The 72089-nt window shown below is 37.7% G+C and overlaps 1 protein-coding gene across 1 annotated transcript; it reads left to right on the forward strand.

Moving 5' to 3' along the window:
- Positions 1–31087: 31087 nt before the first annotated feature.
- On the forward strand, positions 31088–35160 carry irx1a (iroquois homeobox 1a). The gene is made up of 4 exons (XM_065246329.2): positions 31088–31497; positions 32787–33768; positions 33911–33980; positions 34795–35160. Exons 1-4 carry the CDS (start codon positions 31261–31263, stop codon positions 34850–34852), a joined length of 1347 nt encoding a protein of 448 aa, XP_065102401.2. The 5' UTR covers positions 31088–31260; the 3' UTR covers positions 34853–35160.
- The last annotated feature ends 36929 nt before the right edge of the window (positions 35161–72089 follow it).

The following is a 72089-nucleotide window of genomic DNA, read 5'->3' on the forward strand; positions in this document are numbered from 1 at the left end:
GGGGGGAACGTCTCCAGCGCATCGAAAGAGGTACGAGGGATATTCTGCTTTGATAACGGATAGCCTCCAGTTGCGCGGACCATTATTCCAAGCATACCTTACAAAGCAAATGAACTTGACAGATGGTTGTGTCACCCAAACCCTTGACTACCGGTCCGATTATGCAGAAAACAATACAATAGAAAAGGGAATCATTACCAAAGGAACCCAGTTAGTCCGCGGAGGACAATACCATGCAGAGGAACAAAATTACACTTGTGAAATTGGACAGTGAGAATGAGTTTAACATAAAGTGGGTTACAGCCAGGCAATCTGTCATAGCTAAAGCTATTGTCTGGGCCTGCTTGCATGGCATATGAAGTCATCTGTCATCTCTGGCTCTATTAATGGCTACTGCTCAATTCTTAAACGATAGCTTTCACCAGGACGGACCTGCCAGTCTCTGCATGCTGATGAGATCGCGAGAGTCGTCTGCGTATCAGAACAGGAAGTTGGCTTTGTTGACACAGCGTCTTTTGCATTTTCAGGGTAAGCTGACTGTAAGTAAACTGTGTTTTTAATTACTTCTCCAACGTCTGGTGTCGGTATTGCTATCCAAAAGCTGTTCCAATGCACTTGCATCGTTTGCTTAGTAGAAACCGTGGCTGTGTGTCATGTTTTATGTTTGACAGCAGACTCTGGACAATGTCTCTACATAAATTCCTCTTGAGGTAATCACATTGGAAAGTTGCAAATCACGTTGACTTAATATGTAACGGCATAATATGCAGGCCATTGAAAGATTTGGCAGTGCTGGTTTATAGACAGAAGTGCTGTCACAGAGCTTTTTAATGTTCCTTTTGACCCTTAGATTTTGCTTAGTGTCAATGTTTGTGGTATAATTTAAATATATCCATAGCATTTATTAGGATGCAATAACTATACTTATATTGAAGTTCAATGTGGTTTATGTTTGAACCCTGTATAAATAATAAAACATCTCCAGAAAGCCCTGCAGAAACCTACAACGGTTAAAATTACCATAAGGGCCAAAAGATTCTTAAAAAGTTTCTTAGATACATGAGAAATTACCTTCATGCCCTTGAGCAAGACACTAAAACTGACTGACAGTCTTTGTATTAAATGCACTCTAAATGGCATCTGCTAAATGATGGCTTGTTATGAATTTATATATGAATATAAATCATAAACATGATATTCAACATCGCCTCTTTTGCAATCGTTTTGCAATATTGAGAATATGGTCCCTGCTAGAAAAAACAGCATACCAGCAAGACCAGCATATGTTGTGTTTTGGTGCTGGTATGCTGGTGACCACCAGCTAAACCAGCATAGACCAGCATAATTCCCATGCTGGTTTGATGCTGTTTTTTTCAGAAGGGGTCGCAGGTTAATTCTTTTTTCAAATGATTGCTGCTACTTGTAAATACAAATATTAAGGACACAGACTGCTAAGCAGAAACAGACTGCCTTTATTCAGCATAAATAACAATTAGTTTCAATTGCTGTACAGTAAAACAAAAGTACCTTGCTTGGAGGGTCATAACCTTGCTTAATCATGATTATACCACAGGCTATTGAATGCTTTATACGCCTTATTCAGTCTGCCACCATGTTGATTCCAAACCGAGGCTGTGAGGGATGGACGTCCAGAGTGTGCACTTTACAACTATTGTTTTGTATTAGCATGCTGGTCATTCAGCCATCAAAACACAGAAAATACATTGTTTTACAAATTTCCACAGGAAAAATAACTTCAAAAGACGTGGATTGTTAAAATTAGAAGAGATATACAGTATGACCTGATTTGAAATAAGAATAGCGCATTTTGTACATCTGTTTTAGATATTAGCCTGTTGGCTAATCGCTAATTTCTCATGTTGTAAGCATGCTTACTTTTCTTTAAAAGACCAACAATAGAATATTTTTAAGTATTCATCTCTATATTCTATATATTCATTTGTCCAATCCATGACTTCTGAGGTTCTTTGCCCCTTTGAAAATTGGAAATGATGTATTTTCTGTGTTTTGATGGGTGAATGACCAGCATCCTGATACAAAACAATATATTTAAATTGCACGGCCTGGACGTCCATCCCTCACAGCCTCATTTTGGAATCAACATGGCGGTGGACTGAATAAGGCGTATTCTGATTGGTTGATAAATTATCCGCGGGTATTATTTTTTCGAAAAACGCACACATGACCTGTCAAATGTCTTAAAATAACCACCAGAGCAATGTCTAAGCGGAATAATTGACTCCGTTCATTTGAATTATTTGAAAACAATGCACACCTGTGGTGCAATGGCAATCTGCTTCGCATCGTGACGCACCTTGGTTGTGCATGGTTTTCTAATAATTCAACGGCCCATCAGCAATTATTCCTTACATAAATCATAGCTTTGGACCAATCAGCTTCCAGGAGATGAATCTGTTTGATGTATTAAATACATATGCGACCCAGGACCACAAAACCAGTCATAAGAGTAAAGCTGAATAATTATGATTATATATATATTAATTATATAAACTCCGCATCTTGAATGTCGTCACCTCTCTCAGAAAACACAAATAAATGGAACTAACTTCAGAGGTTGAGTGGATTTGTGTTCCTCTTGAAGCAGCTGCCATTTAGAAATGCTTGTAAAATTGTCTAAGTCTCAATGTCTTTTGACTTAGGCAAATAAAACAGCCTAAAACATTTTTGTCAAATTAGTTTAGGAAGGTGACGATATGATGATTCGATTATCAAAGACACCTTTTTGGAAGAACTCCTGAAAAGATTGCACGTTTTTTAGATATTTTGCAGGTTTAAAATGAGATTGGCACAACTCTGACCCAGTAGATTAATATAACAAGAAAAGAGGAATAGTTTATCACTGTCTCTTTAACGTGAACATAAAACGCGGGCCAAAATTAACTTGCATCACGCCCGAGCGCTATAAATGAAACTTGGCTGAACATCGCATTTATTGCAGCCTAGATTTCCTTTTAATTGCATGAAATATTTGTCGAGTGTGCAGCAAAACGCAGCCCGAGGACTCAACTGCCACCATGTGTTTGTTAAAGCCCCGGCAAACATTTCTCTTTCTTAATGAACTCTCCTCCTTGTCTCATTAGTCCGCCAATTCAGAAGTCAAACCCAGAGCAGCCGATATGGAGTTCACGGCCCTGTGTTAGGTGCGTAAACATGAACGAATCAAAAGCCTTGTTTGTGCCAAAGCACACTGCAACTTTTCAGGAAGAGAAATAGGCCTTAAAATAAGAAATGTCACACCAGCTTGTAAGGGACTAACAGAGCTGTATCCTGAAAAAAGAGAGAGGGAGAGACAAAGAGTCAAAACAGTCTCTTTAAATGACTTCGAACTCTCGTAAGATGAATCACGGAGAGTTGCAAATCCTTTTTAGCTAATTGCTACCAGCTCGCAAGATTCTCCCCCCATGTTCAATATCAATTTTCAGGGCCAAAGGAGATAGAGCGTCTCCCTGGAGTCCTCCAGCTACTCTGATAAAACTGCACAACAGCACTTAGCGAGTTCAGCCGGGGGAAGAAGAAAGAGGGGCCGTCTTATTCACAGCTGCTAGCGGTAATGAAGGAGAAAAAATCGGACAATCGAAGTGAGGTAGCGAGCGGCCTGGTGCCATGCTCTCTGTGACCTTCTAAGGTGAGAGCTGTCAGCGTCTTCGCACTGATTTCAGTCACTAATGCAATACCGGCACGTATAATAAAGTTGATAAAGCTCAAATCTGATTGGCTGAGCCATATTGAATAAAACAATTAAGCAATAACGCACCAAGGCCGTACATTACAGTGATTTTACCACAGGTAAGGGGTGTTTTAGGCAGGGCAAAGAGTTTAAACCATATTAAAATCATTGTAAGACACCTTCTAAAGTGCAATCTAACAAGGCTTTTGCTTTTTTATAAAAGCTTAAAAAAGACACCAATTCTAAGTGAACTCAATGAATTAGGTAGGCAGGTCGATAAAATATAACATATTGCCTAATTTATGTTTATTAAACAAGTCTGGGTCTCTGAGTTTAGAAGTGTTTACTGTTCGTATAGAGATCTTTACCCTTGAAGAGCTTTAAAGTCAAACCTGAAGTGTAGGAGTCTCAGGGGCCTCCCGTGACAGTCCCTGTTCAAACTTTAGTCCTTGCCATTACAAACACGCCTTTGGTTTTACAGCAATAATAGAAAAGTGTGAAGTAAATAGGCTTCAGTCAATAATAATTTTTGCACGTTCACGCCTTCCTCCCAAGACACATACACAAACTCGCATGTCATTTTAAGACAGTTGAACCCTCATCATCTTAAAGTTTGGCTTTTGTTTCCCTCTCCATCAGTACCTAATCCACAATAATAAGCATATGAGGACATGGGATTACTTCTCAACCATTCACCTGGAAGTACTTGAACAAAGATGACTGTTAAACACCAAGACCATACAGGGCCGGCGTCATGGGGGGGCATTCGCGGGCAGTGCCCCCCTGAACAGGTTGTTGTGCCCCCCCTACAAAGTTTTTAATTACTTTAAAATATATAGAGAATAATTAAAATAAATTAAACATTGAATGTTTCATGACTTGTAATGTAACCAAATGAGGAAAATATAGTTGATATATTTTTTCTTTAATTAAAATTAACCAGTTTCTCTGATTGGATGTATTGCCGCGTCTCACCCATCTTACGTCTGTAGCATATTTGTGACTTGATACTAGCAACGTGTTTTTTCGCGGAATTTTATGGATCGTGTAAAATATAAATATTAGAACATTTAGAACGAACCAGCACCGCCTGCTCCATCTTCATGCAAACACAGACTGGCTCAAACTCAGAGATTAGAGGTTGAGGTGGAATTTACAAATCTACAGGACACTGTTTTAAGGAAGTCTTGTTCTTACACGCCGTTTTCAGCTATTTCAAAGGTAAGTTAGCGTTGTTTTAAATTACGTAAGCTTAATGTGAAGTGTGGCTATAGACCGTTAACTGCATTACGACGTGATTATGGTAAAGCGGCTTTTTTAAAGCTAGGACGCGCTGCACTATGAAACTCATTCATTTCAATGGCTTGCGCCGCGCGAGGGCGGTTTGTTGTTGCGTCGAGTGAGCGCGAGCGCAGCGGAACTCAGCTTGCGCTCACGCCGCGGTCGAAGTTCAATAGTTTTGCGCATAGTTTGTGGTCTTTTGCACTTTATACGGGAAATGAGCTGACAGTCTGTACCAGTTGTATGAGTGTGTGCTTGCTGTATTTGTTGTTTTAATGTCTTGTTTTTGCAAGTTATTGTTGCTATTGCGTGCCCCCTGTTGGAAGCCGAGTGCCCCCCTGTTAGTTATGGTCTGGCGCCGGCTCTGAGACCATAGTACCAAAATCTGGAGAAAAAAAAACTGAAAAAGGTTGATGAGGATTTCTGGTTCCCAGAATGCATTGCATAAGGCTGTTATTTTAGTTTTATTCTGTAAAGATAAAGACTTGTTAATGTTTAATGTTCATTTAATTTTGAACAAACTGTTGCCAGTAAATAACATACATTTAAATCTACAGTAAGTTACTGGCAAACAGCTGCTTAACTACAGCACTTTTTTGTGGGAATCTATCCTAAAATAAGCATAAATATTAGCGGTAACATGTTTAATGTTAGCACACAGGTTTTTACAGCCTGTCTAAAAGAAACAATAAGGAATGACCTTTATGCAACCACATGAATTAAGTGTACTGACATCACCTAGATAAAATGCAAGCCTGGACCACAAACAAGTCATAAAGTCGCACGGGTATTTTTGTAGCAATAGCCAAAAATATATTGCATGGGTCAAAATTATAAATTTGAATGCAAAATATCATTAGTATATCAAAGCAACACTAAAGAGTTTTTGCTCTTTGCTCCCCCTACAGGTTGGAAGCGGAATTGTCCATTACTACTGTCGTAAATAATTTAGCCTACTGCAGCAAGCTGGCTCTGATTGGATTGTAGGTCTGCTGTAAAGTAAGTTTGGGTAGTTTTCACTCGAACTACAGGACCACGACCCGACGGTCGTAAACTTCTTTAGTGTGGTTTTGGCCGATAGAGGGCTGCTTAGCGAATGTGAAAGTGCCGTTCACCCTATTTCGAGTGGATGAACGACTGAACTTTTTTGGAAACGTTATTTTAAGTAAAAAAACTCTTTGGTGTTGCTTTAAGTAAATATCATGTTCCAGGAAGGTATTTAGTAAATTTCCTACGGTAAATAAATATAAATATATACAGTGTAAAAATTTATATATATATATATATTAGCCTGACGTTGTCATACTCAATTCTAGTCAGAATTTGAGTCTGATACCGCTCCATTGAGCTATAATTATGAGGCGTGTCTCAACCGAAAAATGCCTCTGCACTCAATTGGATAGACCTACGACCAATCAGAGCAACGGGGTGTGAGACGTATGTTGAAATGACGTATTTGCAGCTTGACCGAACTGCTAGTTATTTCGCTACGACACACACTACAAGTCTGAGTTTGCGAACGTACATCAACACCTACTATGTTTACAGCATTTCATTTATATCACATTAAGTCATACAGTAAGACTATCTCTTACCATTTGTACATTAGTTGAACTTCATCCACGACGATACCCATTACGTTTGCTTGTTATATCCATCTCGTCGTGCACACCGAGTTGCATCGCCGTGATACCCATTTTAGTTGCTTCTTTAACTTGATCTTTCATAAGTGCGACAACTTTTGTCGAATCCCGTAGGACGGCAAAAACATCAACAAATGCCTTGCTCGCGTTTCTCTGTTCTTCTTTTAAAATCAATGCTCTGTCGATATCTTTTAGAACAGACTCAATGTCAGAGTCCACACATCTGATTTCTACCGCGGCAGCCATTTCGTTGTAAACAACAGATTCAACACACGCGCTCTTTGGTGACGTGGTTGATTTACGTTACTGATCATCTGTCCATCATCATATAAAGCCCGCCCTGACAATTTGATTGGTTCGACCAGCTTTGGGTCGAGCATAGTAGCAACTCAACGGTGAAACTCCAGACCGATCTTCCCGTTCCTCAAAATGTTGTGGGCGGGGCTAAGATCGGCTGGCACCCAGGCTATATATATATATATATATATATATATATATATATATATATATATATATATACTGTAAAATGTATTTATCATTAGTAATATATGTTGCTAAGGACTTCATTTAGACAATTTTCTTCCCCAAAACTTTTTGGCACCCTCACATTCCTATCCTAAGAAGCCATACATCAATGAAAAGCTTATTTATTCAGCTTTCAGATGATGTATATAGAAAAAAATGTTCAAGGTCACAGATGTGATTGCTCAGAGTTTCACAACTCAAATTGTACAGTACGTAATTCTCAATTAGGTTTTAGAGAAGAATGACATTTGTCTCAGATCTTTCTACTTTGAATTTTGTATGCAAACTTTGGTTTGCAAGACTCATTTGCTTCCCTTAAATTTCATTGTCGTCAACTGTTTTTATTTAACAAGGCCTCATTTGTGGTGTACGTTTAGTATCTTTTCAATGGTTTCAGTCATTATTTGACAAGAAACTTCCTAATGACTGTGTTCAAGCGCTCTTGCATGAAGTAGCGCATGCGGAGAGGCAGGAAACAGAAGTTTCTGTTTAACCCATAAGGACAGTAAAGCCGGAGGATGTAGAAATGCTCTCAGTGTGTTGCGTGGATTTGGAGTGAGGTCATTGTCGGGATATCAGTCTGATCTCCCCTGGCCCACATGGCACTGTGTACACAGGACAGGAGACTGCCATCTTGTGAGTTAATCTGCCCTCCCTTAAAAGCGATAATTAGTTTCATACAATATTTCTCAACTCACAATACAGGCATTATTATAATACAAAATATAAGCTACGTTCAAGCATCAAGACTAGCAGCTCAACTTAACATAATTCTGTAAATGTGTTGCCGTATGATGTTACGTGCACACGTGAAACTAAGTACAGTTTGTTGACCGCTTACTTACCACCCTCTTGAAGTGTTAACACAAAAGGCACCATGCTTCAAACAGCAAGCTTAGTTTAAGGATTATGCCAGGAAAGCAGGGCTCTTCTTGGATGTTGTGGCCCTTCTGGCCTGCTCCTTAGCCCCCTCCCCTCTCTTCTAATCTGATTTTTACCAGCCATCTTTGATCTAGCAGGGCCAAACCAGTTGGGTCTGCAAGTGCAGATGGAGAAATTTTGGAGATTAGCTGCTTTCCCTTACAGCTTTAGTGGCTTATACCTGATTAAGGGTCCAATCAAGCAATTGTCTCATGGCTGGCTATTGCACGACCAGTGACTCGGAAGGAGGGGGTGGATGAAGGTGAATTCAGTAATGGATACTCATTTTATCCAAGTCCACTAAGAAGATTAGGCCTTGGGTGTCACATTAGTCGTGATCTCAAGGCCTGAGCAGGACCCTCAAAGCTTCTGGACATGATGCTGCTTCAAGCTTTTTAGTAAACAGACAGCTTGAATTCAGAGACCTCATGTTGTGGCATGAATAATATGCAGCATTACAAAGTAGCTCAGGATCTCAGAGCACGGTGTGAAAGAGCCCCCTCCCTCTTCTTTTTAAAGGCAAGACGATGATTATCTGAACTGAACCATCTGGTTTTAGCGAGAGGAAACAACTTGTGTTGATGGCTGGACCAAATGTAACCCAGACCTATCACAACAGATATGCTACCTAATGAGATTGTCACCAACAGTGATGGATGTCTGTTAAAACACCTCCTTTTCTAACTTGTTTATATAAATCCCTTCCCGTTATCAGAGGACATATACCTTAAGCATATGTCGGTCGCATATAATCATTAAAATAAACGGTTTAAAATATAACTCATACTGGCTTTTACACTGTTTAACCCTAGGTTAACTTTTTCCAAACCCTGCTTTTAATTGGGGTAAATAGTTCACACTTGTAATTCATGGTTATGGCCACATTTTACCTGGGGTTATGAAACGTGCAGGGTTAGCATTGCTTTTGCAGGGTTTACCCCATGTTGAAATGCCAAATGTGTACAGTGTGGATGTCATGCCCCGATGCTTAGCAGCAAAAACAACATAACTCATTTAAGAATCTGTGTGTGCGGTCAGAGAAACTTCATTGTCGTTTCATTGATTAAGGTAAAGATGAAAAGTACTGTCAAACGTGACATAAAACACTTTCTGGGGGCTCAAAACACCTAAGAAAGATTTATGTGGTGACCTGTTTTGTCACTGATTTGGGAGCGCGAGACAAACGACTATATGAAGGGAGAGTGCGCTTATATTAATTTAGTCAGTTTGACTGATGAAAACCACGTATGTCCATTTTGCAGATTTTGAGATTTTTCGACGGATTGAATGTCCAGGTTCATTTCCGTATACACTATGCTTCACATATCTAAATGGCCAATGAAAAGTTGTGAAATCATGTCATCTGATTATCATTTATATCCATTTGGTGTCAAAGCTGTCAATCACGCCACCTATCTCCCGCCCAGTGGAAGCATCTCCTGAAGTTTCATCGAAGCTCAGCACTGGATAGCCGAATAAACATAGCCTGGTGAGACAATGACTTTCCTTCATCGAAGTAAACGTTTCCCCCTGACACCAGATGTACATCTAGGAGTGACAAAAATACGGTAGGACTGTGCAAACAAAGTATCTGTCTAGCATTACCATGTGAGTGTATTGATTCATTGTCCCTTCATAGTTTGCAAGAGACATTTAATAAATGTATAATTAATATTAAATAAACTAAGACGTAGCTATTTAATAAACGGAGCGTATTCATCTGTCAATATGAAACGCAACTTGGCCATTCTAATTAATGATTGGAAGAACGCGTATCGACCACCGTCACTGTAAAATATGCTCGTATGTCCATTTTAAAAAAATTGGTCAAATGTGGATTATATCATTATACTGCCAAGAATATGGTTATGTGTAAAGATGGCGTACAAAGTATGACAACGCTACATTCAACTGCTTTTGAAATACAGTGTTTTTTTAACTTCCTGAAAAGTAACAGTTTTGGACAAACGTGAGTTTCATCGGGCAGCGACGATATAACCATGACTCTTTACACCCAAAATGACAAAAACGATTGACGCATCGTTTAAATGAGGGATAAAAACCTGGTTTTGTTGTGGGTGCCCCGCACGCACAAGTGTAAAGCCTATGAATTAAAACATGTCATTATTTGCTTTTTGTCAGTTAACACGCACCAGCATAGCACGTACACTAGTGTGGAGCAGAGCGAGACCTTCAGCCTATGTGCCGGGGCTTAGCCCTGGACGGCCCAGGCCCAATTTAAACCCTGCATATATATCCGAGTCCTGAACGGTAAGTAACGTCCGATTCCAATCGAGTATGAAACCACGTGATCGGGCCTGATTTCCGATCATGTGCTCGGATCGGGACAACCTACTCTTAACCCCTGGTAAAGTATGAGCCATCTGAAATGTGAAACAGATAACCCAGCATTTTGTTTCCCCTGGTTTTGGAATATCACAAGGTTATCTATTTCAAGCATGAAAAGTGTTTAAAATAAATTAATTTATCCTCCCAAGTGTTTGCTTTTTCTGGCTCATGAAATAAATGGGATTTCAACCACCGCACCCAGCCAGACATCAGAAGATTTTAGTAATAAGTGGCCCTCTACATATAGCTGTCAGTTTCAAGTACATGTTAACCACTGTCAAAAGATGAAATACCTGCCAATTAAGGCACTCAATAATGTGGTAATGCCAAAGTACACTTAACAGTAGCTTACGGTTAATAAACTACTGCAGATAATAGGGTTTTGCACAAGAGCTTTCTTTATGACCGATTTGCCAAGAGTAGGGAATGAATTTGCTTTAATGACAACTGTTTATGTAACCTAGTTAGGGGACTTGTTTGGAGATGTTTGAAAGACCTATTACTGTAGGAACCTGCATATAGCAGAGGACAGTCATTAAAAATGCTTTCGAATATAGTTGTCAAGTATTTCACATATTTTATTGCTCAAAATGATAACAATATGCAATGAGTGCAATTTTCTGGCACCTGGGCAACTCCCGTTCAATGTTTTTAAGTCTAGTGGGAGAGTTTTTTTCTGGATAGCACAGAGTATCAATTTCCTCACTGTTTTATCTCTTTAACTGTATACCGGTGGGGATGCATAAACAGGGGCTTCTCACCAATTACCTCCTGCGCCTCTTTGTTCTTTTTCCCGCTCTTCATAAAATAGCGATGAAGGCTGATTATGCAGGCCCTTTTTACACATAAATAACTAAGCTGACATTATGGTGATTACTAACTTACCCGGCTCTGTTTTGTTCTGGTGATGTAAACTCCGGCCCTGATGAGATTCTCCTCTCATTACCAGAGACCTTTATCTGAGACTTGTTAGTATAAGAGCCCATTTGTGCTCTAAAACTACTGAATCAGTGGTTTCTGTCCAATTAATTACTGAGGGGAAACAATCTTGTTACTTAACTGCTTGAGTTTTACGCCTTACGGTGGCAGGCTGTGGTTACGCTGATTTAGGAGAGGCAGATGAAGAAAGAGAGGGAATGGGAGGTAACTGGGCAATTAGCTTGGCCGAAAGTTCTTGGTAGTAGTAGTAGTAGAGCACTCCATTTGCAATGCCAAGGTCATGGGTTCAACCATAAAATGATACTCAAACCCTCTTTGGGTTTGAGTAAGTTTGAGCAGCAACAATCCATAACACAGTACCACACTAGCTCAAGAACAAAAACATACAGCCGCTCAATGTCAAATCCCTGATCTCTGTCCAAATGATCTGAATCCAGACGAGAATCTGTGCCAATGTGTGAACGCAAACATCATCTAACCGACCTGAACAACCTGGAGCAAATTTGCTGTCAATAAAAAGCCCCAATCACAATGCACACAAAGATAATTTGTTTAGCATTCCAGTGCTAGAAATAGCTCCAAAGGACCGAACCAATGTGTGATTTAGCGTGAGAGAGAAAGTGACACTTTTGCAGGACACTGAGGATATAGATATCCTCACGGTCATGGCCGGTGCAAAAACTGAAATAAGTTTTCCACAGCAGAACATGGCAACGTATTCCTGTGGGAGAGCTGAGTTAGCACCTCTGCTCCCCTCTCGTCAGCTAATGAGAGAGGCATGCGGTTCTTCCCCACCACCCCCTCCGACTGGAATCGATCCCTGATGTCAGAGGCCGTACATTTGGCCTGCTAAGCCACCCACTCCCCTGTGAGCCAAATTAGTGCCCTAACACACTGGGACACCAGCAGTAGCCATTGTGTGTTCAGACTCAAGCGGCCTGCTTATTGTGACATTTGCTCCGGGAGGAACGTGAGGGAAGTTAATGAAGATTTCATATCTCTTCTACTAAATAAAGAACCTTCTGGCAATGAATGTTAAAGCTGAAGACTGTGTAATATAACATTGTTTTTTCAAATTATTCTTCATTCTTACTTTCTAATGGATCTTGGTGGACGCTTTTGTCCAAAGCACCTAACAGTTCATACATTTTATCCCATGATCTTTTGCACTGCTACTTTCTGTATATAAAGAAACAGAAAATCTGTAAACTTCTGCTGTATGCTACAGATTTTGTAAGCCTATATACTATTATACCGCTTCAAGTTTACTCTTTTGTTGTATTCCCTGCTTTGTTTCAAACATGCTGCCTTGAGTTATAAATGGCATATGTTAATATTAATGTGTTTTATCTCGCCCAAAGTATCAAAAGATATTTGAATGTATTTCGTCAGACAGTTCAAGCAGACAAACCATTATTCAACAATGCCCTCCTGAGTTTGAAATCTGTTTGAAATTGTTATTCACCCCCACCAGAGAGTGTACAAAGAGAAGATTAGACAATTTATTTTGCCATTTATTATTCAAAGGTAATGAATCCTTCTCTGTAAAATTGAGATCTGCATTTAGCTGTCAGCATCATTTTGGATAAGAGATGAGTGACATTTTGCTCCGGGTGGCGGCTGGGTATTTGTCTGCGCTCTCATCTCAGACGTTTGAGTGAGTGATAGATTATTCCACTCCTAGATTATGTTGTGAAATATTCAAATGATCATTTCGGCAGCGGGGGCAAACACGAGGCCCACTGAAATGGATTTATTGTTTGTATATTACGAGGCCTTTGGTGGCCCTTGCGTTTGCAGGACACTCCTGTGAGCAGCTTAGAAATGCTTTTAAGAGTGATTTTGAGCTTCAGTGAGGCTGTCAGTCAGGTTTTGTATATGCTTTGAGGCAGGAAGTAGAATCCTTATGAGAAAATGTTGCTTTCGATACTTTTGCGACCAATGAATGCTAATCTTCTCACAACTCCATAAGAGGTGTTTCTTCAACTAGGGCCACTTTTGGCCCTATAAACTTAAACTTAGAAAATAAACTCTCCAAAAACACACTTTTCTCACTTGCATTAGTATTTAGTTTTCCCTCTATCATGGTCCAGTATACTGTTACTGGGTTCTGTCATTTACATACACATTTTTACCTATTTCATAATATCATTTGCTATAGAAGTACTTTGATTTCTTAAACTAAAATGCACTAAAAACATATTATACGCATTATACGTAAGTCGTCTGACATATTGGAATGGTCCAAGGCGGGACGTAAACCAGTATTGCCAAGTATGAGGTTTCCCCCTAAATCCGATTACTATAAATGGAACATTTCACAAGACTTTTTAAGATGTCAAATACATCTTTGGTGTCCCCAGAGTACATATGTGAAGTTTTAGCTCAAAATACCATATTGATAATTCATTAAAACTTGTTAAAATTGCTACTTTGTAAGTGTGAGCAAAAATGTGCTATTTTTGGGTGTGTCCTTTTAAAATGCAAATTAGCTGATTTCTGCACTAAATGGCAGTGCCGTGGTTGGATAGTGCAGATTAAGGGGGTGGTATTATCCCCTTCTGACATCACAAGGGGAGCCAGATTTCAATTATCTATTTTTTCACATGCTCGCAGAGAATGGTTTACCAAAACTTAGTTACTGGGTTGATCTTTATAACATTTTCTAGGGTGATGGAAGCACTGGGGACCCAATTATAGCACTTAAACATGGAAAAAGTTAGATTTTCATTATATGTCCCCTTCAAATTATATGTTTTTCCCACTGGTTATATGTGCAAAGATTTTGGTATTTTAGTATCGGCTGTCAATATTAAGGTTATAAGGTACACTGTAAAAAAAATCCGTAGAAATTACAATGTTATTGCAGCTGGGTTGCCGGTAATTTACCGTAGATTTAAATTTATGTTATTTACTTGCAAGAGTTTGTTCAAAGTTAAATAAATTTTAAATATTAACAAGTCTTTATCTTTACAGAATAAAACTATACAATAACAGCCTCATGCAAAGCATTCTGGGAACCAGAAATCATCATCAACCTTTTTCTGTTTTTTGCTTCAGATTTTGTTTCCCAGAACGTTTTGCTTGATGCTGTTTTTTTTAGTTTTACTTTGTAAAGTAAAAACAAAGACTTGTAAATGTTAAATGTTCATTCAACTTTGAACAAAATGTTGCCAGTAAATAACATACATTTAAATCTACGGTAAATTACCGGCAACCCAGCTGCAATTTCTACTGATTTTTTTTTACAGTGTAATACTATTTCTGAAAGTAAGTTTTGGTATTTGGGAAATGGCCACTTTCATTGGTACGCAAATATCGCAATCCTTCCAAGCCAGTGTGTGAACACTTGAGAGCAAGCTGACTGTTCGCATTCAACTGTAGTAATGATATAAATAAAAAATATTTTTCTTTAACCTGAGGACAAATTTATTGTTAAATTGTTAAAAGTTTGTTTGACTTAAATACTCAAGAAAACATACTTAGAAGGAAAAAATAGTAATGTTATGTTCCCTTAAACGCATCTATGAAGTCATCTAAGATTCCCCCCCACCACCACTTTCGAAATAAAGTCAGCCCAGTGAATTTTTGCCATTTCCACCCCTGCGTATACATATCTTATTTTGCATTGTCCCCTATTCATAGGAGTGCTCCTTTGTGTTATATCCAATATGTTTGACACAGTTAAATAAAATGTTAAAACTTTTTAAGAAAATCACAGCTTTATCTAAAACAACACTAAATAATAATAAAAAAAAATATTTTCATGATACATTTTCAATTATATTTTAACCCTGAAAGTAAGCATCTGGGAGAATAGTGAAATAATAAAATCCATACATAACAGTCATTGGAAAAGCATGAGCAATAAATAGGCGTGGTAAAATTCCAAGCCACCTTAAAATGTTATGTACTCACAAAAAAATTGGAAATTTAAGTTTTGGAAAAATCAGCTCTTGGGACATCCAATTAAGTGGAAAAAACACCTGTTTACTGACAATTAGTCAACAAAAAGTAAAGAAATGCTCTCTCTGTATATGTGTGTATGTGTGTGACTGCCAACTGGCATTGATACGCTTGAAATGCACACAGAAAACACGTTTGGAATATTTGAATTTTAAATTTTGTGTCACCGGCCGAGAAAAAAAACAACAGACTAATTCACCTGTTCTGCCAAGATCTCTTTGACACAGTGAAAATCTTCAATTTAGTCAGTAAACCTGGGTTACTATTAGAAATGACAGCTGAACTTGATGAAATTGTACGATCAATTGGAAAACAAAATTGCAATCAGACCAACACGATTTCCTGGTGCTCAGACCATGCTAATTCAGCTTCCAAACACGGGTAAATGTATTTAAACAGCATAATGGCATATTACCATGCGCTGCTTCTTTTTTCGCTGTTTGCTTCCCCTATTAATCTCAAACTTCTATTTGCATGTAAATGTGGTCATATTTTATATCATCAAAATACATGAGGCCTCACCGCACAGCTGCGCGTGTGTGCGCGAGTGCGTGATGGGCGACGGAGGGAGAGAATAGAGGAATACAGAGAGAAAGATACAGTGGGAAAGTAATGCATTGAGCTCTGATGTGCAATTACTGACATTTATGAGGAGTTTCAAAGGCATCGGTCCTGGCTGGGGTCAGAAAACGAAGAAATCAACAGGGAATGATATCAATACGGCAGCAGTTGGAGGCAGAGAGTTAGTAGCAGGTGCTAAAGGGTCACGTTATGATTAATAGGGCGAGAGCAGGGGTTTCTCACCCACAAGCGCCGAGACCTGAACCTTCAAGCTCAATAACCGAAGGGCTGTTCCAGGTTTCTGTCTCCCTCTCTCTCTCCCCCTGTTGGTATGAAAGGCAGAGATTGCTGATTCCCACTTCAACAACTTGAGAGCCGAAATCCAAAGGGACAGCTAGATTGGAGTTTGTTCAAGTGAAAGAAATAAAAGAAGGATACAGGGGACAGAGAGGGAAAACATTTGAGAAACAGAGAGGAGTGATAAAGGCTTAATTGGTTGGCCATAACTATTTTATATGCAGTTTAACCTTTTTAATGCATGGACACCTCGAGCTCCCGAGTAAATCACATTAATTATATATCATCTTTATGTATTTCCATATTGATTGAAAGTGTGTTTGCATTGCAGTCTAGAGAACACAGGATTAGTTCAACCTCATGATGTTCACGACCGTCTGACTTTATACTGGGGACCACACAAGTAACTTGAAGAGTTTTGGGGCGGCTTATATACAGACTGATCTCACAGGAATTTGTAACTACTGTATTTTTATGAGGTGGCTAATTCGTAATTTGTACAATGTAAATCAAAACATACAATGATTAGAAAAAAGTAATAATAAAGCCCCACCCCTTTAGTATGTTACTGGGTTGAAATCAGATCATATGAAAAATACGAACAAATTCATACCAATTAGCCACCTTATAAAATAGTTAGTCATGAGATTGACAAATAACATTTAACCTCCTAAGACCTGGTGTATCCACATACGTGGACATCACATTTTTGTTGTTTGCACCATAATACTTAATTCTGTGTAAGTGTAACCTGTTGTAAACAAACATGGACAATTTCACTGCTTCATGTTCAAAGAAAAATATTTGGTTATTATATTTATGGTTTATCCTAACCCCAAATCTAACCAAAGAAATCTGAAAAAAAAGACAAACCAAAGCACGGGTCTTAGGAGGTTAAAAAAGATCTAAAATGGGGTTATTTTATTGCGAGCGATGGGTAACCAAGAAGAAAGCAAGCTAATATAAAAATATGTAATAAATAAATATTGAGGCTATTAATATATTAATATACTTTTTTGAATTGTTTTATGTGTTTGTCTTGTTTTGTTTTTTGTTTTGTCTTGTTTTGTTTTTTTGTCTTGGGGTTTTTTTTGTATTGTTTTTTTTTTGTTTTGTTTTTTTGTCTTGTCTTGTTTTGTTTTGTTTTTTTGTCTTGTTTTGTTTTGTTTTGTCTTGTTTTGCTTTATTTTGTTTTTTTCTCTTGTTTTGTTTTATTTTGTTTTGTTTACAATAAGGTTGAATTAGTTAACAATTAGTTAATGCATTAGTTAACATGAACTAACAATGAACAATATTTCTGCAGCACTGATTGATCTTTGTTCATGTTAATTTAGTGCATTGACTAATACATTTATCAAATCAAGCTGGTAACTGGTAACATCAATTAATGCACCTTGAACAAACATGAATAATTCTATAGACATTAACTAACATTAACAAGAATTAATTCATGCTGAAAAACTTTCATTGTTCATTGTTTGTTTGTATTAGTTAATGCATTTACTAATGTTTACTAATACAAGATTATTGTAATGTGGTTTTGTTGTGTTACGTTATGTTCTATTTCAAAGTAAATAAAGTACATATTTAATTCTTTGTACATCATAATTCCTTTGGTATAGAATGTAAATAAAAATGATGAGAAATCTTCTTGCTTGTTCAGTCACTTGGTCTGATTCATTTGGAAAACACAAGCCGGCTGTCGCATCAAATCATAAGGTGTTTTAGCTTTAGTGATGTTATCAGGTGAAAAAAGAGAGGGAGAGAGAGAAAGAGAGAAGGGTCTATAATAAGAGATGATATAATGAAGTGAATGGCAGCAGAACAGCTCTGACGACATGCTCCCTCCGTGCCCGGGCCCTTATTAACAGAGCCAGACCCCGCCATCATTATCCAGTAAAAAGCCTGATGATTGGCCGCTCCGTGGCAGGCCCCTGGTGGCTGTCTTTGTCACCGATACGTGCGGTGTGGAGGGGGAAGAGAGAGAATAGAGCTTCACTCTTTCTGTCAAAACTAGCTTGGCCAAATGTTATCATTTTAAATGCCATGAAAGCAGAGGGTGCACAGGCCTAGGGGGTATACACATCCCCATATGCTAGTGACAGTGATACAAGTGTAATTCTAGACTATTAGAGTGACACAGAGGATCATTTCTGCCCCAGAACATGAGACAGCTGAGGGGCTTATGTGGGACAGGCTGTCACGCTAGAAAAATTTAAGAAATTCTTTAACCTGCCCTGCTTGCCTGATACCTCAGCCACCCCTCTATTCGCACTCACCCACCCACCTTGAATATTTTATGGATGAAAATGATTTATTAACTTGAGACACTGAGAGGCCAGGTAGAGCTATACGCAGAGGACTGTGGGGTGAGACCAACGGCGTGCGTCATCTATCAAAAAAGAGCTGTGAGTGCCTGGAAACCTCATTTGTATCATCATTTGTAATCCACAGGTTACAAATCTGGAAAATTAGGATTTCCTTTTTATGCCACATACAGTTATATACCGTAAATACTCTCATTCGTGTCTGACACATTGGTGAGTCAGTATTTGTCATTTACCCTTACCCTTCAAAGGGCTCTAAACAATCTCAACCGAGGAAGAAGGGTCTTATCTAGCAAAACGATCACAAGCAACGTAAATGCAACACACATACAAAAGCAACACAAACGTCTCTGATACAAAGGACCATTTGAAGTTTGTTTCTATTACTAACCATTCTTGGAAAATTACACCAAACGTGACAGAAGTGCAAACGTTACAACTTTACCCATAAGTGGGGTTAATTGTAACAGGCAGGGGGTTAGTTGTAACACGTGCTAAAAATTAAGTTTGCAGGCAAATATTTCAATACTATTTTGTCTATGAAGTGGATATTTTTTATATATCTGTCTATAATAGACAGGTATCTACATTATTCATCCCTCATCTAACCATAGTTCAATTATAAATGGATACAAATGTCTAAATATGTGAGAACATTTTTATATGTTACCTAGTCTGTAAAAACCATAGTAATGTCTCAAAATCAAATTCTGAGATAATGAGCATCAAAGTTTGATTTTAGCCATTCATTTCATTATGATTTCAATCTTTGATGTGACCTTTTTCAATCAATATTAAAGATATGAACAAAAATAAATTTGGACACAATTTTTGATAAGACAGGGACATTTATTTTGCTGGCAGCCAGCAATCATTCATGTGTAGCCTATTTAAAACAACGGCAAGAATTACGTTAACGTTAGCGGCTTTCATATTGTAAGTGCTGTGGGGTTAGTTGTACCAGTGTTACAATTAACCCCGTTGGGTGAAAACATTTTCAAAAAAGTTGCTAAGAGCTGCAGACATATTTTAAAATGATGCTATGTTTTAGTCAACAAGACAATGATTAATATGACATAGCATTGGATTTGGTATCTTACACACCCAACTTAGAAACTTAGAAAATTTTGACACCAAAACACTCGTTCATCAATAACTCTCTGGAAAAACATTCAACCTTTCCATAAATTTGGAGGAGATCGTCTTTTGGCAGCTTGAAAACAATACGGAAAAAACTAATCCCTTAACCCTGTGCAACAATGTAAATGGTCCGTGTTACAACTAACCCCTCATTAGTTTTTGTCCCGTGCACCCCTCCTACTTTTAAACCACAACTTCTCATCTTGCACAAGCCATGTGACGTGCCAGTGCGACCTTGGTATCATTCCACATACGAAATTGTTGTAAAAGTCCACATAACGTTCCTCTTTCTTCACACTTGTAAACACTGGAGCGGAAATTTAGCTTACTTCATGCATGACCTTTCGACATGATTAAGGTCATGCTGGTACATCACACGCCTCAAGACGAGAAGCAAAAAAATTAGCTTTTTGCTAGATAAGACTCTCATGCCTTGGTTGGGATTGTTTAGAGCCATTTAAAGCTGCATTGAACCTACAAATTTAAACTGTATTGAAACTGTAAACTGTTGAAGTCCACTTTATTGAGAAAAATCCTGGAATGTAATAAATTTTTTCTTGACTGAACGAAGAAAAACAAAAAACATCTTGGATGACATGGGGGTGAGTAAATTATCAAGATTTTTTTAGAGTGGAGTATTCATTTAAAAGCAAGGTGCTAATGGAAGCGCTTCAAACCTAGGACTACTTACATACATGCTGTATTCTTATATCTAAACCTTAGTTAAATTTAAGTGTCAATTTGCTTTCATGGATGAAAATTTAATAACGTTTCTTCCCTGTATCGTTACATATATAGTCACACTAGAGTTTCACTTAAACTGGGTTAGGCAGAGTTGGTCTACTGCAGTGATAATCCAAAGGTTTTAAGCATACTCATAGCTCATCATGCGCCCATAAGGGGTTTATGACATCTAATCCTGCAGCTAATGAACCCTCTAATGCCTTTCATTCACAGCTGAATTTAACTCAGCCACTTTCTGTCGATCTCGCATTCGTCATTCAACCCTCCGCGCCACTCATCGCGATCGACAGCGTTTGGCCAACAATGTCAAAAGGGTCAGCAAGGGACCCGGCGCTGGAGAGACCGGAGAGAATTCAAAACAGCCCTCATCGCCATCTGAATGCAACGTCCATAGATCGCAGCAGACTGGCACAGCAGCCCGTTGGGACCCCGAGAGAACAAAGCCGTCCTTCTGCTAATTGACTGCAAAATTAGCCGGGCTTCCCTGTGGGACCAGCGCAAGACAGCAGCAGATGGAGTCGGACTGGACACTCTGGCAGAAAGATCTCTCCCAACCTGCTGAGAACCTGCCCACAATTATGGGTCACAACACTTCTTGTTTAACAGAACGCAATGAACCACCAAAATCAGGGCAAAAGATTTAAAGGTCAGGGACCGTGCGGGAGCCACATAGGCACTGAGAGAGACCAGTTGGAGCTGAGAGCACTCGAAAATGCTATTGTTGCTATTGAATTTGTTCTTCATGGCTTCAAAAGGGTTTTGGGGGTTCAATAAATAACCCACAGTAATTTCGCTCTTGGGCTTTTTCGCACACTCAAAAGCACAACTGAAAACAAGCCATTTACAAATGATTTTATAAGGACTACTACAAACCGTCAAGTTCTGAAACGTTTCAAACACCTTGAACAAAAAGCGCCTCAAGTGACTTTAGACCGCACATAGCCTTTATTGCAAAGTCAAATTCAAATCATAGCCGAAGTTTGTAAGGAGAAGTATATCTCGAGCGTCGAGTTGCGGAAGCAGATGAAAGGCGGGAGAGGACGGGCTAAATATTTGGCAGTCTTCTTCACAGAGGGCCTGTTAAAGGTACGGCGCACCGTTCGCCAGCCCTTGAATAAACAAGTAGCTGGTGTCGCTGTGAAGTTGAATTACATAGCTCAAAGCTCTTTCTTCCAGTGGCAAAAAGGAGCGTTCCCCTTTCTAGGGATTACTCTAAAGGAATGTATTTACTGTTTCTCTCGCCCCATAAAGGATATATGGAAATCAGAGGGCTACAGTCACCACTCGGAGGCTGTTTTGAAATTCTAAGAAAGGTGGAGAGAAAACTATATTGTCCTTTTAAGGTGGCTTGATGCTTTCCACTCTACCTCACCATGACTGTCATAGTAATCTGATATGACAAATTCACATACAGTGGATTAGCCGGCACTGGAGAAAGCCCGGGCGCTTAATATTTGTTGATGTCGCTTTTATCTAGCAGGTTTGTGTCCCGGGGCTGCGGTTACCTTGGCGATGACTATATAGCCGTTTTCTCCAAACTCCAAGGAGATTCTCCGAATTCCGGGACCAGCGGGCTGCTCGTCACTTCGTACGCTGTCAAAATCTTTGATGTTCCCTGGCTCTTGATGTCGGGCTATGAAAAATGCTTAGCTCGATTTAAGCCTCTCGCAGAAAAAGGGCTAACAACTGTAATTAAATCATTAAATTCTTGTCTACGCTTCACAGAGCATAGAGAAAATTAACTTCCCACCAACCTCATTTTCTACTTGAACATGAAATAATGATTTTTTGCTCACATAATTACAAAGCTAACATCTGATAGAGTCAGCATCCAGGGGGGATTATCACATGCATGAGTATTAGACCTCATTACCAGCTTGACTGCAAAATTATTACATCTTGTAATTGGATGGTGAGATTTATATACAGATTGGCCGGGTTCTCTGTAAGATTGTAATTACAGGCTTCATTGGTTCGCTACTTATCGGAACTTCACAGAGAAAACAACTGGTAGAATGAAATGAGCATTTCATTAACCTATAGCCTTATCATGGGAAAACCTGTGTAACGTTCATGTATGCATTAACATAAATAGGATCATTCATTTCTCTGCCAGATAGGGTTGAGGCTTCTTTTTTGGCGATCTGGTTGGGGGGAACGGGTGTTTGGGAAACACGCCCCCTCTCACCCGTCTTATTTAACTCTCATAATCCATGTAGATGGAGAGAGAAACGCACTAAATTAGTTGTCTATTTCACAAGGATGAACTCAATACATCTATTACTTAAAGACTAACCGGCTGTGAAAGCACTCGTTTCGAGAGAGCCGAGGTGTACATTCGGCCGACGCGCCCGGTTGTCTCCTCTGATGTTCCTTTCGGTGTTAACAAAATCTCTGGCCTTGTTCCCCGCTCGAATACAACGGCAGCTGGAGATTGGATGCCCACATAAATAACCCCCTTACACAATGACACCACGGGATCGATCCAGATTTGATGGGTACTCACAAAAAGACGGGGGGAGGAGAGGGAGGAACACTGGGGGTGGGGGGACGTCGCGGCCGGTGGGGGTAAAATAAAATTGTTCAATTACTGAGCAAACACTATTTTTCTTACTTTAACAAGAGATTTCACGGTGCGGTCTGTGAGGTGCGGGCTCAGCTGAGTATCTCTAATGCCGGCATTACCCTGCTCCAATCAGCTGGGCCCTTGAAATGGAGTTGCTATTGGACCACATTGTTTGGATGCCTTTTTTCAGCTGGGATCAATGTTGCCTTTACGTGAAGCTGATACAAAACCGGGAGACGTGACCTGCCGCCCCTCGGGCCGGTACCTCCAGAACCCCAGTCTTTCCGCTTGAGAGCGTTCAGCCCTGAGCGAAAGTGACACGCCGGGGTCCTGCCTGCCTCGGTTGTTCAAAGAGCACAGGATGAAGTAACGGGCTTACCTGCCAGACCTCTCCGTGCCCTCCCGCTCTGTAACCTTGTACGCAGTAACCGGCTTCATAGATGCTGACAGTTCAATGAGGCATGCTGACTTAGTTGAGTGCATCCCTTTGTGCCAGAATGAGAATGAGCCATATTCCGGTTTGAAGAAAAATATACAGTTATTTAATGGACCTTAGGGGCTCAGAGACATGTGTTAGCAGCTCACTGATAAGAATGTGCGAGTTTACAGGTTTATTTCAACAGCCATGATGTTGTAATGTTGTCATGATGCACCAGATCTTGAAAGCATATGCTTGATATCAAATGTTATGTTATATTAAAATGGTGGCACCCTTGGTAAACATGAGCAGAGACATCTGTGAAAATTAATCTACAATGTTTCTTCTTTTAAGCTTTAATAAAGAAAAAAACACAAAAATATGATGTTTCATTGAAGTAAAACGATTTAAAGTGAGGTGGGAAATCACATTATGAAATAAATGATTTTCTTTAATACACAATGAACACCATTATTGGCACCCCCAGAATTAAAAAAAGTATATTGATATTAACATTATCTTTGCACACCATGGTCACTAGAAACATGATGTTGTCTAGTCATGGCTTACTGTTTCACGGGAGAATAAATATTAAGTAAAACAAAACCCAAATCTTCTTAATCATTCATCACAATGAGTAAAACCAAAGACTATGGTTCTGATGTTCAACACAAGATTGTTGAGCTACACAAAGTAGAAACTGGCTTTGTAAACCATAAAAAAAAATTCAAAATCAAGGCAATTGTGAAGACCTCCACCTGATTTTTCCAAGTGAGAGATGTCCTCAGGGCAACATATTGTGTTGCCGAAAGGACAACATTTTTGTAAATAAAACCTAAACCCACCCCAAACCCCAACCCTATCCATAACAGAACCCTAAAATCAGAGGATAATGATAAGTGAAAACAATGGTCTTGAAGCAGCTAATCCTTGTTGCAAGCTTAAACTTAAAACAACTAGTAAACTCTGAAATCTGATTGGTTGATTGAAATGTTGTCCCGTGGTCAACATAATGTTGCCCTGAGGACATCAACCACTTGGCAAAATCAGAAGAGCCATAGTAAAGTTGTTTAAATCGACTGGAGAGTTTGCAAATCTGTATGGAAGGACATTTGTCTATATCATCCTAATGCTCAGCAAGGAGAATAATTTGAGTGGACAAAGACTCTCCAACGATCCCAGATGGAGAACTTCAGAAATCATTTGAATCTTGGGGTCAGAAAAATAAGGAAAACACACCTCCATAATCAATTTGTTTGTTACACAGTTTAGGAAACATGGCTTTGGTGCACACAGGGATTAAAAAGTGCTCCATGTCTACAGTTAAATATACTGCTGGCCCTTCATTGTTGTGAACCTACTTTTATATCAGAGGTCCTGGACATCTTATTCAGATACATGGCTTTGAGGATTATATAAAATACCAACAGATAAAAAGTCAAAACCTGACTTGCTCTGCAAGAAATCGTATAATGGATTGTGGTTAAATATTTCATCAAGACATTCATTCAAAACAAACATAAAAATGAACAAAAAAATGGGTTACACAAAATCAAGGTTCTGCCATAGCCATCCAGTTCTTGGAAACAGAGGTAGCTAATAGTGTTAAATAATGAGGTGGCAATAATTGTGTCCAGTGTGTATTAGAGAAATTAATTTATTTCCATAATGTAATTTCCCCCCTCACTTTCAATTATTTTACTTGTGAAACATCATAAATAAATAAATAAATAATAATAATAATTATTATTATTTAATTAAAGCTTAAATGTAGAAACATTGTAGATTAATTTTTTATAGCTTTCTTTGCTCTTATTTACCAAGGGTGCCAATATTTTTGGCCACCACTGTAAATGTCAGCCTCCAAGGTGCCAACCAATCGTAAAGGGATAGTTCACCACAGCCATTATGGAAGCATTGTGATAAATGATAAAGAAAATATTTTGATAAATGATGGTAAGCACACAGTTGATGGTACCCATTGAATTTCATTATACACTCTTAAAACTGATGTGTTAAAATAACACATCTTGTGTTATCCCTTCTATTTATTTGAACTCAAAATCAACACAAAATGACACATCATGTGTTAAAATAACACATAATGTGTTGAATAGGATAACACAAAACAATGTGTTAAATTAACACATCCTTTCTTTGGTTTTCCTACTATGGAAGCCAATGGTTACAGTCTGCTGTGCTTACCAACATTTCTCAGAATATCTTCTTTTGTGTTCATCAGAAAAATGAAATTCATACAGGTTTACAACAACATGAGGATGAGGAAATGATGACATAATTTTCATTTTTGGGTGAACTATCCCTTTAAAAGTGTAACACTCTGCCCCATACGTTATCTGCACATCAAAACATATGTACGTGCCACAGATCCTTCATTTGAACAGGCTTATCTCAAATTTAAGTAATGTGGTTTGAAAATGCAAACTTTTTATGTTCTGTATAACATTCTGGCTGTATGTTTCTGCATGGGTGGGGCTGGGGGAGTTTAAATATATTAAATGTAAATTTAGCACATTCATTAAAACAAATAGTTTATATAGATGAAATGAGAAAATTCCCTCTGTTTTGAAGGAAGTATTTAATTTGCATGCAGCACATAAACATATCATTTCACACAGACTTGTTTTGTAATTATTATTATTTTAACACAGGAAATATTTTTTTACAACTTTCAACAGTTAAATGTTCAGAAGAATAAAGTGGCCTAAGTCTGCTTTGCTCAAACTCGTGAATGACATTTGTGAGGTGTTAGTTTGGATTAAGTGAGCGCTTGAGATTTTAAACACGGGCCACCTGATGTCTTTTATCAGCCTGCAATCTGTGGTGAGAGGAGGCCTCCATTTAACAAACCATTACAACTGAAAGAGCCATAAAAGACTAATGCACATAAACACAGCCATTCTGTCTATTAATTACCTCTGGCCCTGTGGCAATGAGGGTACTTAACCTCTACTAGATCACATGGTGATATGTTTTCCTTAGAAAAGAGCCAAAACAATTAACATCCCCTCTCACATTTCTCTGCCTCTCTTTCTCTCTCCTTTTCTCTCAGTAGCCAGTCACATCAGAGAGGTGACCCACCCGCTAATCAGCATTGACAATGCCCTTTGGGATGGCCAGCGCACCCTGGCCAGCCTTTGATATGTGAGCACACCGGGTAGGTGGGTGGTGGGAGGACGTTTTGTTGTTGTTGTTACTAAAAACCCTGCACGTGTTTCAAGAGGTGTGGGATCCAACACTGATTTACCCAAACACACAGCAATATACATCAGTCAACTATGCCACTGAGATCATTATCTTAATTAATTTAGATTTTATATATACGTTTGTAGAGCGATCCAGCACTAATCATTGATATACTGTAAAAGCAAATTTGTTAAAAAAACATTGCTGCCAATAAATAAATACATCATATAATTTCAGCAATATTTATATGTAATCCAGTGAGGAAACAAAATTTTATTTAATGGTTGCATACAAAAATATAAATCTATTATTTTGCCTATATCCTACATACAATTACACACACACAAAAAAAAACATTTGTGACAACTTGCCCCAATTCAAATCTTATAGATAATGACATATAGCATTTGTGATAAACTAGCCCCAATCTATATGAATTTTCATTAGAATATTCAGTTGATATTTGGAAAATGCTGATTTGCAAAAATGGTAAATCTACAGCTGTGCATGGTGCACAATAGACAATAGTTCGGTTCTGGCGATTACCACTGTGATTGGAAAGTTCGGAGACAAGTGCCAAGGCAGCAGATGCCCACTAGTGTAGGAGTTTTATTGCCAGGGTGTCACTACAATGAGGTAAAACCTTCTTCCATATGCTCTGCTGTCAGCCAGACACACTGAGCTCTGCCCTTCTGACATTTCCACACACGTCTTTTATTAGCCTGAAAATTCCCTCTTTCCGTACCTGGGTGTGGTACAGGCATTCCTATCAAATTCCTGCTGCAGGACTCTAATAAGGCGTTTAACTGTTCTCTGGTTTATTGCGGCATCAGGGATATTCAGAGTTATTGGCTAAACTTTATTTGTGGGCTGGGAGCAGACGGTGCACGGTGATGGTTGGTGGATAACTGCCTATTCAGAATTTGGCTTGAATATTTCAGCACATATAATTTGTTAATCTCTCCCGGGCGAGGGGAGGGGCATACCACAGATTTTTAACCTCGTGTCAACTTTGTTTTACTGAAGACAGACGGGTGCAATAGGGGGCAATCATGTGTGGTCCGGGATGTTTCAGACTCACTAAAATGATAAATGTTCCCAACAGTGATATTTACAAGACATTCTCAAATTACTAAATGATCATGGGTATTATCATTATTTATGGTTGCACCTATAGGGAGGACAATCCAATAGAATCCATAGTTGCAACAATCCTAAAAATCATTTAAAGTAATAGACTTAATAGTATTTTAGTTACAAATGCTGAAAGTAAATATTGTACCTCAGGTTCAGTCTAAATTCATGTCCAGCTCACACAGTGATTATTCTTACAGACACACATGGGCTTTATCATATTAGCTCACAAGTCTGTGTTGCTTTAACTGTAAACCACAAGTCTAAGTTAAATCTGCAAATTTAGAGCATCTCTCCCAAAGACCCTGTGGATAAAATGTTACAATGATGGTTGGTGCTGAAATTTTGTGCGAAAGCCCTATCTGACCACTGCTGACTCCAGTCTGGCTCTGGTCATCTCCGAGTCCAGAGGGGATTTACTCTGTAACCATGGTTGGGAGAGATGTCCTGGTTCCTTTTAATAGCATTAAGGGTTCAAACCGTTAGGGCTGTAATCTAGAGAGAGAAGAGACTCTGGCGCATGCCTTTGATCTCATCGCTTTTGGCTGTTTATAGTTGACAGTTTAGTTGAATGCCATTCCCTGCTTTCATTTGTGCTACATGAGTTTCACAGTGTTCGATGAATTGCCCTACACCTGTAGTTAAAGAACGTACATTGACATGCTTGAGGAACGCATTGATTTTTGACTTCTATGAAATCCAAATACAAACAGGGTGCTGTAAGATCCATCTTGTGAAGTCTGCATGGAGCAAAACAGTTTGAAGACAAAATACTAGTATTTGTGCATTAATGGGAAAGAAAAAAAACTGAATATAGACAGTTCATCATTTGTTTTATTTGTTTACTCCATGTTAATGTAATGTTAAATCTCTTAAGCAAACTTTGGAATCATTTAGATTCTAAATAGACACAACTATGGCATTAAATAGTGTGTAGTGCTTTTTGGTTTAGATGTCCAAAATCTAAACAAAGTTTAATGTCAAATCAACCTTTAAAATAAACAGAATTCACCCTGTAATAACTGCTTTGCAAAGTTGAGGTTTGGTATTTATAGGACTAAAAGAGAAGAAAAATAAACCTTGCTTTAGGGGATGTGAACCAGTGTGCTGCTTTCCATAAATAATACTTATACACGTCTGTCACTGCATACGGGCTGTGATATAATTACCTCTATAATTTTAAGAAAACACCTTCAGTGTAATGATGTCTTTAACATGGAAGTTGTAAATGTCAGGCTACGGGTATCCAGTGAAGTTGCATCGGTCTTTTGCTTGTTGCAGTGGAAAGTGATAATGGGACTTTAACAAGCCCCATAAATCAGTTAAGTGTGAACACGCTTTATTGCCCATAGATTACACGTGCCATTGTTTGACGAGGGTCAAACTTCAACCTCTTTGCGATTTATTTCCTCCTTGACCCGAAAGAGGAAATTTTATATTGCGGTCAAGAAAAACTGAAAATCTGAAAAAAACGAACAATTACGAAATACAATTATTTATATAGCTATCTAAATTTTTTCGAAGTAAATGCTATTTTGCTAACGCTATGTGCAGAATAAGAACTAAAATATAAAATTAGTTTACAGCCAATATGAAATTTTAATATAATCACAAAAAATACATAAAAACTGTGTGTTTATATTTTTAAATAAATTATAATTATTTAAAAATAAATATTCAGTTGCACAAGTCTTTCTTTCATCATTTCTCAGATGTCCTTTTTAACGTCTCTGTCTCAATCGTATTTTCAGTGTCATATCTTCATGATCTTCAGCTCTGCTGGTTCTTAGCGGGTTATCATCATTGCCATTCCTCCTTCTGTCTGATGTGTTCCTGTGATTGGCATCAGTGCCCTCAGATATTTTCAACAGATCCTCCACTCGCGGCCATCTGGGCCAGATCATAATCATTGGTTTCATCTGAGCCGTTAAACTATTAAATCCACTAGATCCTTTCAACGAGCACAACTTTACAGGCGCTTGAGCTGCGAGCCCAATGCCGGACCGTGGACACGAGCGCAACTGAATTCAGTTTGGGTAGGCTATATGCAAATACAAACAAATTAATTCAAATTCTATTTTATTTACATATTTCATTTTGTTTATATAAAACTCAATACTATGACAAGCATACAAATAAAATAATATTCAGAAAATAAATAAATAACAAGTTAGCATCGAAAATAAAATCGTCGAAAAAGCACGTTCGTCTAAAAATGGTGAAAGGCAGTAAATATTTGTCCCTTCTGATACATAAATGTTTGCCAAAGCAGGTGTGAGGCAAGTTTAATTCATTTTTAACCCCTATTGGTGGGACTACTTTTGGTGAAGATGTGGTGGAATAACCACATTATTTTTACCACACAAAGATTAAATCAGGACTGTTAGACCACATGCAATCCCTTTATCTGTCACGGCTGTTATTAGAGGTATTCATATTTTGGGCTGTTCGTAGCTAAATGGAGCTTGTATGCATGTTAATGAAGTGCTCACGATTATACACGACATCACCTCGTTCAGTATTTAACAATGAAACATAAATACAAAGTCCCCCAATGCCCCCACCCCCGTGTGTATGCTTGTAAGTGCCTCTGGGTTATAAGTGTGTGTGCTCGCGCGTGCGTGTGTGTGAGGAAAAAATAAGAAGGGAAGAATTTCGGGTAATTTTTTTGCAAAATCATTAAATTATCTAATATCAACTACAACCAATATTATACAATTATGTTTTACCAAAAATCAAATAAAGAAGAAATTTGTAGTTCTGCATACAGTAAATAGCAAGATATAGCCTACCCGAAGAGAACATCCAAACTAAATGTCATTAAAAAGTGCATGCATTAAAAATTGTATTTTTGAAAAAAGTATTATTAGTATTAAGCCCACTCCAGTTAAATAATGAAGCCTGTAATAAAAATATATTTGTATGTATATTTTTAAACAAATGTTTATAAATATGCACAATATTACCAATAACTCGCTGCAAATATGCAACTCAAAAAGAAAACAGCTGTTTCGTTGCCAATACCTCATGAAGATCAGTGTCATCGTGAATGTTGTTTTAATTCTCCAGTGTTTATGTGAATTGTTAGCCATTCAAATAAGTTCCGCGTGCCTATCAGTCTATTTCCCCAGTGCTGGGCAGCTGTAAAATCGCGTAGACAGGTTGTCACACTACAGTGAATAGATTCTAATGCTAAACATTTAACATACAATCCTCCAAACAGTGCAAAAGTGGCCCTGGCCAATGCACTAACCACATGCGCCAACGAGGAGGAGCCTGGGACGCCAATCAAAGCATCAACTTCAAATTGTATCTGAGAGATCAGCCCAGGACCTAGGGGCAGAGACATCAGTTGGAGCTCAATTGTTGATCTGATCACATCCGACGGACTTGCTGGAAAAGAGAAGCTGAGATTTAAAGACGAGCATTTACCATTCTCACCCTGTGCTGCGCGCGAGAGAAACTCTTTCACTTTTTACGTTGGTTGGCTATTCGCTTTTTGGGTTATTTTGGCTTCCGACGTGGCGACGGAGATGTCTTTCCCCCAGCTGGGTTACCCGCAGTATTTAAGTGCCTCCCAGGCGGTGTATGGAGGTGACCGTCCGGGAGTGCTGACTCCCTCGTCCCGTGGAGGGAGCGCTGAGATCGGGGGAAGCGCGTCCGCGGCGGCCGCAGCGGTATCTTCGGTGTTGGGCATGTACCCGTACGCGCACAACTACAGCGCATTTCTGCCTTATACCAGCGCCGATCTGGCTCTTTTCTCCCAAATGGTAAGAAAATTAAATGCTTGTTAAATGTTTATCCACAAAGGCTGATTTTTGTCGCATGTTTTGGCTTTTGTACTGTTTTCAGTGCCTCATATTCTATAAGAAATTTCAATTTTTTAGTGCTTGCTATACATGGACGATTAATGTAAAGTGCCGAAGCTTGCACTGTGCATGGCAAATTAAATTGCAGCTTTTAACACTTTAACTGGGCCATTTTAAACGACATTTACCATGCGGATCTGACCTGCATAAAATCCAAATAGAGCAAAACAATAATAATAATAATAATACAATTGTTTTTTATGACGGGACGATCACACCAGCAAAAGTTTTATCTTTGATTTTGGGCTGAAGAATCGTTTTTAATAATAATATTTTTAAAATGCTTTCTCAAATGCTTCATACTTGCTTATAAGAACAATTTAAAATTATTATTTGAAATGGTTTCGATTGAGGACTTGGCAGATTGTTTCGCCTTGGGAAATGCCTATTGTATAACTTGATAACAATATAGCAATAATTATCCATGCATCAAAATTGCATTTTACAGTTTACTACCTCGTGTTAGATTGAAGAAATAATATAGCATACAGCAGCAAAATGTCATTACATAAATAAAGAAAAACGAGTGAGATATTTGCCAAACTGTGATTCAAAAACCTATAACAATTAATCTCATTCATTTGAACAATTATTAATTTCTATTATAATGCCGCAAAAAAATCACATTTTAATTGTGAGTCCCTCAAGCACATTTAAATAGGTTTTTGTTGGGTCATGTTATATTTATAATATTAATGTTGGTTGCAAGGGCCTACGTCACGGGATCACATTACGGTTTATTTTAAATATACATTATATAATACAAATCCCGGTGTAAAAACGCGAGACTGGGTTACTCAAAACAGTCATCATACAGAATTTCCACAATAGTAGTTTTATCAAAGTTTAGTTTAATCAATGTTTTTGTTTTATTTTTATCTGTGGCCTAGCTTTTCATGCTGGTCAAAGGTCAAAAAGTTTTAAAAGGTCGGGAAAATAATGTAAAACATTTAAATGATTTGAAAAACAGAGTTTCAGTCGAGTTTCTTAGATATCCAACGATAAACTGAGAAGTATGTGTTATGCAGAAAAATATCCACAACATGGACATGATTTTTAGAGAAAGTGAAAGTTAAATTTTACTTTCACGGATGAGTTGCAGCATATTAGCAAATGTTGTTCATGTTGTTAAGATCAATCAAAACAAAATACTAATGTTTTTCTTTCTTTTAACTTGTCAATCTTTTTAGGGATCGCAGTATGATTTAAAAGACAGCCCTGGTGTTCACCCTGCAAGCTTTGCTGCCCACACTGGCCCTGCTTTTTACCCCTATGGGCAGTTTCAGTATGGAGACCCTGCCAGGCCTAAAAACGCCACACGGGAGAGTACCAGCACTCTGAAGGCCTGGCTCAACGAGCACAGGAAAAACCCTTATCCCACCAAAGGCGAGAAGATCATGCTGGCCATCATCACAAAGATGACCCTCACGCAAGTGTCCACATGGTTCGCCAACGCCAGGCGGAGACTTAAGAAGGAGAACAAGGTGACATGGGGAAGAAGTAAAGAGGATGAAGATGGCAACATATTTGGTAGCGACAACGAGGGGGACGCCGAGAAGAACGAAGACGAGGAGGAAATAGATTTAGAGAGCATTGATATTGACAAGATCGATGACAATGACGGAGATCAAAGCAACGAGGAGGACGAGGAGAAGCGCGGGGAACTTGAAGAGAAACGCCACGCGATTGCGTTCCAGGCTCACGAGGCCTTCGACAAATCAAAATCAAACGCAAGCAAAGAGCCATCAGACGCAAATAATAACAACACCAGTGTCTTGTCCCCGGGTCGACAGGGAGGTTTTCAAGTTCCGGTTAGCAATAAGCCCAAAATATGGTCGTTAGCGGAAACCGCGACCAGTCCGGATAGCTCGCAGAAACCCACGTCACCCACTGTTCCAACCACTCACGCGGGGTCTCACCCGGCTTTCCTGCCCAGCCACGGACTGTACACGTGCCAGATTGGAAAGTTTCACAACTGGACAAATGGCGCATTCCTGGGCCAGAACTCACTGCTGAACGTGCGGTCTTTCCTGGGTGTCAGTCAGCATCACCATAACCATCACGTCCACTCACAGCAGCAGCAGCAGCAGCAGCCCACGTCTGTGCTAGTGTCATCTATGGCAGCCATGAACAGTGACAAGGCGCCAGAGGACCTCAGTCCAAAACACATAGGTACGCACACAACTTTGGGACCACATCTGCAATTATTATTATTATTATTATTATTATTATTATTATTATTGAGGCAATTCATGTGTATTTTCTGAATAATTATTTTAGCGTAATTTCTAATGACGTTTTTTATTCATGTCAGATCGGGAAAACCTCAGAAATGAGTCACCAACGCAACCTTTAAAGTCATCGTTTCGTCCTCTTCATGACAGGTAAATTTGCATTATTATTATTATTATTATTATTATTATTATTAGGTTTATAAATGCCTATTCCGAACGAATTTTTTATCTGAGAAAATCCGCTTATCTGAGAAAAACTCTGGATAAAGCTATTTCCAAGAAGACAGGCAGAGAAAAATCTGCGCTTAGCGCTTATAATAAATAGTTGTGCTTTTCGTGGTGACAAAGGGCCACGAATCCCCCTCCCCACACACACTCTCTGTCTCTCAGGAGAGTAACTACTTATCAAGTCGCCAAAGCTGTGTGCCTTTCCTAAAGACCCTTGGGAAAATTGAACCTCGGGGGAGCAGTCTTGCTGAAACTTTCCCCTTTTAAGTGCCACATTTTTACCAGGCCATTTTTTTCTGTGACTTGACTCATAATTGTATAGTTCCTATTGGGAAAAATTGCACCAGTGGATTTGATAGTAAATCTCGATACCGTAATAAAAGTGTGTGTTTACGGCAGAAATGGGCTTCTCTGTAAATATATGGATAGGAGGCCTTTTGAGTTTACAATAACGTATATTAATAACAATATAATGTTTAAAGGATTATTAGTTCGTTTACATTAATGTCTTACAATTTTATTATAATATTACTACACAAATTCATTTATATGATTACTTGTTGTAACATGCATTTAAATTTTTTTTTTTTTTGCTATTTTAATAAAATTTCTAATACAATATATTATAAAGTGTAACCGATGGGGTCTGTTTATTTTGTGGCTAACAATGAAATGTCACACAGTGTTGTGGAGATGGGACATCACATCACATCTCTCTCTCTCTTTCTCTTCTCAGCCCAAGAAACCAACAGGAATCAACACAGAGGGTCCTAACAGCTCTCTCTTCCGCTTGATCAAGACATTTTCCCCTGGAAAAAAAGACTGATAGCACTCATAATGGAACAATACAGACGAAATCAGTTCAGCATAACGTTCAGTTACTCTAAAGCAAATCGGCGAGTTTGATTAGCACCAGTGGAGTTGTACATAATGACACCTGTGATCCCTTCCTTACCGTGGGACATTTGGTAGGCTTATTTTGTCTTTATGTGTTGGTGTTTTCCTTTAAGGTGACCCACATTTGTAAATAGTGAGTTGACGGAGTTTGTTCAGATCATATATTTTGTCTAATAAACTAAATGAAATTATAGACAAATTCAAAGTACTCTTTTGGGGTTTTGTGATTTCTGGAAAGGTGGACGTTTTAGTGAATAAATGTTGTCAGGGTGTAAAGAACCTTTAACATGCACAGAACCTTTCTGGTGCACAAACGGAGTATTATAAGGCAAGGAATTATTATACAAAAACTGTATAAGGTTATTTGGGGAACTAAAATGGTAATTCTATGGCATAACACTTTCTAGGACGTTTTTTAATGTTTATTTATGTGCAGTTATGTTTTAATTCGTTCTTGTTATTATTATTATTATTATTATTACTTTTTTAATTAATCTCCGTTAATATCTTTTTTTTTTTTTTTAAAGAGAGAGGAAGCTGCCTGTATTTAGGGTCTAAAATAGATCTTAAAATATTTTGCAGAAGTGCTCAGATTCAATTGTTAAATGGAGCTGGCTGGAAATGCATTGAGGTGCTAATAAGAGACCAGATGGCTGTTGGCGGCGGAAAATGGACCGAAGCAGCTGGGAATATCATTAAGTAATAATGTGGGAACGCCCTGTGCAAACAAAATCAAATGGTTAAAATCTAATCTGTCAGTAAGAGAAAGAGAGAGAAAAAAAACTCGATACGATAATAAATTATTAATTTGCTGAGGAAAGTGACATTCAGTTCAGAGGGAGTGTCTGTATGAGCGTCATTCAGAAATAGCTCATGACAGCACAGCTTATACTGTTTACAAATCGCCTAATAATTAGACAGTATTGCTTGTTAATTCAAGTAGTAGCCTATAGCCTATATGTCAAATGTAATAGGCTATGTAACAGAGCGTTTCGTGATGTTTACAAATAATATCCTTTCGATTTTTATTTTTACTTTTCCATTTTATTTATTATTTATATTTATATTATAAACCTGGATAAATCACCAAAAAAAAATATCATTTTGTGAGCATTTTCCCAATTAATGATTAAACGAACCACACAGAAAATAACTCGTGGGTTAATATTTGAAATGAGTCGCGTGATAAACGATTTTAGGATTTTAGGATGACACTTATTTAGGATAAGTGTGTTGCCTGTTGTTGCTGTTTTTTTTTTTCTTACATTCAAAACTATTGATACAGGAAGCAAGGTGCAGAATTGCAAATAAATTAAAGCTTGCAGCGACCTCTATGGATTGAAAGAGTCATTACATGTAGTTCAAACAGAAAAGAAATTCATTCACTTTTTTTGTCAACATTTTTTTTTCCTGGAAACTACATATAATATTTAGATGGAGAAATCTGCACTTTTTGTATCTATATCCATTTTCAAACATTTGACGTTTTACTGATAGATGAAATCATATAACACAGATTGATCCAATTATTAATTCATACCAAAATAAGGTCAATCATAATTGCTTATTCTATATCTAAGAAATAGGATTTTTGACTAAAAATTTTACATTGTATAGATTTTTAAAGGCTATTCAAAAACTAATCATAACACACATATAGAAAGACCAAATATATTTACGTTATTCAAGTTTTTTTTATATAAAAACAAACAAACAAACAAAATATTTTTGGCAGATTTCTTTTGAATAAAATAATGATTATTTAATTAGGAACATAATAGTCGGTAAACAAACATAGGCTTCGATATATTTCACCGTTAGGGCCTATAGCAGTTAAATATTTGTTTGGGGATTTCTTCCAAAATAATTATGATGACAAAATAATGGTTATTTAATTAGTAACTAAAAGTAAGTGAAGAAATAAACCTATGCGCTCATATTTTGCCATTATACAGCAGTAAATAAAATAATGTAAATCGTTAAAGACCAAAAGCATCAAGCTGCCTTTTTACAAATATTTTACGACAGTAATTTTGCGATTATTTTCGGCACGGAGAATTTATTAAATGTTAACCATAATCTTGCTTAAACAAATGACTAGTGTAATAATAATAATAATAATAATAATATGAAGTAATAATATAAATAATAAAGTAATTCGTTAAATGGACAGAGATATATTAAATAAGGGCAGGTGTACAAATTTCTTTTGTTTCTCCGATATTTCGTCTTTATCTTTTTCGTGAGCAAGTTGTGGTTGAAATTAAATAAGCTCCCGGTGTTTCATTTATATCTTTTGTCCTGTGCTGGCATGGGGTTTGTGCTGGAGGCCATCGGGCTGGGATTCACTAATACACACGCAATTACTCATTCTGTACTTGATGTACAGTCAATTGTCTAACGAGAAATAAACGGGGCTGGAGCCCATAATTACTCTGACACTTCCAGCAACTCTCACAAGACGCCCTGGGCAATAAATGCAAGCCAAAGAGGACGAAACGAAATAAAGGAAAATGCAAGGGTGGGCGGTACACAAATTGAGAGAGGGCAAGAAAAATAAACAATCAAATTAATCATTACCATAATCCACGGATCATGTTATGCGGTTTGACAAAATAAAATTATATAAAAACGAATAATGAGAATTGATATGAAAATGATATTTCAACTGTTGCTTCCATTTACTGTTGTACAATACCTATGACACTTGGACATAATCTCTGTTATGATGCTCGGATATCTGTCACAGCATAGGAGAGAGAGAGAGAGAGAGGTGAGTGGGGACGAAAGTTTATCATTGTCTTGTCTTTTTGGCAGAAACAGGTCATTCATTTACACCCCCTGCCTTACAAAACAACTGCCCCCACCCAAAACCCCCTTTATCCATCCCCTCCGACTCCCCCCCACCACCCCATGGTGTTGTCTTTTTGAAGATGCCGCCAGTATCTCTAAAGAACTAATCCATTTATCTAGTTTCATGAGTGCACTGGGTGAATACCTTCAACAATGGTCGGGCCCTGCTGGGAACTGCAAGTCGGGGAGTCCAGTAGTCACACACATCCACAGTTGCCATACGCCATGTTATGGTTTGACTACTTTGCTGTTCCTTGTTTCCAAAACAACAATAGAGGCTGAATGGGACGAATACCTTGGTCATCGTCTTTTCATCCCAGGAGCAATGGGTTGCTGTAGAACATGCCACCGGATGAGGCAGGGCCTCTGGTTCCAGTGAGGGTGGGAGAGATCTGCTCTCACGCTACACAGCAACAAGAGACAACTGCTAGTAGTGAGCCAGTGTGTGTGTGTGTTATACATTCTCCGAAAAATGTCAAAGCGCTGGGACGGTACCCTTTATAAAGGTCCTAATATGTACCATTAAGGTAGATAAATACAGATATTTGGTACCGTTATGTAGGTACTAATATGGACTTTTTAAAAGGGTACCAGCCCAGTGACAGCTTTTGTACCTTTTTCTCAGAAAGTGTAGATTCAGTAAATATGTTGTGTAGTTATGTAGTTTGTATTAATTCTTAAATATGACCGATATATTTATGCATTTGGCAGACACATTTATCCAAAGCAACTTGCATTACAAGCAATACATTTTTATCAGTATTTATGTTCCCTGGGTCCGAACCCATGACCTTTTATGCTGCAAATGCAATGCTCTACCACTGAGCTGTATACAAGATAAATATAATTTTGGTGAGATTTCTAGGCAGTTGATAAAAATAACAAAATAATAATTAAATAACAGGAAATATTATTTCATTTTTTAGCTTAAAATAACTATGCTGCATCAGCATCACTGCTTTTGATAGCCATTTGCACTTACATGGTCATGTATACATAAAAAGTGCCATAAAAAGAAAACAGTCTTAGTATTACAGATTAGGTTCAAATCAGCCATGGAGGTTTCGATGTAACATTACAACTTAAATGGTCTTGTGAACATGATGTATCAAAGGGTTAAATGAATAAATCTGTGCTTTATATTCTTTAGACTGGCTGCAGAAAATCTCTGGAAATGTTTATAGTGGCTTCGCTTGGATTTGAACATTTGGGGTTATGAATCTGTAAACACAAATCAAATGCACAAACACACACAGAAAGAGCGAATGACAACAAGTAGCAGAGATGTGACACAGACAGTTGTACTTCTTAACGTCTTAGCATGTACGTTTCTCCGGGAACGGTCCTTCAAACTTAAAGCGAGAGTGTATTGTCTGACCCATCCCAAGGCTGCTATTGTCTTATGCTGTGCCTAATAAACAGCAGACGGCCCTTACGGAGCTTTATCCCTCCACATGAAAATTTCCTTAGAGACGGATAATAAAGTCAGACTTTCCTGTGCTCCTTTCTGATGTGATGCCATTGTGGGTTTGGGTTAATTCCAGAGGGCTGTACAAAGAGGAACGGATGAATCTGAAGTGTCACCCAGCAGCTGGGGCCTGGCTCGGTTATTCCCTCTCCACACATGTGCACTGCAGAGGCCGATATCAGATCGCTTCCTCTAATCTGTATCACAACCCATGTAGATTTTTTCTTGGTGAATCAAAATCTAAACCCGCCACTTAACAGACTCGTGTCCGCTTGCGAGACTGCTGTGTATTATTGAGCCGGTGATGACTTCTGGGTGTTTGAATCACCGTGAGCAGCCATAGATGATGAATTAGTTTGATGTCGTAGATCAAACACTGATATGGTTGAGTATACATTAGAGAATGTGGACACAGTTGAGTCTAACCAGTTCTTTATTCCTGTTTGCCTCTGTGACCTGGAGGTGTTTGATGTCGTCCAACCTTGATGCTTAGCAAAGGACGCGTTAGCATTCAGGGCGTTAACGTACAGTGCGACATATGTTCGATGATATCGCGACACCAAAACAAACTCCTCATATTTCAAAGCCAATTCAAATAAAGCTGAGGTAAGAAAGCGCAGCTCTACTGATATAACACATAGAAAACGCAATGCTAATCAATATTAGCTCGAGACTAAACAGTCGTGTTGTTTTTACTGTCTTTACATAAGTTCTCAATTTCATAACTAAGTAGTTAGCAATGCTTGCCAAGGCAATGTGGTACGCACATGGAGATACATACAGAATGTCATAGACACCCGTGGATGACTCTTTTGACTTGGGTCTCCACCCCGGCAACTACCTACAGGTAGCAACACTTTAGCAACCTCCCGAAACACCATCGCAGTCCCATATCATCAAGTTCAGGACACTCACAAAGCATCTGGGCAAGGACTTAAAACACCATAACAGTTTTGTTTGAGGAAACGCCACCCAAACTAAGCTAAAGTAAAATAGCTCCATGACCAGTAAGGCTAATCGTGCTTGCTGTCCTAAAAGCCAAAATGCGAGGTTCATTTTTCAGTTCATCCCCTATGCTTAAAAGGCGCACGCCAATTCGTGCTTATTTCTGAAAGGCACTCACATCAAAGTTTTCGAAAAATACATATCCCCATCCTGAGGAAATGCCATCCTGGTTTGCTTGTGATCTGGTGGCCACATCTGCCACCAATATTGTCCAGCATGTGGTCAACTCTCCTAACCCCTCTCTTCTTCTGTTCGCTGTCTGTTTCGCAACAACAATAGCCGTGCAATCACTTAGTCTGAGTCATATTGCGTGGCTCTTCCCGGCAGATAGAGGAAGATTTACGTGCGCGCTGACACAAACGCCACTAATGTCAGAGATTTGCCGGGAATGAGGAAATGATCAGATGCATATCTCAAACCCCTGGCAACAATAAACTGCAAGGTTTGTGAAAGAAAGGGATGGATTGGGGGGTGATGGTTTAATAAACAGCGAGACATTTCTTTTTAACGGCATGCTGGGTAAGAACGACCCATAGAAGATAAAGGACATCGCACAATAAGTCAAACTAACGTTAGTTTTCGCAGTTTGTGCAAAGCACCCGGTACGGCTTTTGGGCGGAGGGAATTAAAATAAATAACATTTTGACATTGATCTCCTCTCATATTACTATTGTGTGACAAACAAACCATACATCATCACAACTGTAAAATGCCAAGATAGATTTTCACAGATTGGCATTCATCACTCTTATCAAGCAAGGGAGCTTGTATTCATACTCTGTTATTTAACTGGTAAGTGCATGGGCGTAATATAGATTAATTTGTTTTGTTATCAGGATATGTTTTGAGTCATTTTTTGCCGATGAATGCTGTCTGATCAACTCATATGTACAGCATAGCGACAGTCCTTGTAACCTAAACAATTCAAACCCATATGACCCATGCAGTTTTCTACCTATTTAGCTATAGGAACAGGTGGTGCTTGCGCTTAGCTAGCAGTAGTTTCGTGACATAGCATGGTTTTAATCTAAAGGCCGAAGTATATTTTTAGGGTCCGCGTACAGTGTGTGATGCAATATTTGTCATCAGAAGAGTTTGCGCGTACTGTACATGCCCCGGCAGATTTTTGAAACCCTGCAAACGTTGTATGTGTAGGTCACGTATCCGCAGGGTGGCCATTCGTGCCAGTTCCGCCGGACACGCCCCGAACATGTTTTCGGGTGCGTTCTCCGGAAGTCGCCGGTTGGTCGACCGCATACATCATTGAGGTTTAATATTTCGAGTTCAATTTCAGAAAAGCAAGGCAAGAATATCAAGGCAAGAATGAAACTACAATGATTGTATGTCTTAAAAGAAATAAATCTTAATTTTCTAATGTATTTTAACTTAAATGTGAGAACCTCAATGATGTATGCGGTCATGCAACGCGACTTCCGGAGAATGCACCCGAAAACTGGCACGATGGCCACCCTACGCATGCGCCTACAGGAGAAAGTAATGTGTAGCCCTGGAGAAGCATTGCTTTTTGTACATTTTTTGAAAGGGCATAATTCTTTTTGTCTATCACCTTAGCGTGCATGTTTAACAATCTTTAAAATTACGCTATTAAAGGTTGTCCGTCTGTGCTCAATCCACGGGACCCTGCTTCCCAGAGATTTTCATCAAAAGTCAGTAGGCCACCATACTGAAATCTGTGTACAGTTCGGCCCCTTTTAACTAAGATTAGTACAGTTCTGATGCACCAAAGCCTTTAAAATATGTATCAAAGCTGTTGAAATGCCAGCAGTTGGTGTGTGGCAGGCGGGGGAGCGAAGGATTGGATGAAGAAGTCAACCAAACTTCCAAGTCTTCCCAGCAGGCCGTTCCAGCCTGTTGTGTGCAGGCCCAACATCAATATCAGCCACTTCTCGCTTTTTCAAAAGGAGGGGGGAGGATACATACAGTGCTGCTATCTGCCATCCTTTGCCGTGTTGCAAGGTCTGGCGCGCTGATTGCTTACTCTCCATCTCTCCTTAGGAAGCACTGCTGAGAAATCTTTAGGAGCTCATGGACCCATCAGCAAAGCTTAAAAACCTGCCAGTTTAACAGCTGCGTGCTGCTCGCCCCGGGATGAAAAAGTGGAAGTTTGTGGCGTACATTTTATTGGGAGCTTTTACGGGGTTTCCGTTACGGTGGTGTTAATTGGTTGCCTATGAAGTGCAGTATACCTGCCCTCCTATAATCCCAGTGTGTATGGTGATGGTAGGGGAAACCAAACGTTTACCCAGCACCCTCCCCGCTAATGCAATTCTCTCCAGCTGCTGCCCTCTTTGACCTTGAAAGAAAATACAGGCCGTTCCGATTGAGTATCAGCCCAAGCTCTGATGTGTTACAGAATAATACAACCCCAGATATACCCAGCCTACCCATCACCTCACGCCTCCTCCTTTTCTCTTTCTCTGCTAATGTAGGTTCTGCCCTGGCCTGACATAGCATTGAAAGATGCTACATACTGTATGTTACCGTTTCATTTAGCATCCTAGCATCTTGTCAGTGTTTATCAAGTCTTGCAAATAATCAAACACAGTTCTGGCAATGTAGGTGACCCATTTAATTGCTTCATGATCCAGATAAGACATTCATCATCTGACAAGTTTGATTCTAAATAAATTCTCAAATGACACTTTAAATAATAACTTGAACTCTTGACCCAACAATATGCACGTTTCGCAGCAAACAAAATCAAGATTTGGGATGTAGCTGCCATTGTGCAATCACCAATTTGCAAAGCTGTAGTTCAGCAGAAAATCTGTCAAAGATGAGCCACATACTGTAAACCGCTCGTCGTAAAAATGCAGAGCGTCACGCCACACAGTAGTGCAAGCGATGGCGACGGACCAGACTCGCAGGGTGGGACCGACAGTCAGGGAATCAGGCAGCGCGACAGGCCGCAAACCTGCCCGTGAACCCTTCCTCTCAGCAGATTCTCCTTATATGACAAATTGATTTATTATAAGTACATCCCATCCAGCAATTATTGCACACACTGCACACATGAAAGAGTCTTAAAAGCAAACCATCAGCACATACCAGCGGATGACACGTTCGGCCCGAGATAGCTGATGTGGAATGTAGACAATATCAGAGGGGGAAAGACAAGGGGACTGGAGCGAGATGAGCCAAGCATAAGGTCTCCAGATGAGACCTGGTTAACCACAATCTACAGAGAAGAGACACACACCCTGTTGTCCTCTGAGTGCCTCCTGTTGTCCACTCCTAAACAACTGTAAACATTAGTTCTAAAAAACCCTCGGCAGCCTGTAGTGATTACGGCGCTACCAAAGGCGCGGCACCGAGCAATTATCAACGCATAATGTTTACAGGAGGAATTTCAGATGAGTGTTTTTACTCAACTGTATTCTCACCAAAAGTTTTATAAAGGAGTTTGGTAACGAACACCGCAGATTTTATTTTACGGTGTGGTAAAACATATATTAGGAACACGTGACTCTGTCTGCAAAATCCAGATTAAAGTCTCATACAATGTATACGATTAATCGCATACAAAATAAAAGTGATTTTTGGCATAATATATAGAGTGTGTGCTGTGTGTAATTATTATGTATAAATAAATACACACACATTCATGTATGTATGTAAGAAACATTTACATGTTTATATATATATTTATTTATATTTGTATATATTCTATATTAAATATAAATGAAAAAAATGTATATATAAGTAAAACAATTCTGAAATAAATATATATGAATGTGTGTGTGGTTAAATATACATAATAATTAGACACAGTACACACACATATATTACGCAAAAAAAATCACTTTTATTTTGTATACGATTAATCGCGATTAATCTTTGCCCAGCACTAAATCTAATATTGAGATTACACTTTAAAATCCTTGTGAGACTTACATTTTTAAGTTACATTTAAATGTACAATTTAAAATTACAATTAATTTATGAGGAGTTGCTATAAATTATAAAAGTAAAGTTGTAATAAGCTATTTCAACTTATTATCTTTTTATAACTTATAACAACTCCTTACTACTCAAAAAAGTTTAAATTACTTTTAAATTCAAGTTGATTAAACTTTAAATTTTTATTATTACATTTTTACTATTATTTTTTTTTTTACAGTGTAGGAGCTTTAAAGTTTGATTTCACATTAATTTCAGTCTTTGACATGACCTTACTCAGTTAATATTAAATATATCAAGGTTATAGATTAAAGTTATATTTCTTAACACTAGTAAATGCATTAGCTAACATGAACTAACAATGATCAATAGGTATTTATTAATATTTGTTAATTTTGGTACAACTTTTCATTTTAATAAAAGTATCAGTAAATGCTGAAATAAACATGAACTAGCATCAATAAAGAAGAAATATTGAATAAATACTGTTAATTGTTAGTTTCTTTTAGCTAATGAATTAACTAATGTTAACAAATATAACGTTATTGCAAAGTGTTGCCGTTTATATTTTTACATATTCAGTTACAGTAGAATAAATAAATAAATAAAATAGATGATCTGCATATCTTGCAGATTGTATTATATTACTGTAAAAGAAAATAACCAGATTTGTCATATAATTGAAAATAAAGTAAAGTTCATGCTGAGGTTTGACATGACATGAAGCATTATTAATAACACAAATTATTTTATTTTAATACTATAAATAATAATAAGGTAGGAGAAAGAGAAAGAAAACACATAGGCCTACATTTGGTTACAGTGCATAGTATGAGGCAGAAAAGCTCTTCAGGATGCAATTCGTACTATGCTGTGCACTATACTGCTTCCTATGTTTTAAACATAAAAAAGGAGACCTTGGCATACAAGTGGTTTCTAGTTATCATCTTGGAAATAAAATATATTTTGCATGCATTAGAGGTAAAATTATAAATTTTTAAAACTGTAACTTCTTCTGGTTCATCCATCATACTGGAAATAGTCAAGCACATTGCATTGTGGGATACAGTTGTAAATATAGTAACTCATAACACATCGGTATTCTACATGCATTCAGAAAATGTACATACTGTGCACGTATACATTCTGTATAGGCCTACTGCAGCAACCCAGTCTCACCCCATGGCGTCAATATTTGACGACACTTGACCATGCGTCAATATGTTGACGCGGAGGGTATACCTTTCGCGTCACTTTTTGACGAACTGGGGACTTCAATACTATCAGGTACGCGAAATTCTCTTTCCTATTTTCTTACCATTTTCTACCATTTTCGCGTCGGTTTAGGGTTAGATTTACATAATGACATCCCTACCCAAACCTATCCCTAACCCCAATGTCAGTTGACAACTGTTTAATTTCGCGTACCTAATAGTATTGAAGTCCCCAGTTCGTCAAAAAGTGACGCGAAAGGTATACCCTCCGCGTCAACATATTGACGCATGGTCAAGTGTCGTCAAATATTGACGCCATGGGTGTGAGACTGTGTTGACTGCAGGAATAGTAAGAGCAGCATATTGGTACTGTTAGCTCATCTGAACACACCCAGAACAGGACATGTTATTTAGAAATATAATGCAGATATATTCAAGTCTGATTGAGAAAAGGTGGAATATATACTTAATGTGTATGTTTATTAATATAAAGTGTGTATACAGTGTTACAAGTGTTTTGCAGGCCTTGCTTTCAAAATCCGCTGAGCAAAACAGCACAGCCGGTCTACCGACGTTTAATACACCCCTTACCCATCCTTCAAAGAATATTTGAAATTGTTTGAAGTCTAATTTGTTTTAGCTGCATTTCGGCCAGAGAATTGATTCGCTCTTTCTCACAAACAAGGCTGGACAGTGTTGGTTTTCTGCACACATGCTACATGTTCTGTCACTGTAAACAGCGAGAGGATGCATTGCCTCGCCGTTATTACCCAACAGCAGACCTCTGGGGAGAGAGAGTGCACTCTCTGAGTAAATACACAAGTCTTTTCAACAAGGCGTGTGATTTAAACCCTCACATATTACCTCTACATGCGTTAGAAATAGGAAACTCCAGATTTATTTTTCTTTTGGCCCCCTTGTGGTTTGTAGCCTTTCTCCATTCCTTCTGTTATAAATTGGAGAATCACTCTAATGGGTTAGGTAATCCTTTTTACTGTTGGACCACTCTGTGAAGTCTGCCAGCAGTTACCCAGATTCAGAACATATGTTTGACTCATTTACCGTGTGCCGTGTCATTTTACCGCACTTTCTAAAGTGACACACATTTACTCATAGGTACACTGCTACGCCAAATATACTTGTTTTACACTTTCCAATATGTGCTGACTTGAATTACCCAGATGAGATTCATTTATTTATTTGCTTAGTCAGTTTGCTTTGTAAAGATAATGAATATAAATTAATCTAATATTACCTACAATAATACAATTCAGAAATGTGTAGCTACTTGTGTGGGTGCACTGTTAACCAAAAGTGCGTTTCCCGAACAACGACATAACTCGCTAGTGAACTACATATAAAATGTGCTGAACAGGGTTCAGGGTAAACACTGATCGCATAAATGGTGACTTCACAAAATGTACAACAAAACAACATTATATTATAAGAGCTTAAACCACTATGACATTTTCTTAACAAATATTTAATTATTTAAAGTTATTAGTTCTTATTATGTGAAAAAGCATTCGGTGTTGTAACCATGTTGGTTCAATAACATAGGCTAGTTGATGTTGTTACATGGGAGGTGAAGTACTAATTCATTGATTTAATGTCAGATTATTGTTGTAAATAATGTACATTGCACCGGAAAACTAATTTTGCTATCGTGATTTGGTCCTCTGTTGTTTTATTTCAAGATATTTCATTAATGGCTCCTAGGCTTTCCCCAGGGTCTTAAAGCCCGTAAAACAGCGCTTTAATTCTGTTTACAATTAAAAGATGTAAATTGGTTGAATTTGCTTAAAGGGATAGTTCGGCCAAAAACAATATTAAACCCATGATATACTCACCCCCAAGCTGTCCGAGTTGCATATGTCCATCGTTTTTCAGACAAACACATTTTCGGATATTTTAGAAAATGTTTTAGATATTTCAGTTGATTAAATGTAATGTTATGGGGTCCACCCATAGTCCACGACCTTCAAGTCCAAAAAAAGTGCATCCATCCTTCACAAATTAAATCCAAACGGCTCCAGGATGATAAACAAAGGTCTTCTGAGGGTAATCCGCGCAGTGTTGTTGCAGAAATATCCATATTTAAAACTTTATTAACGAAAATAACTACCTTCCGGTAGCGCCGCCATGGGTTTAATATCGTTTTTGGCCGAACTCTCCCTTTAAAAAATTGGAGAAAAGTTGCCCTAATAAAATTAAGTAATGTGAACTAAAACAAAAGTACATTTTACTTAAAATGTCTAGTTCAGTAAACTTAATTGTATGTGATTTAATTTGTAATATCAATTGCTTCGTCCATTATCTCCACTTAATAAACTAAGAGCAAACATTTTCTATATTTAATTAATTTATATTACTTTTACTATTATAAATGGTATTAAAATATGAAATTCATGACTGACTATACGTTTTTTTGACATGCATTTCAGTACCGTGGAGAGAACTACAGTAAAATGTGCTAAACATGGTTCAGGGTAAACACTCATCACCTAAAAGGTGACTTCACAAAATTATAATTTACAACAAAACAACATTAATAATATAAGAGCTTAAACCCCAATTACATTTTTTTAACAAATATTTAATTAGGTAAATATGTTATCACTTTTATTATGTGAAAAAGCATAAATAATCAAAATATTCACATTGTGTTTTCCTTACAACATGTACTGATACTTTTAAGTTAATTTCACTTGAATGTTTTAGCTTAATTAATTTAATACGCTTAAAAGTTAAACAAACTAAGATTTTTTTAGTATATGTTCAAAACTTAAAATATTTAGTGATTTTTTTTATTCATTGCTTAAGTCAAGACAATATATGGGTTAACAGTGTAATATATGATTGCTCATTTAATTATAATTTTATTTTTAATATTTTGTACTATTTTTGATCCCATGGAATAGATTGAAAGTATACTGTGATTTCACTATAGTATATGAGGTATAAACTCATATACCTTTTTAAAAACTATTCATTAACTATTTTTAAATAGCTCATAAACTGCAGCTTTCATCATGGCTGTAAATGAGGATCCCTGCAGATTTCTACCAGCTATTTTGGGGTTAGGAAGAACCAATAAATATAACAACCAAGTATTTTTCTTAGAACATGAAGCAGTTTATTTGTCCATGTTTGTGTACAATGGGTTGCAGTTACACAGAATTAAGTATAGTGGTGCAAAAAAAAAAAAAAAAAATGTATGTCCAATTGTGGACATCCAGGTCTTAGGAGGTTAAAGAAAGAGATATTAAAATGTAAGAAAAACAATTTGACAAAAATTTGTATACAACCCTGAGTGCAAGATGTATCAATACAGTTTTACTGAAAATAAAAATATTTGTAATAATTTAATATATTTTTCATAATTTAAAATCATTGATCTGCTAGAAGTTAACGTTCTCAAATTTCAAGAGATAGTTCACCCAAAAATAAAAATGTTGTTATTATTTACTCACCTTTATGTTGTTCTAAACCTGTAAGAAGATATTTTGAAAAAATAACCACACATAGTTGATAGTACCAATTGACTTTCATAGTATTTGTTTATCCTACTATGGAAGTCAATGAGTACCATCAACTGTGTGTTTACTATCTTTATCATAATATCTTATTTTGTGTTCAATGACCTATCCCTTTAAGGAATTAAGGGTTATCTGAAACCTATTCTAAACTATACATTTTCTTTTTAAAATGTAAAATTCCTTTAAGTTTGCCTGTATAAACATTTGAAAGGCGCTATATTTGAACTCATTTCTAAATTTTGAACATTCATGTCTGTTTATTGCCTATTCTCAACCTTAAACTCAATCATAAGATTTATTATGTTTTCTAGCGTGTATATAATAGAGCATATTGTCTTTTACGGTGAAATTTGTCATGAATATTTACGGAAAAATAGACACTTGTTATTGGATCATGTTGTCACTGCTGGAGGGCAAATTAATTCTGCTTGTATTTGAGTGAGTCAACAATATCAGTTCAGTCAGCCTCGAATGAACACTGTCAAAATAACTAAAACACTGTTATTTCAACCACGCTTTTATGACATGGAAACCCAGTACATTTTGAGAACAAATAATCACATTCATAAGTTTCCATGAGATAATGATATCAGTCTACCCCGACTGTTTGAATATCCCTTCAGGAAAATACAACCATCGCCGACTACATTTCTTGTCACGGGGGACCTTTCAATCTTTTCTCATATAAACTGAGCAATCTGCATTATTAAAAGTTGATCTATTTTTACCAAGCCACAAACAACCGCACACTTTAAACATGTCTCAGTATTTCTCTGTGCAGCTGTGTTATGAACCCCTTAACCAAAGGGCAGTGAGGATGGGGCGATTTAGAGAGATTCATAGTGTCCCTGTAGATAAATGTAAATATACATTGAAATAAAAATATAAAAAATATATATATAATTTAATATGAACTTAATTAATGCTGTTTTTTTAATATAACCAAGTATGTTTCTTCTCTAAATTATCTATAAAGTATTACTGTAATATTTGTTTCTAATTTTAATTATATTCTTGTCTCAATGGCAAAATCTTAATTGTATTTTCTTGCATTATCAGGAGTAGATTTAAAGCTGTCTTTAAGGTCCATCAATGCTGCCACATTAGCAATGTTGTTAAAATAAACTTTTAGAATCTGCCACATTCCTGTTTTTTCTTCTTGTGTCAGCGAGCATTCATCTCGTGTCCTCATATCTCTAAAACAAAGCAGCAGTCTCTCTTTATTCAGTTGCTAATGGGCTAAATGATTAAAAACAAACTGCTCTACATGTGCTGGACTGAACTTGTGTGAGAGATCATGGGACACGAGAGCGTGATCTACAGCCCACATGTGCGCCATCTACGGCACGCTTGTGGAGTTCTTGCAGAGGTCAGAGTCTGTAATGACAGCGTATACACACAGCGAGATCTGACACACTCATGGTTCAATAACATCTGGTGTCCACCTTACACACTGGATTTAGGAGCTTCTGTGAAGAGGAGGAATGATAAAGATCTTTGTTTAGTTCAGATCTCAGTCACTGTTTCCTGAAATATTTCTTATTGAAGTTTATTTTTGAGTATTTTTGTGGGACTCACATGTGGCACACACTCTATCGTGTATTATAAAAATGCAGAGAAGGAAAGTGTATTAACCTTTAGGGGCAGTTTCTCGGACAGGGTTTAGGTTAATCCAGGACTAGGCCTTAGTTATATTAGGACATTTGATTCGTTTTTATAAAAGTAACTTACAAAAAACAAAACGTGTGCATCTTGAGACAAAACAGTGGTGCTGATATATGTTAAGATATGTTATTACAAGATGTTTTTAAAATAAGGCAGCTCACACATCCATTTTAGTCCCTTTACAGTTTACTTTCAAGCTGTGTTTAAATTTTAAATACACTGTTAAAAAAAATGCCACAGTGCTGTGTGCAAGTTTAATCAAGTCAATTGAACCTATTATTTTAGGCTTTTAACTAATATATCAGTCCCTCCAGAAAAACGTGATTATGCGATCGCATGATTCAATGCATAATCAGCCAAAGTCTGCATGTGCGAGGGCCGCATTTTTCAAATATGCCTCACTTTCGCCGCATAAATTGCAGATTTCCGCACGCAAAATATGCAGTGTTTGCATGATTTCAGAATCTCCGCATTTTTCATAGCAAAAAGTCATATATCTTAGCAGAAAGTTGAAAATGTTGCATTTACTTCACACAAGCGCAGCCATGTCCCCTATTGGTATGGGAACGTATAAAGTGACGTAATTATGCGACGTGAACATCATTGAAAAGCTGCAAACCGCAAACGCAGTTTTTGCAAGTTCCCACAATTTTTGCAAGTTCCGCAATTTTTGCAAGTTCCCGCAATTTCATTGCATAAAATTGCATAAATATCCCGCATATTCCATCGCATTTTTTAAGAACACGTGCCGCAATATCAAGGATTTCACAAAAAAGCCAAATTTTTCTGGAAGGACTGATATATAGAAGGCCTATATATACAATTTATCAACAAGTTAGAATTATTTAACTTAATCTAAAGTAAAACAAATACTTAAAAAAGTTTTATTCCAAGAAATTGCTATTACTTTTCATTTCAGCCTAAATTTCAGTTTTGCTATGGGAGCGTGATTAGAAAATCATAGAAAATCCTTGTCACAAAACAAATTATGTGCCTTCAACTCAATGTCTACAGTGTTGGAAAAGAGTATTCAGCTCAAACCTGAAAGCCAATCTAGGTTAAAAAGAGCAAATAATTCAAGATTTTGTAGAAAAAATACACTGAAAAAATTGAAAAATTGGGTTAACTTAATTACTTCAATTTGTTACACTTAAAAAATAAGTATTTTTCAACTTAAATCTTTTACCTAACGTAGAGCTAAGGTAACATTTTGAGTTGGTAAAACTATGGGCTCTATCTTACACCAGGTGCAATGCGACGCAAGTGTCTTTTGCTAGTTTCCACCCTGCGCAATTATCATTTTCAAGTTTAGCGCCATGTTGTTTAAATAGCAAATGCATTTGCAACCCCTTTTGCGCCCATGGGCGTTCTGGTCTGAAAACGAGGTGTGTTCAGGCACATTGTTGGCGCGTTGCTATTTTGAGGCAACTAAAATAGACTACGCCATTGAACAACAAAAACCTGGTCTAAAGTATAAAGTCAATGGCGCAATATGTTTTTTGTTATTTAAAGAGCGCATTAGTAATATGCGCCTATAAACGGGACGACAACACGGGTTTGCTTATCACATTAAAATTTCAATAAAAATGAAAACAACAATTTTTTTTTTTACATTATTCTTGGTGGTCTTCTTCCTCCACTTAGTTTTTCAGTTTACATGGACAGGCCCATTTAGACTGTGCGCATGCGCTTTAGACGATGCGCTTAGATTGTTAAAATAGGGCCCTAAGTGTTACCAATTTAAGTATTAAGTTGATCCAACTTTTCACTTTTTAAAGTGATCATTTTGCTTTGACTTAATGTGAAAAAAAATTCTATTGCAGAAATGATGAAATAAGCATTTTCATTAACAACGTACAACGCTTCTCATTTTCATAGCCTATATAAAAAGCTACCTAAGCACCACATGGCAGTTTTTTTTGTTATTTTAAATATCATAACATTTCTCTGCATGCTTCAAAGACCTTACAAAGAAAAAAGTTTTCTTTGGAGTAAACTTTTAAGAGAAAGCATTGAAAAATACACTTAAAGAACTGTGAGGTGTAGATTTAACTTCAAGTCCTGGCTGGGCTTCTTATGTTTTTGCGAGAAATCAAAGCCTCTTTGTGGGGATGCATTTAATCCTTTTTCTGGCACATAAAGGATGTACCTTTAAACTTGCTTTCAGGGCAGTGACAACCATGCAAATTTCTGTGAGGTAGGATGCCATTTCATTGACACTGTTTGTTGGAAGAACACAACGAAGGGGAAAGGTCCCATCTCTGGCATTCCACTGCCGCCCTCCCCTCCGAGCGCAGAGCAGAGGAATTGTCAAAAGCTTGTTATTTACCATTAGTTTCTACCATTCCCACCCCCACCGCCCCCCTGGCTGCCAAGCTAATTCAATCGTTTGGGGTAATCTCTCCGTCCCCCTGGGAGGTTCTGTGCCTTATTTTCTTTTCTTTTTTTGTCTTTTTTTATTTGCAGGCAGCGAGAGACCTGACCCAGTTTGATTCCAACGTTCCCTCTCTATTTACTTCCCTAACATACGTACTATGAAGCGTCACGGGGAGTGAAGCATACTACATTGGCTGAGTTCCAGAGTATCCGTAGGGAAATTCGTACAAATTTTCATTATTTGCGTAGGCGCTGTGGTCTCTATTGGGGGAAGAATCAACTTCATTCATTTAGGACAGAATGAGAACTCAATGGCCTTCACTATTTAGGCAAAAATGGGTATTTTCTGAAAAAAGTACATCACATAACTGTAAGATCTCAGTTACTTTACAAGATGGAGAGTTGGATTTGATTATTTACAAAAAATGTTGGAGTATTTGGAAACAATTGTACATTACTCACTTGACTTTATACAGTTATACAGCTGACTTTATTTGCAACACATCCTAATGGTCCAGAAAGACTTGGAAAGTTCTTAAGCTCAGAACAAAGAGTAGCTGAACAGAAGCAGAACAAATCATTTCTATTATTTTCACTTCACCAGGGAGTCATGCTTAACTTCAGAAAAACGTCACTTCTCCAACTGACGTTTCACATTTTTGAAAGAGAAAAAGACATTGTGAGAGACAGGGAGTGACAGCATTTAGTCAATTTATGCCAAATCGTTCATGACTGTGAATGGAACGGAACAGCGCGACTCTTTGCTTTGCCTCGTTTGTGTTTGGGGGAAAAGGTTTATTTACGCTCCCTCTGTCTATCTTTTTTATAGGTTCATCAACAGGATGTTTTGAAGCAGGCGTTTAACAGGAAGACGACATGTAGTCTATGATTTGTCACCACTCTTTCTACATAATTGAAAGCATCCCATTGGTAATTAGTGATTGCAATCGGGTGTTCTAGTGGGAAGGGTAAGTGGGGTCAGAAAAAAGTCACGTAACGCTTGCGATGCAATCCATATTTGTGGAGGTCTTATAAGATGTCTGCTTGACATAATGATCCCATATCAAGTCAGTATGTCCACATGAATTGTTGTTTAATGATGAACAGTTTATATCACATTGATTTGGGCTGAAGCCTGGTGACTATATATTAAAGAGCCAATCAAATCACTCGATCACTTCTGTGGATGTACTTCTAAAGTTTAGTGTTATCTGGGGAGTGTGATTTAGAAATTACCCCCCTACATCTGAGTTTCGTGTGGCCCATTCGCATGGGATAAGAAAAGCCTGTGATTTTACTAAAATTATCTCCTGTATATGATGTAAAATGTAACTTTCCAATGTTAATCAGAGTTTTTTGTCCTGATCAGCCCCCATCCTGGCACGTCAAGCCTCAGTTTAGAAACAGTCCTACGGTCCTATGAAGTCATGACTGATAGCTCTACCTGTACAGGTATCTCATTAAACCTCCTAAGACCTGGATGTCCACACACTTGGACATCAAATGTTTTTGTTGTTCGCACCATAATACTTAATTCTATGTAACTTGAACCTATTGAACACAAACGTTCCTAACCCCATAATAGCTGGAAGAAATCTGAAAAAAAGACAAACCAAATCTCGGGTCTTAGGAGGTTAATGAAAGTTCTGCACATTCTAAATATTATTAATCAAATATTAACAAGGAGAGATTAGATGTGTTAAAGCATAAATATATAACAAAACCCTCAAGTTTCACATGGAAAGCAATAAGAAGTGGAGGACGCATCTTTGTAGATTATGTGTGTGTGCTGTGTTCCTCAGATGCAGTGCATGAGGTGCAGAAACATAGAAAAATTAAATAAAAAAACTTTGAAAAAATTATATAATTTTTTTTTTATATATGATCCTGCCAAATCCTGGCCAAATTACAAAGATGCTGATTTGCACAGGACTAATGTTATCAAAGGACTTCATGTTTGACAAAATATGGTAGGCCATTTGAGGGCAATTTTTACTTTACAAAATACAAACATGGCAGATTCGCACGGGATAAAGATCACAGACAACCTCCACAGTAATTACAAATCACTAGAGGTCACCAGCCAATACTAATACCGTGCGAATAGGGCTTTATTCAAACTGAAAGAAATTTCATTGCATTGCATTATATTAATTATATTATATTATATACCGCAGAGCTGTTGAATGCTTTATTCTGATTGGTTGAGAAATGTAAGGTATGCATTATTTTTTTAGATAACCACACACCTGAGCTGTTAAATGTTTTAAAATAAACACCAGAGCAATTTCTATGGTGACCATGATATAAGCGAAATAATTGACTCCGGTCCTTTGAATTATTTAAAATAATGCACATCCGCAGTGTAACTTTAGCATAACCACCTTGGGTATTATTATTATTATTATTAAAAGATGGCCCATGGTCAATTATTCCTTACATATTATATTAGGCCTATGTTATGTTGTGTTGTGTTGTGTTATAATATATTGTATTGTATTGTATTGTATTGTATTGTATTGTATTGTATTGTATTGTATTGTATTGTATTATAAAACGGTTAGTTCCAATCCTTGATTCTGACTGGTCAATAGGTGTGCTTTATTCATGATAAAACACGGCTATGACTGCTTCACCCAACGGTTCTGTTTATCACTGCGCCCTTAGCAACACCCTTAGCAACCACACATATCGGTTTGTTGTTTTTATTTGAGCTTTCATGCATATTACACATTGGAACACATTTTTGTTCATGGTCAGGGACTATTTTTTCTAGCGGAAGGAATGCTTTTTATCGATTTAACTTCATGAAAGTTGCACTAATATATTATTTTTACTTTAATATTGTGTGGTAACCGTTTATAAGGTACTTACAATAAGTAACGGCCCTTCAGCCGTTACTTATTCACGATACAGCACAGCCTCTCGTACCTTATTGCTTAACTATACCACAGGTCTGTTGAATGCTTTATTCTGATTGGTTGAGAAATGTAAGGTATGCATTCTTTTTTTTAGATAACCACACACCTGAGCTGTTAAATTTTTTAAAATAAACACCAGAGCAATTTCTATGGTGACCATGATATAAGCGAAATAATTGACTCTGGTCCTTTGAATTATTTAAAATAATGCACACCCGCAGTGTAACTTTAGCATAACCACCTTGGGTATTATTATTATTATTATTAAAAGATGGCCCATGGTCAATTATTCCTTACATATTATATTAGGCCTATGTTATGTTATGTTATGTTATGTTATGTTATGTTATGTTATGTTATGTTATGTTATGTTATGTTATGTTATGTTATGTTATGTTATGTTGTATTGTATTGTATTGTATTGTATTGTATTATAAAACGGTTAGTTCCAATCCTTGATTCTGACTGGTCAATAGGTGTGCTTTATTCATGATAAAACACGGCTATGACTGCTTCACCCAACGGTTCTGTTTATCACTGCGCCCTTAGCAACACCCTTAGCAACCACACGTATCGGTTTGTTGTTTTTATTTGAGCTTTCATGCATATTACACATTGGAACACATTTTTGTTCATGGTCAGGGAGTATTTTTTCTAGCGGAAGGAATGCTTTTTATCGATTTAACTTCATGAAAGTTGCACTAATATATATTTTTTTACTTTAATATTGTGTGGTAACCGTTTATAAGGTACTTACAATAAGTAACGGCCCTTCAGCCGTTACTTATTCACGATACAGCACAGCCTCTCGTACCTTATTGCTTACTTATACCACAGGTCTGTTGAATGCTGTATTCTGATTGGCTGAGGAATGTTCCGTGGGTATGCATTAATTTCTGATAACCCCACACCTGACCTGTCAAATGTCTTAAAAATAGGCACCAGAGCAATGTTTGTGGTAACTGTGGTATAAGAGGAATAATTGACGATGGGCCATTGAATTATTTGAAAATAATGCACACCCACGGTGTAACAGTAATTATTATTAATTATTATTATATATTTATATTATATTATATTATATTATATTTAAAATTTTGTTTTAAAAGAATTGTTTAAAATAATGCACGCCCGCTGTGTAACTTTAGCATAACAACATTGGGTGTGATTTTTTTCCAGAAAAAATAATTGCCCATCATCAATTATTCCTTACATATTATATATTGTATTATATCATATCATATCATATACCATGGGGCTGTTGAATGGTTTATTCTAATTGTTTGAGAAATTTTCCATGGGTATGAATTATTTTTTAGATAATTACACACTTGAGCTGCCAAATGTCTTAAAATAACCACCAGAGTAATGACTGTGGTAACTGTGGTATAATTCAAATAATGAATTCCGGTTCTTTGAATTATTTGAAAATAATGCACACCTGCAGTGTAACTAGTTTTACCACATTGGGTGTGCATTATTTTCAAATAAGAATGGCCTATCATCAATTATTCCTTACATATTATATTGTATTGTATTGTATTGTATTGTATTGTATTATAATATAATATAACAAAAAATATATATACAAGATAATACTGAACATAAAATTCAAACAATGCCTTTTTGACACCCTTGTATGGCAACACTGGCCTTAATGCTTCACCTTTGCATGTGAATGTGTTTATGTACAGGAGAGAGGCTCAAAGAGAGAAATCGGCAAGGCTGACAATGAGTTCAAAGTGCTAAAGGATCAAAAGAGCGTCACAGGTTTGAAGGACACTGCACAGGTTTCCATTTGACTCTCATTGAGAGAATGTAGCCATTCAGAGCATGTTATAAAATGTTGGCGGTTTCCCAGCTTAACTTTCCGTGACCTCTCCCTTACTGCGTCTCACTGACCTGTCAACAATTTGGGAAAAAAACAGACTAAAGACAAACTCTGTGTTGTGGATCCATGATGCACTACAAAGGTGAAGATTTAGTTAGAGAAAATGAAAGAAAGACAGAACTGGAGAGAAAACGATGGAGGGCAGAGATCAACGCTGAAGTTCAATGTAATCTCCCAAGAAACCAACCAAAATAAAACAATTGGAGATGGCAAGCTAAGACCAATGGTCATCACCAGCGGGTCACTCAAGAAAACCCATCCTGAGAGTTTATAACAGTTTCTGTTACCTTGCCGAAGAATTTGCCTGCAAGCTCAGCTTGACAGATTAGCCAGGTACCCAGACAAAGCAGAGTGACGGTGAAACAAGAGCTACTTTTATGAGGAACGAAACACAAACCCTGCGCAGCGACGCTAGCGCTGGAAAACGATCCCTTGATGAAAGTGAGGCTAGTGCTCCACCTCATGTCTCCATAGGTCTTACTTTGGCCGACCACAGTCGGGTCTGCAGACAGAAATGACAGACAATTAAGATTGCACAAAGGCAAGGGAAATTCGGTATCAGGCTACATGACCCCAGTCGGTCCGGCAGGATTTCAATGCGCACGACCACCTTTTGTCCAGAAATTCCAAGGAAAACCAAAGCGAGTCTAGGAGTGACAAGGAGAGCAGGTTTTAACCCATCACCAATAGCTAAAGAACATGGAGACCAACGCAATAAAAAGTCATGCTGAATTAAACATCCGATGACCATTGTAGGTCTGATGTTTCAATATTGGCACTTGTTTCAAGTTTGGAAGTATCAAGATTGTCTCTTCCGAAAATTCCTAAACTAGTAACTATTAAACTTATTCATAATGCAATTATTTACTATGCTAAATAACACACGTATGACTTAACAATCACATCCATCATTGGATCACATACTTTATTGTGCTGTAGAACACTGATGATAAGTTTAAGACACGTGATCTAATCAAGACCAGAGACTGTACAAATGACTTCTTAAAGAGAAATACTCATGTATTAATAAACAGTGATACGCTTTTAGTCTAACAGGATCTGTGCCACCTGAGCCCTGTGACCCATTGCTTAGTAACATGTTAAACAAGACGTACTTACCCCCGTTTACAGCTCCGACCCGGCCCACCCTCCAAATATATGTCAATCCAGATGGAACCAATGGACTGAAGCCCTCAGTTTATTGGCACCTACGTATGTCATAGATTTACTGGAGAGCTTGCAGGATGGTAAATCTGTTTATGGGGGTAACAGTTCATTCTAAAATATTTTGTAACGGCATTTAGGTCAAAATAAATCCAAATACAAGACAGGTCACCATCACATTACATGGTGACTGGATTTTGACATTGTGTTCCCCTGCTGTTAAAGCAATTTAAGCCTGATAATATAGTACAGTAGTGTGATGAAAGATTTATGGGCATTCTTCAAAAAGTTTGACACATTTAACATGTGGCTATCATTACATACATTGGTTATCTTGAAACTTAAATATTTATATTTTCATAAAGAGCACACTTATTACTTAAGATTTTTGTTTATCAGTTTTTGTTCATGAAATACTTTTAAATGTCAGTCATGAATATCATGAATTTCTTGTCTAATTTACTCATTATTAAAATGAACCTAGAGATTTGGGTTACACTTTATTTTGATAGTCCACTTTAGACATTCTACTAACTATAAATAACTTTGAAACTGCATGTCAACTAACTTTCATTATTTGCAACTATATGTCAACTAACTGTCATTAGATTATTAGTAGACTGTAAGGGGTAGGGTTAGGGAAGAGGTTTGGGTTAGTGGAATTAGTTGACATGCACCTGCAAGGATACTAATAGTCAGTAGAATATCTGTTGGAGAACCATAACAATAAAGTAAACATTAAACAAACAGTTTACTAATACTCCAAAGATTGGTAGTTGATAAGTAGTTGCAAAGTTACTTATAATTAGTAAAATGTCTAAAGTGGACTATCGAAATAAAGTGTGGCACAAGTTCCAGGCTAAGCTGTGTGGCTCAATATTTATTTCCCACAAAGACATCTGAGATCCAAGGAAAGGGATCACTGCACTGTTAATATGGCACAGATCTCACCCTGCTATGAATAGAAAGTACAAAAGGTCATATTGAAAAGTTTTCCAGCTAATGCTATAGTCAAACTTAAGTGGTAGTTGATTATACGGGTATAAGCAGTAGTACGAGCCAGATGTACAGTTCAATCGTAGAAATAATATCCTTATTCGATTCCCTGTACCATAAACTCAAAATGCAAACAACTATGAAAATAATTGGAAACAATATTTGTCCACGATGCACATTCTCAGACAAAAAGGTACAAAAGTTGTCACTGGGGTGGTACCCTGTTCACAAATTACACTTTTGTACCTAAAAGGTGCATATTGGTAACTTAAAGGTACACATTCGCCCCATTTCCACCAAGGTAGTATGAGTGCTGGTTCAGAGCCAGAACCTAATTTCAAATCAGTTCTTTCTTCTTCAACACCCACAGGCACTGAACCAGGAAAAGTGGTTCTTAAGTAGCACCAAAATATTGCTTGCCTAAAATTAATAACCAATTGCATCTGGGCTGGGGGCAGGGTTACTGTGACATGATACTAGGAGTGTAGCTGCATGCTGAGACGAACTGTGTTCTGTGTAAATGATCAAATGTGTTATGTACTTATTCTCGATTGCAACCTTTGTTTATATAAATTACATCGAGCTGCACGTTCACGTTGGATTCACCACATTTGGATACCATTGTAGGTATGCAAAGTCATGACCAATAGTGTTTATATAAATTATTTTGAGCTGCACGTACACGTTGGATTCGCCACGTTTGGATGCCAGTATGCAAAGCCATGACCATTAATAATAATGCATCATTCAACATTGTTGATGGTGTGTTTGTGTTTGGTGCTGCTGTGCTAACGTTACTGGGAAAGATAAGACGTATGCAGTGACGTAAGACTTGGCTCTGTGGTGACTCTCTAGTGCATGGAAAGGCAAACTGGTTCTTAGAAGGCTGGCGAGTCAAGCTAACTCCGAGACAGATTTTTCCATAATATGGCAGTTTATAGTAACCATGTAAGTTAAGTTCAAAAAAATTAAAACCCTAAAAGCATACCATAGAAGAAGTACATATGACATATGATTGTGGTGTATTACAAGTCTACTGAGGACAAAAGATGTATCTGTGGAACTTGTTACTATACCTTAAATTCTAACTTTATGGCCGATACAGTACTTCTGCGTCGGACCTATGCTGTAGCCTCTACCATGTAGGCTAAACATCAGTTTTACCTCACATGACTCTGTACAGAGCCCCTCCCCCAGAGAACCATCAGTCTATATCAACTGATGATTGGTTCTCTTAACTTAATGGCAGGAGTTTTGTCATGAGTTAACTTTTGTCAATTTAAGCATTGCATTGTCCCCAATAGTAAAAAGTGTGCATTACTGGTGTAACCCACAACATCAAGGCAAAAGCCGAAGAAGAAGGAGCGAAGCATCAGAAGTGATGCTGCAAATAAACAAATAAGATGAGTTAAAACAGTAGGTATTTGGAAAAGTAGATTTTTTAGGTTTTACTTCCTGAACTGTCAAAATTCAGTAAAACATACTCAACGAAATAATAATTCTGCATTGAGCGGCAGTGGGCACGGCAGTCTGAGTGTCTACAGGACGTAACCTGACAAGCTTTGGATATTTACCCAGTGATCTGGAGCTGACACAAAAGCTCTATTTAATGCCCTGCCAGTCAGCATCCTCTGCTGCCATCATATCTGCACAAGGAATTCAGCCACAGTTATCATGCCTGCGTTTATTGATTTCAGGTCAACTGATGTTTTCCTGCTAAATAAGCACAGCATCTTCAGTTCTTGTCTCACTGTGGATGGATATTTTGTCATCTTTATGTGTTTGTAGTCAATTATATATTTTCTTACTCATGTTGTGAAAAATGACTGTGGTTAGATTATGCTTGCACAAGTGGATGTTGTAAAAGGGTCTTTAGGACTATGCATACGGAAATTAAAAATATGTGTACAGAAAAAATACACTTTATAAACCTCATAATTTAAGTGCTAATAAAAGTTAATAGATTTGAGTAATTGGTTGTAAAAGTAAACAAGAATATAAACAGGAAGGGACAAGACAGAATTACCAAATATTAACTACCGGTATTGCAATAAAAGATCAGTTTGATGTTTCTTCTTCAAGTTTTAACATTTTTAATCGTGTGCAAAACACACAGGGGAGAACAAGTCGTCTCCACTCAACATCTGGTCCACAGAAAGTGAATTATGTTGAACAGGATGGAAATTGTATGTTGGACGTAGCTTGCGGACCGCTGGAGTCTGACTGACACAATACGGTTAGAGATGAAAGCAGGCCTTCATTTACAGCAATGAAAATGAGTTGAGCTATTATTTAATTTGAATAAACCCGTCTACAGCGCTTGGCTCTTGTTTGCCTTCGTTGCGTAGATAGATGTGAAACCGGTCACCTGGCCTGGGGATTAGAACGCTAACAAGTTTACATTCTGCCCACAGCTTTTGAAATGATTCAATTTTCCTAATCTTGTTTAGCTTTAGAGTACGCCGCTCACAGACATCCTTTTTCAACCGGCCTTCCTTTTGAGGGAAATTTGCATATCTACATTTGGACTCCAATTCAGGACAACATGCTTTTGGCCCCCATGAAAAAATAAACCGAGAAGCCTTCTAGTGTCAAGCCCGAGGCTCAGCACATATTTGATGTGTTTTAGATAACCACCTGTTTTTTTTTCAAGCTCCAAGCTTTGAATGCCTTTATAAATTTCATTTTTAGGAAAAGAGATGTTTACGGAATTAGATTTTCGTCTTTCTGTGCAAACTCCGTCAGACTCCTGGACGCAGGGAGCAAATAGTTTCTCGTTTACATGCCGGTGTATTTTTCCATAGTTTATTAGATTATACTGTGCTAGTCTTCAGTTAGCTTGTCCCCTCAACAGATGTTTGTGATAGAACGAATGAAAGAGAACGGAAAACATTTATGTGGATTAGATTTGCATAAATATGGGAAGTTTATGTTCAAAGCAAATAAGGAAATCAATGTTGTATAATAATTTGCTAACAAAAATACATACATCCCATCCATTCTTGAAGTTAATATTATATATAATATGTGTATATCATGTAAAATATTGTATGTCCCATAAAATTTTCTTATGTACATTTTGTATATTATTATTGTTGCTGTTGATGATAATGGAAAAATAAAAATAATAATATTGATAATATAATAATAATAATAATAAATAAAAAAGAAATAATAATAATAATAATTATTATTATTATTATTATTACAAATTAGTTTGGCGAAGCTGCAACGTTCCTATTCAGTGTTTTCTATATTTTATTTGCCTGCGTCTGTTTAGACTATTATAAATAGAAATTACTAAATAGCAATTGACTTTTCCAATAAAGAAAATGTGAAATTAATTTATGAAAGGCTGTAAAAAGAAATGTTTGGATTAAAGGCCTTTTTCCCCAAACTTTTACTACATGGAAGATGTATGGCTTTATATATCTATGTTTTCACAACTAGTTACAGTAATGTATCTTATTTCAGGATGAAATCACAGCAATTTGGTCTAAAACTGTATTAAGTTAAATATCAATGTCAATGGTTGTCATAAAGCATATAGATCATATAATGTTCAAATAATTTTCTCTATGTCTTAACGTAAAGTAAGAAAAAATTGCTGTAGTTAATTTGCAGCAGTTTTCCAGTAAATTACTGTATATTTAAAAGATGTTATTTACTAGGTTGTTCAAAGTTAAGTGAACAAAGTTAAAATGTTCTTCTTTAAAAAGTTATAAAAGATGTATAAAGAATAATTGTATTGCTGATTTGTAATTGTGTTTTTGTTTATTGAGGTTTTATGTATTTTATCTACTCTATATAGTTTAGTTTTGTTGTTGTTTTGTTTAGGTGGAGGCTTTAAATAAGCCCTTTGGGTTTTTTGCCTCTCCCTGCACAATATATGGATTCTGTATTTTGTTTTTATTGTATATATTTTTGTATCTGTGCAAATAAACCAAATCAAAATCAAATCAACATTAAACATTAACAAGTTTTTGTCTTTACAGAATAAAATATAAAATAACAGCCTCATGCAAAGCATTCTGGGAATCAAAAATCCTCATCAACCTTTTTCTGTTTATTTTTATCATTTTTTTAATTTAATGTTTAATGTTCATTTAACTTTAAACAAACTGTTGCCAGAAATAACATAAATGTAAAAACAGTAATACTGCAATGCCAGTAATACTGTAATTTTTACATATTTTTACAGTGAACATAAAAACCCTTTTGTATAAGCATATGATCAGATCATCTCAGAAACATATCATAATGTATGAATATTGTTTCAGAGGCTCGACGCATGAGAGGCTGAAATTCATCTTTTTAATCCTAAAAGCATATCTGGATCTGAGCTTGACGGCTTGCTGGGGATGGAGTTTAAAAATATATATGTAACAAAATACGCTACAAACATCTCTTCCCACGAGATGAAGCCGATAAAGAAAATGTCAGCAAAAAAAAAAAAAAAAAAATAGAATACTAAAGCCGCATGTCAGCATCGCTGCGACAGCGGGGTGCGAAAAGCTAGAAATGTTCTATCATGTCCAACAAGGTGTTCTTTTTGAGATTTAGAGATCACTGCACAACTTTAAACACGTTTTGTCACTTTTGCTCTGACTGGAACTATCATGGGTTTCACAAGAACTTTATCAGCTCGGCTACGGGCGAGAGGAGGAGAAGAAAACGGTCCGTTCCCATTTATCTTAGCCAGGTTTCCTTCAAAGCCAACAAATAAATTACAGTGTACATTTGATACAAATTGATTTCTGAACTCAAATAACAATGTTGTCCTCCTGGTCGGGCCATGTGTCAGTCAGCGGCCGGTGTGAGTGAAAGGCTCAATCTGTCTCTGTGATAGAAGCGCGGCCGACACATCTCCACCAAGGAATGCTAATCACGCAGGCCTGGCCTGGCCCTTTGTGGGCCGGCCGTGATAAGAAAAATCAGTTTCTCTCCTGTCAAACGCTGCCTCCGCCTGATCTCTGTCTGGGGGAAGCTAGCCGTACCCCCACAACTTACTGTCCTGATGCCTTTTTTATTTATTTTTTTTGTTGGGGGGATTGTGTCGTTCTGTGTAAGGACATGAGAGAAAAACAGCGAAACGGATAGTGGAAAACAAAAAAGGACGAGAGAGAAAGAGGGGTGGTCCGGGATCCCGCAGACACCGCTGGTTAAGTCTCTGCATCTGTGTGATTGAGCTGAGGTGAAACCCATTGAATATCTTGAGCCGATCTTATCAGTGGCAGGAGAAATGAGATATTGGCAGCGCTGTTGAGAGCTCTCACAGCTGAGCAGGTTAATAGGGTTGGGAGGCAGGCCACGGGCTAATTGGATTTGCTGTGGCTTGATAAACAGTGGCAAGCTTTTTTATTTACTTTTTTGGGGGGACCGGTCGAACACACATACACACACACACACGTTCGCTGCCCCCTTTTTCTTCTTCATCACCTGACAAGAGAAAGAACGACTGAATGATGGAGGCTATTTTTCTCTCTATATTCCCAGCCGGCCAAAACAACCCTGGGAACAGGGAGCTGGAAATCTCCTGATTTTAATCAAACACCATTTAACCTAAATAACCTTTAAGAGACATTTGGAGGATTCAGATCAGACCAAAAAATAAGGATTAGTGCTATATGAGCTCGCTGCTGTTTGCCTTAAACGAATTAAAACAGCAAGCTCTGATAGGCTGTGTGTTACTGTGCTTTTACCACAGGTATGGGTTGTACATAAGCAGTACTAAGCAGACACTAATATTTAATAAATATTTACATTATTAATCATTACAATTGATGCCGATTATTATATTGTTCATTTACTCTGTATTAAAGGTGCAGTGTGTAAATTTTAGCGGCATCTAGTGGTAAGATTGCGAATTGCAACCAACGGCTCAGTCAACTGCTCACCCCTCACACATAGAGAAGCTACGGTAGCCGCCACCGAACAAACATGTCATCGGACAACTTAGTAAAAAAGTTTGTCCGTTAAGGGCTTTTGTAGAAACATGATGGCACAAAATGGCGACTTCCATGTAAGTGGACCCTCAGTGTATGTAGATAAAAAGGTCTCATTTTAAGGTAATAAACACATAACGGTTCATTATGAAAGGTCTTTATACACCCCTGATAATATAGTTTTGTATATGATTTTGTATTTCTGTCAAGAGATCCTTCTAAAAAATTACACACTGCACCTTTAAGGGGTAGTTCACCCAAAAATAAAAAGTCTTTCTTAATTTACTCACTCACCCACATGTTGTTACAAACTTGTATACATTTCTTTATTCTGATGAAAAAAAAATATTTTGCTAAATGATGATAAGCACCCAGCTGGTGGATACAATTGACTTCTATAGTAGGAAAAACAAATCCTATGGATTTCAATGGGGACCGTCAACTCTTTGCTTACCATATTTGATCAAAATATCTTTATCGTCATTTATCACAATACTTCCATAGTATTTGTTTTTCCTACTATGGAAGTCAAAGACATGTTTGCGTAGCTCAAAGGTACATATTGGTACCAAAAGTATACATAATGTACCTATATTAGGCTTTTAGAGGGTACTGCCCCAGTGACAGCAACAAGTTTTGATGTGGCTTATCCAATCAGAAATAAGAGGAGCTATTTATTTTATGATAATTCTCAGCAGCCATTCGCACGGACCTTAAACTGTCTGGTTTAATTTGCCGACTGGCAGTCATCATCTGACAGTACTTAAAGCGGATTAAACAAAAATTAGTGTCACAGAAGAGTTGCAGCCAGGCATAATGGAGACACAAGAAAATGATTGATTATTCAGCACCACATGTTCCTGTATGTCTGATTGTATTGACCGAGGTGGAAAAGACCTTGATGGCAGATGTATAATTAGCAGGGTAATGATCCACGAGACCAGTTAGTGTTTGAGAGACCACAAAGCAATGACTACATTGACCCTTAATGATTTACTTAAACTTAGACCTGACCCATTCCACTTGTTTTGATTGGGTATTCATGCATTTCTAATCATAAAGAAACCTTTCGGTATAGGAAAATGATTGGTTATGTAAAGCAATTATTGTACACAACATCTAAAGGTGTCATACCATATACTAATATAACATTGTAAACCATTTTTTAAAGGAATACTTTCATAAAGAATTCTGATCATTGACTCTCCCCCATGTCATCCAAGATGTTTATGTCTTTCTTTGTTCAGTCAAGAAGACATTTTTTGAGGAAAACATTCCAGGATTTAGTGGACTTTAGTGGACCTCAACAGTTTACACTTTTAATGCAGCTTCAAAGGGCTCTAAACGATCCCAACTGAGCAATTGTCATTTTTGCCCCAAAAAATAAAATGTACTTTTAAACCACAACTTATGGTCTTGCACTAGTTGTGTGACATGCCAGCGTGACCTTACGCATTACTTAATCACGTCGAAAGGTCATGCATGACATATGCAAAACTACCGCTCCATTGTTTAAAAGTGTGGAGAAAGAGGAGCGGATGTTGTTGTACGTGAAATGATACTAATTAATGCCTTTGTGTCAGTTTAATTTTTAAGATGGTCCACAGTGTGCATTTTACATATAATGTGTGACCTTTGAACGTGATGATGTAATACATAAGTTCGTGTTGACGCAACACAGCTACTGTAGTGCAAGACGACACTATGGCTGTGTCCGAAACCGCATACTATTCAGTAGGTACTGAAGGTACCTTACTTACTTACTGACTGTTAAAACAGTAGGAACTGTATAGTATGAATCCTAGTAGTATGAATGCGATTCGAACATACTACATCCGCCATGTTGATACATCACGTGACATACGTCGTCTTCACGTCATGTCAAACCAGCGCTATTTTCGCCTTTTTTTCTTTGTTGCATAACTCCGCTTCTGGGGCATCATGGGATAGTGAAGTGTCCATCGTATGCACGCTTCGAAATCTAACCGAAAGCAGTAGGTCATCCGGGTACTTTTCGCATACTGTTTTTGGAATACTACGTATTCGGACATACTACTCGCCTCGCCTACTGCTTTTTTGCCTACTATAGTATGGAAGTAGGCGGTTTCGGACGCAACATATGTCCAACGCAATGAGGGCGTGCACATCACCTTGTTCACCTTCTTTTTGATTTTTGACCAACTTTATAGATGCTTACCGCCACCTACTGTATCGGCTGCCCTGTATAGCGTATACGGGTCCTCATGCCGTGCACCCGATAAAGTAGGTTGCGGTATGCGTCTAGCAAGTTGGTTCGCAACACGTCATAAAATCAAAAGAAGATGAAGAAGGTGATGTGCATATTGCTTTGGTGATAGTGTTGTTTTAGAGGAAAAAATTATATAAATACTCTTCAGTTTCTCGCACAAACCAATCGTTTCATGTCTTATGACATCAGTGTGTCGTCTCAAGCCGCAGTGTTTAATTTGGATTTGTCTGTGCATGTTTTTTTACTCTCTCAGATTTTGTTACCATTCACATGCATTATACGACTGACAGGCGGTTGGAGTTAAAAATTTACATTTGTGTTCTACTGAAAACACAAAGTCACCTACATCTTGGATGGCCTGGGGGTAAGCTGATAAACATAAAAATGTCATTTTAAGATGAACTATCGCTTTAAGGTTCCCATAGGTAGGAAATTTCAATGTTTGCTAAATTTTGCCATATTTATAACTTCAACCACATCATCTCTCAAAACCCCCAGCCAAACCCAATGCTTTTATTTTGCAACCCCAAACATGCAAAATACTTCACAGGATGATCGCTGAACACCGAATAGGCATCATTGGTGTGTTAAAGTAAGTGGGCATCCGTATTCCATCTCTGCTCCTGTTGATCTCAAATGTAGGCAGCTCAGGCATTTCCCCTCGAGGTGCCATCTTCCTTCCATCATTTTCACTATATATCAACCAAGCCCTGCACGATGCTAGTCAACCAATGTGTTTGTTTACCCTTCCAAAGTTTCAATCAACAGGGAGTCTCATCAAAGACCCCACCCCGACCTCCATCTGGTCAAACGAATGGTTGCGCAAAACAATAAGTTACGTGAGCACTGAAAATGAATGATGTATACAGTAATGCCATTTTTCATAAGATTTTCCTCTTGTGACTAATTTCAGGTGGGCTCCTTTGGGAATGGACATGGGGAGTTTGTCTTGGCCCGCTGCAGTTTTTGAAGGAGCGGCACTAACTGTGAAATGCCCCGCGGTGTCCCCGTGTCCCCGATTACCCACCCAGCTGGCGAATGCCTCCTCTGCGTGGTGGGGACTATCCAGATCAGCTTTGAGACAGAGAGCTGGAACCCTCAACAAAGAACCAGAAGAGCCGCCACATAGAGACATCTATTTACTGAGCAAACAAAGTGAAGTTTGCTAAGTTGGAAAGCAGGCCTGTTGGAAAAGAGTGATGAGCAATGCAGGCCAGCCTTAATCCAGCCCCGCTTCTCCTTGTGCAAATTCTGCAGAACACATCAAAGACTGGGATTCCCAGTGTGGGTGGGATTAGAAGTGGCCATCGGTGCTTGCAGCGTTCAAATTCAACACGTAACAACCCCCCCGGCCCAGCTGAGACAATACCATACATGTCGGCTTAAGGTCCAAAAAGATGCTAATAAGAGACTACGAATACGGGTGCTATGCGTAATGCCAGTATCGCCGGCTTTTACGCCTACAGGAAACGGCAAAGACACAACCTAGCACAGAATTCTGGGGCTTTATTTTCTGTTTTGAACTGTGTAGGTTAGATAAATCATTTCATCTGTGGCCCTGTTCTGAACCCCTCCGGAATAAAAGCAAGGGTATATGGACTAAACCGATGAGACACAAACACGTAGACACACATTGAATTCATCAAAGGTTCTCCTGCTTCTTATGAAGACGAGATGAATCCTAGTTAATAATCAGATGCATCCATTTCCTGCAGAAGAAAGGAAGCCCAGCTCTGCAAAACAGCCCAGAGGAAGTGCCATCGCATCCCATTATACTGTGGCACAGAAGGAGCATGTGTGTGCCGCTGGATGAGAACATCTGTGTGCTGCCTGTGCGTACGTGCTTTGCTTACCAGACAAACACTTTCACACTACAGACACACTACACCTGAAAGTAAACTTGAAAACATTGCGGGATGTTTGGGTGATTCGTGAATTGTTCAGAGAATTTGTACTTATGAATATACAAGGAATACTGAGAACAAGTGAAAGGAGATTGCATCATGCAAGGAAGCAAGACACATTTACTGTATAGACGAACAACAAATAATGGTTTGACATGTTTGTGTAGCGAGATATGATGTGCTGGGAATACGAACACTTACAGAAGAGGATTCTGAATCAATTAAAGTTTAAATCCATTTTTAACAGTTGTTCGCAGGGGTGCCACTAGCAATTGTGGCCCTATGAAAGAATATGAGGTTGGGCCCTCTACCACACCCATGTTACTACTAATAAAAATGATTTTTGGGGATAGTGATGTGCACGCATATTGCTTTTGGGATAGTGGTGTTTTAGAGGTAAAAAAATGTATAAATACTGTTCAGTTTCTCGCACAAACCGGTTCATGTCTTAGGACATCAGTGTGTCATCTCAAGCCGCAGTGTTTAGCGTGGATGCGCTGATTACCAACAGAGGCTAATGGCACCTAGATGATCTGTTGGGTGGTCATGGGTCGGGCCATGTTTTTTTGGAACACTTTTATGACAGTTGCACCATCCCTGGCAACTTTCAGGTCTCTGAATATTGTTGCGGACCAAGTGCACCCATTCATGGCAACTGTATTTCATGTCAATGTTGACCATTACCCCCAGGAGAATGTGCAATGCCACACAGCCAGAATCATCAAGGAATGGTTTGAAGAATGTGATGGTGATTTTTGCTAATGCCTTGGCCTCCAAATTCACCTGACATGAACCGAATTGAACTTTAGTGGTTCGACTTAGAAAACCAGGTTTGCTTTGCATCACCACCACTCTGCATTATATACAGTAGGAACTGGATGACCTGCTGTTAAACTGATGGTACCAAATACCCCAGGAAACCTATCGCCATCACCTTGCACCAATGCCTTACTTCGTGGTCACTGTTTTGTAGGCTATACGAGGCCCAATAGAATATTATACATATAATGGCTCATCAGTGTTATAGCTAGATGTTAACACTAGATTTAATTTACGATTACAAGTAGGATACTATTTCTTTTTACCTCCCTCTTTTAATACTTACATGCATTAACACCCAATTCTGTAGAATTTCAAGGATTAAACCATCTAATCAAATTTAAATGATTTCTTTTGGATGCTGAAGATCACTAATTCACTTTATTCCACATCGAAATGACTTTGTGAAACAGACCCATATTAGTTTAATAAGAAAAGAACAGCATTTCATACCAAATGCTCTAAGACAGTGGTTCTCAAACTTTTTCAGCATGCGGCCCCCCTTGTATATGGTGCATTCCTTCGCGGCCCCCACATTTTTTTATAACAAATTTGTTCTAAAATGTAACATTTTAATAAGACAAAACATATTAAAGTATACAAAGTAGTGCTGATGGTTAGTAGCCTTATTTTTTTTTAGGTTTAATTACACAGAATTCATGATAAATTAATGTATTTTATGAAATGTCATAAAACTGGGGCCCCCCTGGCACCATCTCGCGGCCCCCAGTTTGAGAACCACTGCTCTAAGAGACGATTGTGTTACAGAGAACAATGATGAGTCGATAAAGAGTCCAACCACATAATTTACCAATTAATAATATTTCAATAAGGGTGTGCATTAAGAACCGGATATCATCCAGAATAGGTTCCGTATTTAAATACAATAGAAATATTCAGTTTCATTTAGAGTTTTAAACATCTGCATTGTTCCAAAGATGTTTACTAAAATATTTGCTAGTTGCATATGAAATAAACAATGTCAAGTTCAGAAACAAATGACACAATTGGTGAGAAAAGAGATTGGAAATTAATGATAACAGTAATGGTATTAATGGGTGAAATCATTTATAAGGAACCGATACAACTCTGGGCCGAATCTGCACCAGATTCTCACTGGAGCTGCTAACTTTGGCGCGGATCGGGTGCTGATCTGACCTGGAGTTGTCTGCTGTTTGGGAGAAATTACTTGTGGAACTGTGAGC

The sequence above is a fragment of the Paramisgurnus dabryanus genome, chromosome 13 (genome assembly GCF_030506205.2).
Source record: "Paramisgurnus dabryanus chromosome 13, PD_genome_1.1, whole genome shotgun sequence".
NCBI lineage: Eukaryota > Metazoa > Chordata > Actinopteri > Cypriniformes > Cobitidae > Paramisgurnus > Paramisgurnus dabryanus.

Excerpts from the sequence above, each read along its gene's own strand:
- irx1a (XM_065246329.2), top strand. The coding sequence starts at position 31,261 with ATGTCTTTCCCCCAGCTGGGTTACCCGCAGTATTTAAGTGCCTCCCAG. Across the intron at positions 31,498-32,786 it reads TGGCTCTTTTCTCCCAAATG|GGATCGCAGTATGATTTAAA; the intron begins GTAAGAAAATTA and ends CAATCTTTTTAG. Across the intron at positions 33,981-34,794 it reads TTTCGTCCTCTTCATGACAG|CCCAAGAAACCAACAGGAAT; the intron begins GTAAATTTGCAT and ends TTCTCTTCTCAG.